Raw genomic sequence first — 72,089 nt, 5'->3', positions numbered from 1 at the left:
TTTGAGATTAGTACAAAGTGCTTTGAGTTATCACATCAGCCCAGTTTAATGGCTTCTAGAATGTAATCTAAATGTCATAAGCGTTTTATAGATAAACTCATTATTTTTCTCAAACAACAATTATAATAATTTAATTCAATAATATATTTTATCTTGAAAACATTTTATGAAGTTTTAGTAATTGATTCTTTCAAGATGAAAAGGCAAATAGTTACTACGACTGGAAAATTCCAACAGGACTCATCTGTGCCAGTTGTAGATGCTCTAACCTAGTGGCTATGGTTCACAGGTTGCTTATCAGGTTGCAGCATTGGGACATGATGGAAATGTTATAATATGGGCTCTTTTAAGTACCCAGTAAGTCACTGAAGGTGTGCTGCCAACAGGTGTGACTCTACTGCTCCTCTCTCACTTTGCTCCTGGCTCAAGATGAGATTGACAAATGCTCCCCTATCCTTCGGCTATGTCTCCCCAGCCAGAAGCTCAGGGCAAGGGCAACTCAGTACTGGACTTGAAGTTTTAGACACATGAGCCAGAATAAACCTTTTTTAATCTATCAGATCATGATTATTATTATCATCATTATCATAGGTATTTTGTCATAATAAAAAGCTGACTAACACTCTAGCTTACTGTATTGATTTGTTAGGAGAGCGTTCCACAGACTGCATGACATAAACAACTGAATTTCATGGTTTCACTCTTTCAGAAGCTAGAAATATGAGATCAGGTTGTCAACAGTCAAATGCACTGTCTGGGTGCTAGGAAGTATGTGTCCTAGTTTTCAACTCCAGATTTTGGTAGTTTGTAGCCTCATAGCAACAAAAATCCTAGGACCCTTGTATGGTTTTATAGCCACATTCCCCATGCCTCCATTTTAACATGATACTCTGTATATCAGTAATTCCAAATAGGGGGCATTCTAAGGTAGCAGAAGACAGCATGTCTTTGGGAGAAGACATAATTCAAACCATCCACTTTCCATTTAAAAAAAAATGTTTTAGGAGCAACTGAAATGTCATTTTTAAACTATGCACCACTGCTGTGAATACCTTTTCAGGTAATAAGTAAATTGCATGTCTAATATTTTCTGAGTAAAGGGTAATGATGTTGTCTAGGTTGATACGCTATGAAAATATATATTTTTGGGAGGCAGTGGCTTTAAAAGGCATTGAATTTTAGCATGCTTACAAACAACTGTTAGCTGCTGGAAGCTATTTCTATCTCCAGAGTTTATTGTATGCTCAAGCTTACCATGTTTTGAAGAAACTATTGTACATATTTGGAGAACACCTATTCTCTACTTAACTTTTTCCTCAATCATTTAAATAGTAACTTTTAATGGCATCTTTTTTCCACTTCAAAAGAGATGTAATTGGCCAAAGTGCAGTGTAAATTTTTGTTAGATGGTAACACTGAAAATATGAATGAAATAAATATGTTTGATAATATGAGGCTTTAATTGAAAGAGACTGTTTAATCTTCATATTAATGTTGCTGAGGGAACCAACAACTCTCATGTTTGTTTGTTAAACTCACTCAGAGACTTGGGTATTCAGTCAAATCATTTATTTATAGTTTTACAACAAATGTGGTTGATGTCTCTTTTGTGGCAGGCAGTCTTTGAAAATGCAGGAATACAGCAAATTGAGTCCCTGAGTCATACGGTTGACATTCTGGTGAGGAGCCTGAATCAATAAATGATTGAACACACAAGCAACCTTCAGAAATTGATATGTATTATGAAAAGTTTAAGAATAGTAGAAAAGTGTATAATTCAGTTAGAGATGAAGGATTTTGGAGACAACCTTTCCTCAAAAGGTCTGGTCAAGGTTTGGACAAATTTGTATGAAGAAAAAAAAATTAAAGCTGCTGTGCCCTTGAATCCATGTGTACCAGATAATATTACTCCCCTCATTTTTATTCCTTTAAAAGAGAGGATGGCTGTCATAGCAGTCTTCCTTTTCCACCCAACATGCATATTTATCTACACATAGAGATTCACACAAAGATTTTTTAAAAGTAGTGATCACTTTACTCTTACTTAGTTATACCACACGGATATCCTGAAAGCCCAAATATCTTTATCATGTGTGTTTATTGTTTATTGTATTGTTTATTAGAGAAATGGACAGAAATTGTTATCAACTCTGCTACTCATAACTGACAGTATAAAGCCAATTAAAAACTAGAAATAGATGAGGAAGATACTTGAAATTAGCTGTTTTTTGCTGGATGTGGTGGCACATGCCTTTAATCCCAGCACTCAGGAGGCATAGGCAGGTGAATTTCTGAGTTCGAGGCCAGCCTGGACTACAAAGTGAGTTCCAGGACAGTCAGGGCTATACAGAGAAACCCTGTCCAAAAAAAAAAAAAAAAAAAAAGAAAGAAAGAAAGAAAGAAAGAAAGAAAGAAAGAAAGAAAGAAAGAAAGAAAAGAAATTAGCTGTTTTTTTAATCAACTTTATGAAAATCATCCCTGGATCATGGCCTCAAGTTGCATAATGTTGTACATCTGAAAGGAGTTTCCAGATAATTTTGCCTATCAACACTTGGTTAAACAAATGACAGATACCAATGAAATAATTTGCACAAAGGCAGAGATTAATAACAGTAAATCCCACGAAGCAACACACTGTGCTCAAACTCTGCACCTTGTTGCTTTCTCTCCACTCCCAATAGAACATTGTGATCAGCCAAACATGATCTATGGGTTTCCTGGAGACTTGACTGACCTAATTTACTGTCAGGATTCCTAATTTCAAAACATGCACAGATGAAATGGCAAGGTGGCAATCAATGAACACCTCCAGAACACTATGGTCACAGTATCACCCCACTGGCAAAGACACAGCTTTCAACCCATGAGTACAGAATGTGAATATGTATAATGTCTTCTTGCATGTCTCTTAACCAAAACACTGGATGAAAATCTCTGGAGCATGTAATGAGTTTAATTCTAACTATAAAGAATGGTTCCCAGCTTGATTCTTAAGGTCAAAAGCCTTCTCCTTTGTTTTGTTTATAATCATAATTGTGATAAATCCTTCTTCAAAGTGAGCAATTCTTCCCGTGACTTCTGATGTGATATTTAACTAAAGCACAGTCACCACAGGTGACCCATCTCTCTTGGCACGAAAACCTTAGGATTGAACTCAGCCAAATTCTATAATCAAGAAGCAGGGAGCAATGGATGCTGATGCATGGGTAGTTTTCTCCTTTTTCTGCAGTCCAAAACTCAAGTGCAGGTAATGGTGCTTCACACTTTTATGGTGAGACTTCTCTCAAGTTTTCTAATCAACATAATCCTTCCTAGGCCTGGCCAAAGGCTAAAACCTTGCTACAGGTATGCCTCGCCCCAAAGGGTATATTTGTGTGGTTCTAAGTAATTCTAGATCTTGTCAAGATGACAATTCATGCTGTCCCACTGATTCACTCTGAACTTAAAAAAATAAATACTCAGCCTGTTCATATGATATCTGATTCAAACTCCCCAACAATTCTACAGAACGGTTGCTATTATCACTCTTGTTCCAAGTAAAAGAAACCTCGTACATGATTATTGTGAGAGAATACTCAACCAGTCTGACACCAAAGACTGTGACTAAGTCATCTCAGGCATATGGACTCAGAGCAATCAGAGGCCAGGGAGGTCCCAATCAGTATAGAGGCACAGACAATCTGGATATGCATCTGAAGCCAAGCTCATAAAGAGTGAGGAAGGAGACAGGCTATAGAAGCACAACAGTTAAACCATCCCAGGACAAGAATACCAGTACTGTCCTAAAATAGTACAACCAGAAGCAAATATGACTTCATATGAATTATTGCTTGGGCAACTTGAGAACAGTATACAGAACCCAAGCCAGTTTTCAAACAGGCCCAACTTCAGTAGAAAAGGATAAAAACTGAATAAGACAAGCTGAATCCAAGGGAAACTGCAGAAGACAAAATCTAATCTTGGAAAGAATAAGATTCTGGATCTGCCCTAAGAGTGCAAAATGCAGATGGTGTGAAGACCAAAGGAGCTGGACCTTAGCTTTGAGTTCCATATTCTTCCTCATGGGTACCAACATTTAGAGAGGCTTTAGCGTGTATGCCTGGCACCTACCTTTATGGTTAATAATGTAGGTTTGAGGAAGATTGTGTGGACTTAGTGGACCATCACTGATTCAGGTGCTATACCACCTTTAAGCAAGCACCACACTGTGGGTGGCTTACAAATAGCAATGTATAATATCTTGATTCTGGTGACCAGAAGTCTGAGCCTGAGGTGTTAGTTAGCAGGAATGGTTTCCTCTGAAGTCATGAAATTATTCATCAGACACATCTATCTGTCTTACCTGTGTTCTCCTATCATCTTAATATCTAGCTTTCTCCTCTTTTCCTTTTCATTTAAGAACATCAATTTTCTTGCATTGTAGCCTACCCTACAGATCTCTCTTTTCTCTAAATTTGATTACCTTCTACACTGCTCGGCATGGGATGGGACTTGGGCATATGACTTCTAGAAGTACAAATCAGCTCATGACAACACTGAATGCAAGTCTGCCATGAATGGAAGAGAGAGGGAGGGAGGGAGGGAGGGAGGGAGGGAGGGAGGGAGGGAGGGAGGGAGAGGGAGAGGGACAGGAAGGGACAGGGACAAGAGAAAAAGAGACTGCTTCCATTGTGATTTCACAAACTATAGAGATTCTGAAGTTCTGAAGTATATAAATATAACTATGTAAGTACTATAAAATATATAAATAGAATTAGACATGAAATAATCTCATTATGGTCAAAATTCCCTAGTTCAAAGTCATTCATATTCTAGCAGCTCCAGTCAATATAGTTTCCAGTATAATTTTAAATATTAGTTTTCATGACAGAAAATCACAAGTGTCTGAGATCACTCACCTTTAAATAAAACCTTTATAGGACTGTGTTGAAATGACCTTTACGGAATACTAGGTAAAAGTACTAGGTTCAGCAGGACATGCAAATTTTAGCAAACACAGAGTTTCATTGTTCTAATTCTAATGCCAGCATTCTTCCGTTCAGCAGGCAAAGACAGAGAATGAAAACCAAGGGCAACAGAAAGGATTGACCTGGAAATTTCCTCGTGTCAGTCATGTCTACGAGGTGAGGACAGGGCTTCTGGTAGGTAGGTATGGTGAATATTATCACTTTGAAGACTGCTTGATAAAATTTGACTCTAGAACAAGAGTGAAAGCTCAGTGGACAAGGTGCTTGTCATACGTGCACGAGGATGATTGTTTGGATATCCTCAGAACACGCAGATATGAAGCAGGTGTGACAGGTTCCTATAACCCCAGTGCAAAGGAAGAGGAGATCAGATTCCTCCAGCAACTGAGTACTGAGATCAGCTAAATCAGAAAGCTCTGGGTTCAAGGGAGAAGCCCTGCCTTGACATATTAGGTGAGTAACAATTTAAGAAGACATTCAGTGCCAACTTCTGGCCTTCATATGCATGTGTTCACATGCATCTCTACATTTATGCACACATCTTCACATGCATCGCAACATTTATGCACACATCCATTCACACCGTGCCCTCCCCCAAATAAATAGCAACACCAACCAAGCTTCGACGCTTTTCCCTTACAGAAGAAGTATTTATCTCCCATAAAAGATTTAAAAGGAAAGATTAAACCTCTAGTGTTTGGTCCAGGACATAAGGTAAATCCAAACAAGTTTTGAAAAATATTCTACATTTGGCTTTATCGATTCTCTATCTTAGAAGCATTCTCTGGAGCGTATGCTGAAACCCATGTGATCTCAACGGGAATCCAATCCATATGTCTCTGATTCATTCACACTTAGCTCATCAAAATATTGTTTTGCAAGAGCTATCTGAAGTCCAAGAAAGCTTTGAAAAGCTCTTTTTCTTAGAAACAAGGAAGTCGGGTTTTTGCCAAGTGTAAACAAACACATTCCCTTATTCCCTGTGCTTCTTTGAATTAGAAATGTAGAAGACAGAAGGCTACAGAGCTTTATAAACCTGTTCAAACAGAAACCCATTCTTTTTAGGCATGGCGCTAAAATACCTTCCTCTTTCTCTTTCTTATATTCAAAGTTAATTGCCTTTAAATATAAATTTTCCTAAAACTAGTCTGTTTAAATTATTAACAATTTTCATTTTTAATTTAATTTTAACTGAAAATTTTTTATCTAAATATTCTTAAAATGCTACTGAATGATAATATTGTGTTTAAGCATTTTCCTCCCATGTAGATACTCCCCTAAACCCTAAATCAGGTCTCCTCCCAAAACACATATATCAGATCTCCCAAAATTGTTCTGTTAAATGTGTTTAGCTTAGATAAAATAAAAACACATTAATATCAGAGTTAGTTGTACCAATCTAATCACCTATCACCTCCATTGTATGTGTGTGTATGTGTGTTTGTGTGTGTGTGTGTGTGTGTGAATGTGTGTGTGTGTGAGCTGTTCATATAGGTGTGTATATATGCCACGTGGCATATGTAGAGTCCGGGGCCAACTTCTGTGCAGTCAGCTCGTTCCTTTCACCTTTACATGGGATCCAGGCATCCCATTCACATTATCCAGTATGTCAGCAAGCTCTCTTCCCCAAGGAGTTGTCATGCTGATCATCACGTCGGTGTACTTGTAATAATCAGTCAAAGCATAGTAAAGTTCCCGTAAGTACAGATGGGAGAATCACTCTCATGAATGATGGGAAATTGGGACTTAGACTGAAGTAAAAGACAGACCTACCAGCCTACTGTAAGAATTTCTAACTGTGCACATGAGACTTGCTTCTACTTGGGAATCAGAAAGAGTCTTGAAGACTCACCAATAATAATTTCACAAGAGACTATCGTCTGTCTATCCTCTTGAATACTTATGACAAACCTAATAGTGATCCACCCGAAGGGGTTAGGACTCTACAAAGACTGGTCCAGAGGATGACAAATCAAACTGAGTGTGACCAAGAAGATGATTAACTCAGGACAGCCAAGGTTAATAGCACCTGGGATCAAGAGCTGACTCCAGTCCCGAAAGATAATCTAGAGTTAAAACTGGGAGTACAGGCCATGAGCAAGGGAAGGAGTCTCTGAGAAATTGGAAGGAGAAAAGGGGAGGGTGAAATGATGTATTACAAATTTGAAACATAAATATTTCTAAAAGAGAATAGCAAAGAGTATGGAATCTAATCTAACAGGATAGATGAAAGCAAGCAAGCACACAAGCCTTTATGACATGTGAAAAGATAGAAACTGAAGCTGAGTTAGAAAGATGACTGTTAGGACTTTAGCTATGAGCAGTTCAGGGTGGCAACAGAGTGTTATTTCCTTATATTCTGGAGGTCACTTGTCATGTGATCATGACAACATGGCTTGATTTTCAGGATTGTATTCCAGGTTGATTGTCTTCTTTCAGAAGCCTCCTAAGTAAGCTAAACAGCCCCTTTCTCCTAGTTTCAGCAGAGTCTCTTATACTATATAGAGCAAGAAGTTTGAGGAAGAGAGATGGGGTATCGCTCAATATATAGTCTATATCTCAAAGCAAAAGCCATCTATTTTTAAAAGATTCTAGATAGATGCTCTTCTGCCTTAAAATTGTACCCCCAAAAGGATAGCCACAAGTTCATAGCCAGCTTTGCTTACAATGTTTGTTCTGATTTATGCTAGGCTATAAAGTGCTATTCTGTCTTTTAAAAAATCAAAACAATGACATTATTTAAGCATACGAATGGAAAAATAATAGTAAAACTGAGCTTTCATGCTATTCATAAAAAATACAAATTTGACAACATTTTGTAAGTCCATTTTTATTACATACTAGGTTATCACCGATTGCCTGTTCCTATAAAGGCATATATCTGGAGAAAAGACTTCACATTGTGCATAGTGACAGGTTAAAAAAAAAAAAACTACATTAACCAAATGGAATAAGTATTTAACCTCCCTTGTCAATCTTTCTGAGTGAAAAAAATTCTTGAACAGTGACCCCCTCAAGTAAGCACAGTTCCACAAATGGGTTCAGGTCATACCCCATCATTCCAGCACAGCCAGGTAGCTATAAAAAGATGGATTTTCAAAGATCATAGAGGTTGTTTACCTTGTTCCAGCCTCCACTTGCCCCTTCTTTATCTATGCTGAGTCTGCTTCAGCATTCACACTAAAGCGATAGATAGATATGGATTGCCTTGCACTAGGTGCCCTAGTTTCAGAAAACCAAACTAAGAAAATATCCCCCCTGTGTTGACTGATAACCTTCTGTTTACTAACTTCTTCTGGTTCTGGGTCTGTATTCCTTTAGAACCAAAACTAGTCTCAAAGGAGAAACATTTCTAATACTTCTGTGTGGGTTTTCTCTTTAGTTAGTTTCACCTTTGCAGACATTTGCAGATTGCTGTAATTCTCTTCAGTCTGTCCCCTATCCCCACATTATAACTTTGTGTTTTCCCATCTCTTCTAACCTCTCATCTATCCACTCTTTTCTAGGGACACATGGCTTGTAAGCCCAGGAAACCTGCCCATGTTGTCATTGTACCCCTAAAGTCCATATAACTTCCAAAACATTCTCCCGAATTACAGATGACTCCATTCCAAGCCAGATCTCTCTTGAGCTCCTAATCTAAGCTTTTAATAAGAAAGTTTTAGAACTGATCTAATATTGTTACCTCCTTCCAGCCTAGCTAGGCTGTCCTCAGACCATCTGCCACTTAGGCAGAGCCACCTGCTGTGCTGCTTCTCAGCACTCTCCTTTGATATGCCACTACCTGCCTGAGGCCAAACCTGCCTGTTCTCTGAGGTTTTCCGGAGGAGTTAGCACCGAACTGTGATCTTCCCGAGTTCCCACTAAAAGGCTGATTTGTCTACTTCAAAGGAATTTTGCATGGCTGGGAATGGGCCTCCCCTCTTCTTTATAAAGCGTATTCCCCGATATTAAAGTTGAACCTTGATCAGACTTATTGTCTTGGTTCCATTCTTTCTCTCCTCCATCTAGTTCCCTCTCTTTCAGCCCGAGTCTGCAGCTTCAGCCATACCCTGTTACTTATGAGCCGCTGGACAGCCTGCAACAGTTTGGCGCCTGAACAGGGACCTGAAGAATGGCAGAAGGATGCTGAGAGAACGCTGTACGTGTGGAGCTCCACAGGAAAGCAAAGGGTCTTTCGTATTGGGCACCGGAGCAACAAACAGGTACACTTGCTAGCACTAGCTTAAAATTTCATTTTTTAAAGCTTTGCTGAGGGTTTGATAGGATACGAACTAAGCTTGAATCAGTGCTAACCCAACACTGGTTCTGCTTTGGTCAGCAGTGAATTAATCAGAGCTAGAAACTGGAATCAGGTGGTCGTCCCCAGCTTTCAAGAGCTGTCTTAGGTGAGAGGAAGTAGGGTTTGAAGTTATGAATCAGGCGGTTGTCCTCAGCTTCCAGGAGCTGCTTCAGGCAAGAGGAGTAAGGCTTAAAGGACAATTGGTAAGAACTTTTTTTAGATAGGATAGATTCTTGTTGCCCATGGTTCAAGGAAGAAGAAACACTAGATTACAGAACCTGGGAGAAAGTTGGTGAGGCCTTGAAAATCACTCAGGCAGATAATTTCACCTTAGGCCTCTGGGCGCTCATAAAAGATGCTATTGAAAAGGTGATCTCTCAGGGGTCAGACTGTACCCAGGCAGAGCTTGTAGAATCTCAAGAAGAGTGCCTATCAGAGAGGGCCTTCTAAGAAAAGGGTCCTCTTAACTCTAAATTTGATAAATGTGGAAACTCTGATGATGAACTAATTTTAAACAAAAGTCACTCAGATAGAGGAACTGCCAATTATTTTGATGAGAATTGGCCTTCTTGTGAGTCTCCCGCTCCACCTGTGGTCCTCACCTCGGAAGATGCTACTCATAGGGACACACAACTAAGCAAATTAGAGTTTGAAATTAGGCTTCAGAAGTTGACTAATGAACCTCGAGAGCTAAAAAGGATGTCAGAAGCAGGGAAGAGTAACTCTTCTGAAGTTCACCAGGTGCCGCTAGAAAGAGCTGTGAGTCAGGCTCGTGGGAGAAGACAGAATACGTCTGATATGCTAGCCTTTCCTGCGGTCGAGGTAATTGATCAGCAAGATACTAGAGTCAGACATTACCAGACTTTGGATTTCAAGTTGATAAAGGAGTTAAAAACAGCTGATGTGCAATATGGCCCTTCAGCCCCTTTCACTCAAGCATTACTGGATACAGTTGTGGAGTCACACTTAACCCCCCTAGATTGGAAAACTCTTTGTAAAACTATCCTGCCAAGAGGGGATTTTTTGCTTTGGGATTCTGAATGGCGAGACGCCCGTAAGAAAACTGCTGCTTTAAATGATCAGTTTGGTAATTTAAACTGGGATAGCAACATGCTTTTAGGAGAGGGTCCATATGAGGGACAGACAAATCAGATTGATTTTCCTGTTGCAGTGTACACGGCGGCTGCGCACCATGCTTGGAGACTGTTACCAGTTAGAGGAGATATTGGTGGGAGTTTAGCTAGCATTCAGCAGAATTCTGATGAACCTTATCAGAGCTTTGTGGATAGGCTGTTGATAGCAGCTAGTAGAATCCTTGGAAAATCTGACACGGGAAGTCCTTTCGTTATACAATTGGCTTATGAGAATGCTAACGCAATGTGTCGTGCTGCAATTCAACCGCACAAAGGACAGACAGATTTGGCAGGATATGTCCATCTTTGCACAGACATCGGGGCGTCTTGTGCAACTTTGGAGGGGACCCTTGTAGAAACAATGTTCTCATGGAAACGAGAGAATAATGCATGTTTTAAACGTGGAAGCTTAGATCATTTTAAAAGTAATTGTCCTAAGAACAAAAGTGCTGAGAATGGGCAAACAGGCTGTGCCCCAGAAATTTGTCCCCGGTGCAGAAAGGGCAACCACTGGGCTAGGGTATACAAATCCAAGCCAGGCATTCTGAGCCGCCCAATGCCAGGAAATGAGAAAAGGGGTCAGCCCCAGACCCCAACTTACTCGAAGAAAACAGCTTATGGGGCTATAAATCTGCTTCCCAGCCAAAAAGATCAGTTTTTAAGCTTGTCAAGTCAAACCCAGGAGGAGCAAGATTGGACCTCTGTTCCACCACCCACGAAGTATTAACCCCAGAAGTGGTAGTCCAAACTTTGCCTACCAGAGTCTTTAGACCTCTACCTATAGAAACTTGTGGATTTCTTTTAAGACAAAGCAGTTCTATTGTAAAAGGCCTGCAGATTTATCCAGGTGTTATAAATAATGATTATGAGGGAGAAATTAAAATCATAGGTGCTTCCCCTCATGGTGTTATAACTGTACCCGCTAATTAGAGAATTGCTCAACTTGTTTTAATCCCTTTACATCAGTCACCGTATAGATTCTTTAAAAGTGAGAGAGGACAAGGTAGCTTTGACTTCTCTGGTGTTAATTGGGTTCAATCTATTACTAGAGACCTAACCTTAAATTGACATTTGATGGAAAAAGCTTTGAAGGATGAATAGATACTAGAGCAGATGTAACAATTATAAGAGGGCAAGACTGGCCCTCAAACTGGCCTTTGACTGATACGCTAACTCACCTTCAAGGAATTGGGTATGCTAGTAACCCAAAACGTAGTTCCAAATTGCTAACCTAGAGAGATGGGGATGGAAAATCAGGAAAAATCCAGCCATATGTTATGTCAAATTTGCCTGTAACTCTATGGGGAAGAGATCTCTTGTCACAGATGGGTGTTATAATGTACAGTTCTAATGAGATGGTGACTAAGCAGACGTTCAGGTAGGGACCCTTGCCTGGTCATGGACTAAAAAAGAAGGGACAAGGAATTAAGACTTTTGAAGATCCTAAACCTCACTCTAACACAAGAAGTTTAGAGTATTTTCGGTAGTGGTCACTATCTTGCCTACATCCCACGCCAATAAAATCCAATGGCTTAATGATATTCCGGTGTGGGTAGATCAGTGGTCTTTATCTAAAGAAAAAATAGAAGCTGCTTCTTCGATAGTGCAAGAGCAGTTAGAAGCAGGACATTTAGTAGAATCTCAGTCTCCTTGGAATATACCAATTTTCATTATCAAGAAAAAATCTGGTAAATGGAGACTGTTACAAGATTTAAGAAAAGTAAATGAGACTATGGTACCTATGAGACCTTTACAATCTGGGCTTCCCTTCCCAGTAGCCATTCCTAAGAGATATTATAAAATTGTGATAGATCTGAAAGATTATTTCTTTACTATTCCTTTGCATCCAAAGAATTGTGAAAGATTTGCTTTTAGTGATCCTTCTATAAATTTTAAGGAACCTATGAAGAGATATCAATGGACAGTCCTCCCACAGGGCATGACTAATAGTCTTACCTTATGCCAGAGGTTTGTGGCACAGGTCATTCAGCCTGTTAGGCAACAATGGCCTATGATCTACATCATTCATTTCACAGATGATGTTTTGATGGCAGGAAAGGACACCCCAGGATTTACTTTTGTGTTGTAGAGATTTACAAAAGGCTTTAGCTGATAAAGGATTACAGATTGCTCCTGAAAAGATACAAAGTCAGGACCCTTATAATTACTTAGGTTTTAGACTTACTAATCAAAGTGTTTTTTCCCCAGAAGATAATTATTTGCAGGGACAACTTAAAGACTTTAAATGATTTTCAAAAATTGTTAGGTGATATTAATTGGCTTCACCCCTATTTAAAGCTTACTACAGGAGAGTTAAAACCTTTATTTGATATTCTTAAAGGGAGTTCTGATCCTACATCCCCTAGATCCCTAACCTCAGAAGGATTGCTGGCCTTGTAACTAGTGGAAAAAGCTATTCAAGAGCAATTTGTCACTTATATAGATTACTTCTTGTCCTTGCATCTGTTAATTTTTAATACGACTCATATGCCTACAGGATTGCTATGGCAAAAGTTTCCTCTAATGTGGGTATATTCGAGGATTTCTCCTAAACATAATATCTTGCCATATCATGAAGCAGTAGCCCAGATGATTATCACTGGAAGGAAGCAGGCACTAACTTATTTTGACAAAGAGCCAGATATTATTGTTCAGCCTTACAGCGTAAGTCAAGACACTTGGCTGAAACCACATAGTACAAATTGGTTGCTTGCACAAATAGGGTTTAGATATAGATAGCTACTACCCTCAAGATAGGTTGATAAATTTTTTAAATGTACATGAGGTGATATTTCCTAAAATGACTTCCTTACAGTCTTTATATAATGCTCTATTGATTTTTACTGACAGCTCCTCTAAAGGGCGAGATAGATATCTTATTAATAATCAACAAGTTATCATAGAGACTCCTGGCCTTTCAGCTCAGTTAGCTGAATTAACAACAGTACTGAAGGTCTTTCAGTCTGTGCATGAGGCTTTTAATATCTTTACTGACAGTTTATATGTTGTACAATCAGTACCCTTATTGAAGACCTGTGGTATGTTTAACTTTAATACGCTGTCAGGATCCTTGTTTTCAAAATTGCAAAACATCATTCTTGCCCGGAAAAATCTGTTTTATATTGGCCACATACAATCTCACTCTGGTCCTCCTAGACCTTTAGCTGAAGGCAATGATTACATTGACAGAGCTCTAACAGGAGAAGCCTTAATTTCAGATCCTGTTGCTTTGGCCAAAAGTTTCATCTCTCTAGCCATACCTTAAGGCTCTGACATAAGATCACTAAAGAACAAGCGAAAATGATTGTAAAACAATGTCCTAAATGTATTACATTATCTCCAGTGCCACATTTAGGAGTCACTCCTAAAGATCTTATGCCTAATCATATTTGGCAAATGGATGTAACTCATTATGCGGAATTTAGAAAATTAAAATATATACATGTTTGTATCGATACTTGTTCAAGATTTCTTTTTGCTTCTCTGCATACAGGAGAGGCTTCTAAAAATGTAATTGATCATTGCCTACAAGCCTTTAATGCCATGGGATTGCCTAAACTTATTAAGACAGATAACAGGCCATCCTATTCTAGTAAAAATTTTACTTCATTTTGTAAAGAATTTGGCATCAAACACAAACCTAGAATTCCTTATAACCCCAGGGGACAAGGAATAGTTGAATGTGCTCATCACACCTTAAAAAATTGGCTTTTTAAGACAAAACAGGGGCAGTTATATCCCCCAAAGTCACCAAAGGCACATCTTGCCTTTGCTTTATTTGTTCTAAATTTTTTACAAACTGATATTAAAGGTCAGTCTGCAGTGGATCACCACTGGCATCCAGTTACTTCTAGTCTTATGCCATGGTAAAGTAGAGGGACCCACTAACTAATGATTAGAAGGGTCCAGATCCGGTTCTAATCTGGGGAAGGGGTTCGGTCTGTGTTTTTTCACAAGAAGAAGATGAAGCACGATGGCTGTTGGAGAGATTAATTCGTCAACTAGACACAGATCTTGAATCTGTGTAATAGTAAGTATTACTCTGATGATGGCTAAAAATCCTCTTTAGCCAAAAAGTCAGTTGGGAGCACCGGCTCCACTTCCAGAGAAGCTGCGGTCAGTTGTCCTACAATTCTCAGAGCCAGCCAGCCAGCCCACTAGGAGGCTATGGAGACTGAGCTTGAGCCTTGCTAATTTGCAACTGAATAAAGTACCTAGATTTCCTCCAAAAGAAATTTTATACTGTTGCTTTTCACTGTCCCACCTTTGTTTCTCAAGCAGACCAGCAACATCCTTCCACCTGACTACAGCAGATGTAAAACCTTGCCTCCAACAAGGCAGGATGGCAGTTATTAATTTTTATCAAGAAGAATTCTAGTACATATTGTGGCTTTGGTCTGATTTGGGAATATGGTGTGCGATGAAGGCCTGACAGTCAATGACGGGCAGCCAGATCACAGAATCATACCAATCTAAGACAGGGGTACATGGCAGAAGACAGTGGTTATTGATAAAACACCACAGAGCCATGTTTGTGTAATTTATTACACATCTTGGCTACATATAACCTCCTATGACGGAATTAGATGGTTTGAGAAGATCTGAGATCCTAAGACAGACGGGGCCACCAGCCACCATAATTCCCAGGCAAGACTTTAAAGCATAAATAAATTTTATGCCTCAGTCCAGTTTTGTTTAGTATTATTTAAAGGGGGGAAATGTTACCTCCTTCCAGCCTAGCTAGGCTGTCCTCAAACCATCTGTCACTTAGGCAGAGCCACCTGCTGTGCTGCTTCTCAGCACTCTCCTTTGATGTGCCACTACCTGCCTGAGGCCAAACCTGCCTGAGGCCAGAACCAGTTCTCTGAGGTTTTCCAGAGTTAGCACCGAACTGTGATTTTTGAGAGTTCCCACTAAAAGACTGATCTGCTGTAGTCTCCCCTCCCCCAGCCTGAAACCTGCTTGCTCAGGGGTGGAGCTTCCTGCTCATTCGTTCTGCCACACCCACTGCTGGAACCTGCCGCTTTGCTGTTTGGAGCCACACACATGCTCACCTTTCTACTGGACCAGAGATTATTCGGTGGGAATTGGGTCCCCTCCCCCTTCCTTCATAACTAGTGTCGCAACAATAAAATTTGAGCTTTGATCAGAATGAATTTGTCATAGCTCCGTTTCTTCTTTCGCCCTGTCTAGATTCCTCTCTTACAGCTCGAGTAGCCATATCAGTCGAACCGTTCACGTGCGAGCTGCTGGTGGCCGCAACAATCTGCCTACTTCAAAGGAACTTTGCGTGGCTGAGAATGGGCCTCCCCTCTTCTTTATAAAGCGTATTCCCTGATATTAAAGTTGAACCTTGATCAGACTGATTGTCTTGGTTCTGTTCTTTCTCTTGTCCATCTAGTTCCCTTTCTTTCAGCCTGAGTCTGCCACTTTAGCCATACCCCATTCCTTGGGAGCCGCTGGACGGCCTGCAACATAATATATAATGACTTCTAAGAATCTTTGAAGTCTTCAAATCCTGTAACTCACACTCCCATTCGGTAATACCAGGGTAAGACTATGTGGTTATGATTAGGTGTTAGCTTATATTGATTCAGGAATACCTAAGGAATTAGATAGTGCTATTGCAGTGTATATCTGTGATGGACATTTACATGTGAATCAGTGGGTTGGGCAGGGAACACTCATCTTCAACTTGGGCAGGCATCAGGCAGGAAAGACAGGTAAAAATATCTCTTACCATGTCACCTGGCCTTGACACCGGATCTTTGAGGTCTTTAGCCTTTGGAATTTAGACTGTGAGAAAACTTGCCTGGATTCATCAGCCTTCAGTCTCAGGCTGAGCTGAATGTTAAACTTGGTGCAAGTTATAGATATCACTGGCATTTGAGGGTCTTTAGGTTGCAGGCAACTTGCTGTGTGAATTACCAGTCTTTATCTATGTGTACATGCATGCACATATATGTAAAATGTGCTGGCTAGGGTTTTTCACAATCTAGAGCAACATTTCTCATCATGTGGGTCACAAACATGGAAAAACACATTTCCTCAATCATCTTAGGAATCTGCAATCATAAATTGATTTTTGTTGCTATTTTTTAACTGTAATTTTGTTACTGAACAATGTCTTAGTTTCTAAACCCATTGGGAATATATGTTTTCTGAGGGTCATGACTGATAGGTTGAGAACCACTGATCTAGCGTCTTCTGAGAGGAGGGTACTTCAGTTGAGAGAATTTTTTTTTCCTCCCAAGACAGGGTTTCTCTGTGTAGCCCTGGCTGTCCTGGAACTCACTTTGTAGACCAGGATAGCCTGGAACTCAGAAATCCGCCTGTCTCTGCCTCCCAGGTGCTGGGATTAAAGGCGTGCGTCACCATGCCCAGCCGAGAACATGCTTTTATAACATCAAGTCAAGCCTGTAAGGCAGTTTTAAAATTAGTGTTTGATATGAGAGGGTCCAGGCTATTGAGGGTGGTATTACCTCTCTACTACTGGTAGTTCTGGGTGTTGCAAGAAAGCAGATTAAGCAAGCCATGGAGATCAAGCCAGTAAGTAAGCAGCACCCCTCCACAATCTCCTTATCAGCTCTTGACTCCAGGTTCCTGCTCTGTTGGAGTGTCTTCCCTGACTTCCCTCAGTGATAGCAGTGATCACCCTTTCTTCCCACAAGTGCTCTTGGCCAATGTGTTTCATCACATCAATAGAAATGCTAGGAATCTATACATCCTCTCTATATAAGAATATATATATATATATATATATGCATATTATATATTCCTATATATGTATATTTTATATATATGTGTGGGTACATGATTATATATATATATGTATATATGTAAATGTATTCATACATAGGCATATATGCACACACTCAAAATTGTTATGTTTCTGTGAAGGAAGAATTCTGATTAATGCATATCTTTTTGAGCCAACTTGTAAGGTTTCCTTTGAAATTTGTATTACTGTATAAGTTAACTTGCCATCTTGAGAGCACAAAGTTTAATTTGAAATTTCTTCTGCCACAACTTTATTGAACTCAGGCTAATTTATATGGTGGGGCCTTGGTTGTACCCTTGAATTACAGTATGACATGTCCTTCTAATTAATGTACTTTGGACAAGCTATGGTTGGGTCAAAATATTTTCATTTTCACTTTGTCAAACTAATCATATCTGGCTCTTTTAATTTTACAAAAATGTCAGATTAATGTTTTATGTAATATCATAAACAAAGCAGGGCTTTACTGGACTGGGAGGTTCCAGTAAATGTCATCTGTGAATGCTCACAAATAACTTAAAATTGGTGGTAATGCTTGTTTATTTCCTCTTTATCCTCAAGCTGAACTCCAAGAATATTTTCCACTCAGCACTTATAATATTCTAAATTTAAAAATAATTGTTCAGAAACTTTGTTTACTACAGATGGAATGACACTAGCAATATTTACAATCTCTTTTAAAACATACCCAGAATTTTCCCACTATTCCATACATAAATGTGTAGGTAGGTGTATGCATATATGTGTATGCATATCTATGTGAGCATATAATCACGTTACTAACTATTCCTAGGAGAACCATTGTTTTGTTGTGGGGATTTCTGATTAGAAAGTGTCATGTTTCTTGTTGCAATAACTACATTGTGATTTATTCCAAGGACTATTGGATCACACAGCAAAGGAATCTTAGGAGTCATTTAGTGTTTGCCTTACAGAATTTTCTTCTTTAAAATTTACAACTTATGATTAAGTACTCATATTAAGTACATTTTCTACTTTACAGTCAAGAGTCTTTTTTAGAAGAATTATTAAAATATATTGACAGTGACCTCAAAAGACTCATGACTGTTGCCAAAAGAAAGACTTGAGTAAAATTTGTTTTTATCCTAGTACATGGTAGTTGTGACCAACACTTGGGACAACTTAAGATTTGGATTATATATATATATAAAAATATCCACTCTCCTCTTTTTTTGGCCCTTTCTCCTGCTTTGGTTTTGCATCTTAATCCCCCCCCCCCCCCACATCTTCACAGGAAGTTAGCAAAACAATAGGGGAAGGGAATTAGCAAATAATACTGCAGATGCCGAAAAAGAAAACAGTTTTTGTTTGAGACAAGACACACACACACACAGACACACACACACACACACACACACACACACACACACACACACCTGTGGTGCTGACTACTTAGAAAGCTGTATAGGAGATCATTTAAGTCAAAAAGTTCAAGTCTGCCCTAGCAACATGAAGAGGAATATAGAAAAAAACAAAAAACAAAAACAAAAAAACAACACACCATTTGCTTAAAATAAACAGGGTGGGGGGGAGAGAGACAGAGAGAGAGAGACAGAGACAGACAGAGACAGACAGGGAGAGCAAGGAAATAGATCAAATGCAGTTGTATTTGGAAAGTCATGCAGTTATCACCACCTGATGGATTTAATGTAGAAAATGTTAGTGTGGGAGCATCCATCCAAATATAGAGCATAGATTTCTGTGCTGGGTCACTGGACAGTGGAGCATCTCCTTAAGCATCAGAAATAGAGACTATATACAGAGCAGGGTGAACTCAGCTCAGGACAAGAATAGAGTCAGAAGCCAAGAGGACTTTGCAGTTGGAAGGGCTGGAGCAGTACTCCATTGGCTTCATAGGTGTGAGAATAATCACCCATTATAAATGAGGTCAGATAAGACCAACAACGGAAAGTATAAGAAAAAAAGTGAAAGTGTTCAGATCAGAGCCATGTATAACTTAATGACAAAACAAAGGATATTGGGAGAAAACTGAAGAGTGGGCAAAAAGTAGATGGGAAAATAAGAAGGCAGGAACAGAAAGGTAAACTGTTCTTGAACATTGCTCATGCATGTGGGGAGGAGCAGCTGGTGTGTGTGTGTGTGTGTGTGTGTGTGTGTCCCCTTATGTGTTATAGTATTGTGCAGGGCATCTAGTTTATCTGAGAATGGAAATAAGTAACTTTGTTAGTTGTTATGTGGTGATATCAGTATCTATCTATATCTATATATAGTTTTGTATAGTTAGAGATGTCAATACAAGTTATGACCAGAGATCATTTATCATTCTAATTATCTCTTTCTCATTATCTCACAGGCTCTGAAACCCATTTGTTTAAGCTTTGTACAGGAAGTCTCTTTACTCTTCTTTCTATACATTTACTAAAGAGTTTTAGTAAAACAAATCATTTTTCCAGTCATATTTAAAACAGACACATGAATAGCTTTGTAATACAGACAGTGAAATGTACATATTTTATGAAGCGTTTAAATGTAAGAAGACAAGGATTCACATGTCCTTGATCACTGTCTTCAGGGAGCAGAGGCAGGGGATTGCAAATTGAAGGCTACCAAAGGCTGTGTATCAAGACCTAGTCTCAAGAAAACATAATAAAACATCAGAAAAAGGAATTTATGAGAATTCTTTTTAAAACCATGAAATAGGAAATAAAATTTTTATTGACATGCAGTCTCTATTGTCTCTTCTAAAACCAAATTTCATACATAATACATATGCCAAAATTATGAAGTAATACTTCTCATATTTAAAAAAAAAAGCAAGGAAAGGAAAGAAACTAGAGCTAGTGCGGTGGCTCAGTGCATAAAAGCACTTGGTACGCAAGTCCAGCATTCTGAATTTGGTCTCCAGAAGCCACAAAAGCCAGATGTGGTAGCTCACATCTATAATTTTGACATTCTTATGGCTAGAGAGGAGTTGGGGGGGTGGTTCCCAGAAGTTCTCAGGGTAGCTAGCCTGGACTAAACAGAGTAGCAGAAAGATGAAAATAGGAAGAGACTCTACCTCAGCAAGTTGGAAGATGAGAACTGACTCCTGGAAGTTGACATCTGACATCCATATACGTGGGAAGTGCATCGTATGCATGTCACGCCCAGACATACACATCACACACAACACTAAAGGTTTAAAAGGGGATCAGATACATCTTTCTTTCTTTTTATTGGATGTTATATTTATTTACATTTCAAATGTTATCCCCTTTCATGGTTTTCTGTCGAGAAGCCCCCATCCCCTCCGCCTCCCCCTGCTTCTATGAGGGTGATCCTCCACCCACCCACTCCTACCTCACTGCCCTGGCATTCCCCTATACTGGGGCATTGAGCCTTCACAGGACCAAGGGATTATCCTCCCACTGATGCTAGACAAGGCCATATGCAGCTGGAGTAATGGGTCCCTCCATGTTTCTTCTTTGGTTGGTGGTTTATTCCGTGGGAGCTCTGAGGGTATTGGTTGGTTCATATTGTTGTTCCTCCTATGGTGCTACAAGTTCCTTCAGCTCCTTCAGACCTTTCTCTAGCTCCTCCATTGGGGACCTTGTGCTCAGTCCAATTGTTGGCTGAGAGCATCCACCTCTATATTTGTTAGGCACTGGCTGAGCTTCTCAGGAGACAGCTATATCAGGTTCCTGACAGCAAGCACTTGTTGGCATCCACAATAGTGTTTGGGTTTTGTGACTGTATATGGGATGGATCTCCAGGTGGGGTAGTCTCTGGATAGTCTTTCCTTCAGTCTCTGCTCCACACTTTGTCCCCATATTTCCTTTAGACAGGAGCAATTCTGGGTTAAAAATTTGGAGATGAGTGGGTGGCCCGATTCCCAAAATGGGGTTCTTGCCTAACCTCTGGATATGGCCTCTACAGAGTCTCCCTCTCCTTTGTTGGGCATTTCAAGCTAATCTCATCCCTGTTTGGTCCTAGTAGCCTCTTGCTTTCCTGGCATCTGGGACTTGCTGGTGGCTACCTCCAGTTCCCCATCCCCCATTTTTACACACCTCTGTTCAAACTCCTGACACTCTGTGTATTATCCCATCTCCTCCCATACCTGATCCTGCCCCCTTTTTTCCCCATCCCCCTCCTCTCTTCCTCCCAAGTCCCTCCCACCCTCTATCTCCCATGAATATTTTCCTCCCTTCTAAGAAGGACTGAAACATCCACACTTTGGTCTTCCTTCTTTTTGAGGTTCACATAGCCTGTAAAGAAGGAAACTAGTTTCTTCTTCCAGATCCTGAGCACATACAGAGTACTTGCCTTGGGCTGAGGCGGGTGCTAGCTGCTTCACTGAACTGGCTCTGTGGTTTTGTTAAATGCTCCTGAAATCTGCTGTGAACTAAAAGATGTGTTGGGCTGCGTGTCTGCCTCACTGCTGGGGTCCGTGGGTCTGTGGTTTCTCTACTCGCCAGGCAGAAAGGAGATGGCTGAATCTGGGACAGGGTGGAATTCCGGGTTTGATTTTAAGTGAGTGCTGAGAATAAGGTGGATCAGGAAGAGAGAAGGGCTTCTCCTGGAGATATAGGTGTGGCTTTTGATGGCAAACATCCCTTCATCCCCTCTCTGCAGAGGTCCATGATAAAGGAACCATGATGGTGGATGTGAATGCATACACTTTACTCAGGGTGAACCAGGAATTAAATACCTTTTATAGGAAGGAATGGCCAGGAAGAGAAGCTCACTGGGCTAAACGCTCGGGGCCTATCTAGATACCTCATTAGTATGGAGAACTTGAGGTTTTTATGCTAAGTGACTGATTGTCAAGGTCCCCTCAGTTACATGTCATGTCATGGTTACGTGTCCCAGGGCACATAGAACTTGGAAGGGAACTCGTTCCGTGCCTGCCATTCTCAATTCTGAGATTCCCTGGGGTTTTGAACCAGTTCAGCCTTAACCAGTTCTTCTGTCTGGTGGCATGGTCCACTTGCCTCACAAGGATTCATATTTCTTAAGTACGTTCTTACATGATACTTGGTGGAAATGGCCATTAACATGGCATGAAAGTCTAAACTAGCTAGTAAGAAATCAAAAATCAGACTTACCATATAATTTAGTGAAATTTCCACTAAAAGTACATGGTTAAAATTTTAAGGGTCCCATTTAAGCATTTCCATTATTTATTCCCCAAGCAGTGCACAAAATGATTGTTAAATATGTCTCAGCGAAAGAGCTCAGCTCTAGCCGTAAGTGCTTGTGTATTATATTTGGACAAAAGATTATTCATTTCTAAAACAATATTTACCTTAAAGCAAAACAAAGCAAGCAAACACAAACTCATCTTGGCCAACATTCTTTACTGTAGTTACTTCAATTACCTGGGGGTGAGGGGCATGTGGTGGAGAACACTCCTGATATTTACAAGGTAGAAAGAGAATACCACGGGATAGAGAGGTGGCTCAGCAATTGAGATTATTTATTGCTATTCCGGGAGACCTGAGTTTGGCTCATCACCCACATCCAGTGATTCACCACCTCCTGTAATGTTAGCTTCTTCAAATTTCTGAAGGAACCTGAACACCTCTATATTACCTGATACAAACACATGTACACATAATTAAAAATAAAAGTAAACTTTTAAAATCAAAAGAATGTAGAATACTGAAATGCCTCATGCATATTAGCTACCACTGTCTCCCACGGTCTCCCATGTCTACATTGACTCACAAGGTATAAGTCACCTAAATATAATATTTGTTCATACCATAGCTGCTATCTGACTTGGGCTAATAGTGAGAAGTTTTTAAGTCAGGCGAGAAAACCCAGTAATCCAAACATTAAATAGATTAATTGATTTTCAAAGTTAAAGCAAAGAAAATATATACACGGAAGAGGAAGATTTCTGACTCATAGACTATTTGTTTCTTTGAAAATAATGGTACTTGAAATGAGAAGGGAAAGTTATAAAGAAAGAATGATAAGAGAGAAGAAAAAATATATAGAAGTTTTAGGGAAGAAAATACAGAGATTGGCGAACAGGAAAACAGTAGTTACATAGATCTCTATTGTTAAATCACCCAAACTACAGCATTTGTTATGGCTATCTGAGCAGAGTACTACAGGACTCAAATCTTATCTTTTTTTGTGTGTGAATGAATGTGAACTCAGTGTATGATTAAAGGTATAATGATAGATGGTGATGGGAAGAATGAATGTAAAGAGACTTCAGAGAAATGATAAAGCTGGTTTTTTTTGTATTGTTTTGATTTGTGTTTTATATTTTTATTAGATATTTTCCTCATTTACATTTCCAACGCTATCCCAAAAGTCCCCCATACCCTCCCCCCCCCACACCCCTACCCACCCACTCCCACTTTTTGGCCCTGGCATTCCCCTGTACTGGGGAATATAAAGTTTGCAAGTCCAATGGGCCTCTCTTTCCAGTGAAGGCCAATTAGGCCATCTTTTGATACATATGCAGCTAGAGTCAAGAGCTCAGGGGTACTGGTTAGTTCATAATGTTGTTCCACCTATAGGGTTCCAGATCTCTTTAGCTCCTTGGGTACTTTCTCTAGCTCCTCTATTGGGGGCCCTGTGATCCATCCAATAGCTGACTGTGATCATCCACTTCTGTGTTTGCTAGGCCCCGGCATAGTCTCACAAGAGAGAGCTATATCTGGGTCCTTTCAGCAAAATCTTGCTAGTGTGTGCAATGGTGTCAGCATTTGGAAGCTGATTATTGGATGGATCCCGGCATATGGCAGTCTCTAGATGGTCCATCCTTTTGTCACAGCTCCAAACTTTGTCTCTGTAACTCCTTCCATGGGTGTTTTGTTCCCAGTTCTAAGAAGGAGCAAAGTGTCCACACTTTGGTCTTCTTTCTTCTTGAGTTTCATGCGTTTAGCAAATTGTATCTTATATATTGGGTATCCTAAGTTTCTGGGTTCATATCCACTTATCAGTGAGTACATATTGTGAGAGTTCCTTTGTGATTGGGTTACCTCACTCAGGATGATGCCCTCCAGGTCCATCCATTTAGCTAGGAATTTCATAAATTCATTTTTTTAACAGCTGAGTAGTACTCCATTGTGTGAATGTACCACATTTTCTGTATCCATTCCTCTGTTGAGGGGCATCTGGGTTCTTTCCAGCTTCTGGCTATTATAAATAAGGCTGCTATGAACATAGTGGAGCATGTGTCCTTCTTACCGGTTGGGACATCTTCTGGATATATGCCCAGGAGAGGTATTGCAGGATCCTCCGGTAGTACTATGTCCAATTTTCTAAGGAACTGCCAGACTAATTTCCAGAGTGGTTGTACAATCTTGCAATCCCACCAACAACGGAGGAGTGTTCCTCTTTCTCCACATCCTCGCCAGCATCTGCTGTCACCTGAATTTTTGATCTTAGCCATTCTGACTGGTGTGAGGTGGAATCTCAGGGTTGTTTTGATTTGCATTTCCCTGATGATTAAGGATGTTGAACATTTTTTCAGGTGTTGTTTTGTTTTGTTTATGGGCTCCCAGACTCTGGCTTTGATTTGCAATTTGTTCTTGAGTAATCTTGGTGGATCCAGATTTTCTTGTTTTGATTTGTATATTTCTTTTTCTTTCTTTCTTTCTTTCTTTCTTTCTTTCTTTCTTTCTTTCTTTCTTTCTTTCTTTCTTTCTTTCTTTCTTTCTTTCTTTCTTCCTTCCTTCCTTCCTTCCTTCCTTCTTTCTTTCTTTCTTTCTTTCTTTCTTTCTTTCTCTCTTTCTTTTTTATTCATTGAAGCTTCTATACATGTGAATTGCTTGTCTATCCCCTCATTACTCTTAGTACAATCTCTCACGAACACCTCTTTCTCACAACATCATGCTATTTTTCTTCTTAATAATCCACTAAGTTCAATTCAATTAGTCTGATTGGGCATTTAAATTTACCTTCAAGTATTAGGGGTAGGATGTTAGAAGCTCCTCCTCTATTCATGCTGGAATTTTTAGCTGGCTTGACTTTGAACAGGAAACCATAGCAACCCTGAGTTCATATGTGTAACAAGCATGTCTTGTCCAAAGGTCAGCATTTCATAGCACTCCCCTCTATACTTTGGCTCTTACAGGATTTTTGCTTCTCTGCCATAATGTTCCCTGAGCCTTAGAATTCATGCCTGGTACTTTAAATAAGGTTAAAGTCAATGTCTAGGAAACTTATATACCTTAGTGGAGATGACTTTTTAATAAATATAGTAATTCATAAATTACAAATAGTTTTCTTGTTTCAACAATTACTTTGTTTTACATTGTCTTGTTTTGAATATGCACCTTTTGTGTTTTTAACAACCAGTGCCCAATTTTACGTAATAAAAATGACTTTTTGTGGTGAATGTTATTATCAGGCAGTAGGGTGCTTGCTTGTCATCAGAAACCTTGGGTTGAATCTCCAGTGCCACATAAATGTTTATGGCTGAAACAAGTCTGGAATTCCAGCACCTGGGATAAAGAGGCAGAGAGATCAGGAGTTCAGGGACAATGTTGCCTATATAGGAAATTCAAGGCCAGCTTGAAATCTGTCAGGCATTGTCTGAAAAATAAAGCAAATCATATAAAATTGACTTCATAATCTACAATTGTTATTTACATTAGAGATTATAAAATAAAAGACAGACATTGGTGTCATATGGTTCTCTTGTTTCTTAAAGCACAAAAGTCAATTACTTGTATTTATAAAAAATCTAATATTGTACTCCATTTCTTTTGGGGAGAGTGCAAAGAAGTAACTATAATAAGGCATTTTGATTTTTTTTATCATGAGACACAACAGAAATAGTAATGATGCGGTGTTATCAGGATACAATATATTTCAGATGGTAGTCTCTGAAAGAACACAGGGTACCAAATGAAACAAATATGGATAAGGGAGATAGTTCTAAATTGAGCATGAATATGAGTTCATTTTGTTTGTAGAAGAGCTCTACAGTTGATGGATGTAAAGACAAAGGTCAAAGACCAATAGGTATCAGTTATTAAAAAGCCTTATCTTGAGCAGCATAAAACAATAACAGCATGTTGTCATAGAAACGCCACCAGGAGAGTATGATGTGATAGCTGCCACAAAACTGTTGTTAGGTGGTGATTCCAGTGTTCAAAATTATTCAGATGTGTATATGAGTGTAAAAATTACTGGTGGCAGGAAGTCCCTAGCAGACAAAGGTCTACTCAAGTCACAACCTTATAGGTCATCTGTAGAAACATGTAACTTTGAATCTTTCTTCATGGTTTCTTTTAATTACAGGTAAATAAATGGTTCACTATTACTTACTGGTAGCACAGATAAGAGGAAAAATTTAGTAGATGGAAGAAACTCAAACTTTCAAACAGTGCTTGTATCTGGTATGCTGGGCTTGAAGTAAAGAGGGCTGTATTTATTTATTTGAAAGATCAGAGACCGGAGAGTTGGCTCAGTTGGCAAACTGCTTGCTTTCAGATCCACTCCATCCAAGTAAAATGCAATGGGTGGCAGTACACAGCTGCAAAATCAGCTCTGGAGAAGCAAAGACAGGCCCTGCCCTGGCGCTTGTTGGCTAGACAGCTGAGCTTAACAGACAAGTTCCAGTTCTTAGTGAGAGTTGCTGTCTGGAAAAGCAAAGTGGTTGGTACCTGGGGAATGACACCAGGGCTGACCTCTGGAATACACATCACACATAGACCTAAACACATCACACACATACACACACACACACACACACACACACACAGACACACACACACACACACAGAAAGAGAGAGAGAGAGAGAGAGAGAGAGAGAGAGAGAGAGAGAGATCGAGCAAGAGAGAGAAGCGGGGAGAGGGAGAGCAGGAAGGAGAGAAGAGAGAGGTAAATAAACAAATGGCCAGTGAGAACGAGGGAGAAAAATGAGAAAACAGGTAAAAGAAAGAAAAACTGGGAGAAAAATAGACTTATTTCCACAATATTTTTCCTATAGTCTCATCATTGCCTTTGTGAGGTGTGTGGCTGCTGCTGTAAATTTTGTCCCCAGGTCTGCAATGGAGCAGGTACCTACTATGCTGGGTTCTCCAAAAGAGTCTGTCATTAATCAGCCATGAATTCTGCCTGCTAGTTGGATCTTAGATAGAAACGTCATATTTCAAAAAGACCACAGCTGTTGAATATAACACCATGGATGAGCCTGTTCCTCTGACTAGAGCAACATCATTTCTGTGACTCCATCTCTTAATTCTGGAAGCATAAAATTCTTTGTTGATTTTTGTATGAAAGGGATGATCATAGGTCTCAGATGCCTTTTAAATATGAACAATGCTGTTTGTGTATCATCTATTCAATGGTGAACAAAACTATTCTTACAAACTTTATATATTATACACACATGTATCGAAATATACTGTGAAACATACGTAGTGATATATAGAAACTTATTGTGAACAATAATAGAGTAATATTATAGTGACTTGGAAAGTGTTGAATTGCACATATGAAGAGCTGTCATTTGCTATTGAAAAGGGGTAATGGGCAAGACTATATAGAAAAAGTTATAGTTAGCTATTGATCTGTCTTCAACCTAATAACATTGTGTGCTAGGAACAATCTTACCTCCTCAGTGCCTGGCTTCCTGAGACACCAGTACTTTCTTTTTTGGGCACTTCCGTCAACTGGGACTCCTGAGACACTGCCGTCACTCACAATATTTTATAAATGACAATGAAATCCCAGCTTAGAGTGTGCCTACATGAATATTGTCTGAAATGTATTTATGTATATGTGGTTATAATATATTCTCATATACATATATGTCTATGTAACATTTACATAGAACAAACTAGGTTTCCTTAAGTTGTCTTCTAACTTGTGTGCTTTCCCTATCTTCTTCCTTTCAAAGTAGGTTATGGAGATGGATTCACTCTCTGGTTTTAAAATTCTTTAGTGTGTTCAGTTTGTGCACACTCTTTTACTTACCTCTTCCACCCTGTTGAACCAACATTTGAACTGCTGTTAAAGGGAGACTGAGGATCAGGAATCCTGACAGGCGGGTGTGTGTGTGTGTGTGTGTGTGTGTGTGTGTGTGTGTGTGTAGGTAGGGAGGGAGTTAGTGCAAAAGAATCATAGTGTCCTTTAACAATGAACATAGAAAAGAAATCCAGGATAGAGGTGTGTTGTTGGCATATTCAAATGACAGGTTGTAACGGCCAAAGAAGTTTAGCTGAGAAAAACCTCACAGCAACCAATCAATCCATCCCTCTGCCTCTGGGCAGAACCACACCTCAGAAATTCCAGACAGATGAGATCCTCCACCCAACTGGATGGCTCCAGGAGAGAAGGCTTAGCATTCCCCAGCACTGGTGTTCCAAGGGACTCCCAAGCATCACTGTTAAGTGCTCATCATGTAGAGCTTAATTAGCGCCTTCCAAACCACAGCACATTTTACTGCATTTCTCACTGCTGTAGCCAGTGGGAAAATCTGACCCACAAATGATTTCATTATCTCACGCACTAAAAGGAGGAACCCAGGCACACTGTGCTGGCAGGAATTATAGAGGTAGAATGTTGTTGTTGTTGTTTTAAACTGAGATGGAGTATATAAAGCTGCTCAGGTCTAGAGCATAGTGTGCTAATCTGCACTGTTTAAAAATAAATGAGGAATGAATTGGTTTTGTTTGTAATAGCAAGTGTGATTGGAAGACACTGAAAAATGAATTTCAAGGAATATGGAAAACAGCATCATTTAAAGTTGGAGAGCTAAGATGTCTAGCATTACTTACAGGAAAAAAATGTCTTTAAAAGAAACAAGAAGTTAAATGTATCCATCATCTATCTGGTATCTATCTATCTATCTATCTATCTATCTATCTATCTACCATTTATCTACCAGCTTTCTAATCTATCATGTATCTATTCACCTATTATCTTTACATCTGGCATCTATCAATCTAGAATCTACCTATCTATCATCTATATCTATTTATCTATCTATCATCTATCAATCATCTATGTGTATATGTATGTATCTAACATCTATCTACCTAACATCTGTCTATCTACCTATTAGTCAATTTATCTACCACTGAGACTTTCTAGTATCTACCTAATAGATCATCTGTCTATGTGCCTGTGGGGTTTTCTTATTAGGCAGTTTCACCTTTTCTGTTTCCCTCTGCTCCAGCATTTGGTCTCATTCATTTATCACTCAAATATTCAGGCTTCATTTTTCATTAGTCCTTTTAGGTTTGTAGAGAAATTGAGCAGAAAACACAGACTGAAGATATTCTTCTTTTACCTAGTCTTACTTCCCCCATGAATACTGAAAATACACAGAATTAAAAAAATTTTAATAGGGGTGTAGTGGTATGTTACTTTTGTTCTGATTTGAAATTAATTTTCATTTGTTTTACTGATTTTAAATGAATGAAGCCAATTCATATTACAGTGCATTTTCTTATTGCTATATGGAACTTCTTTTTATGAAGTGTTGTTTGTTCAGAAATTTGCATCTATATTTTTAATTGGGTTGTTTTTGTCTTCTGGAGAGTCCTTTAGTGACAGGAACCATAAAGTCTCAGGTCAGGAAAGCTCTCTGAAGTCTAAGGTTAGATCCACTTCCAAAGGCCTAGGAACTAGGAACTCACAACCCTTAGGAGAGACAGGGTGGCTTCAGGGGCTGGAATTGTATGTATCCTTTTCTCACGCCAGGCAGGATTTAATAAAACCTGGTAGGATTATTTCTAGTGAAATACTTTCTCCTGAATGGGGAAGATAGCTCATTTGGTAAAGTGCTTGCTTGCAAACATGAGTATCTGTATTCAATGACCTGAACCCACATAAAAATGCCAGGTACAGTGATGTGTGTGTGTGTGTAATTCTAGTGCTGCGTGGTGGTGGTGGTGGGGTACACGAGAAGCTATAGTCAGCTATGGTCAGCTGCTCTAGCCTAATTGACTAGCTGTAAGCCAATAAAAGACCCTATCTCTGAGGAGGGGTATGATGGCATCTGTGGTTGTCTTCCTGCCTCCACATGCATTTATATCTACACATACACACACACACACACACACACACACACACACACACACACACACACACACATGCACAGGCACACACATGCACATGCACACCTTTTTTCTGAGGGTAGACCTTATTAGGAAAACTATAAGGTTTAGAGATATAGAGATAGTCACTGACTTAGGGTGTTGCTTGAACTCAATGTTGGAGTTAAAATGAGTATGCATTCAAGAGAAATGGTACTTCAAATTTTATTTTAGAGATGGAAAGAGAGCTCACTCAGTCAGAATGATGAACTGAGTTTCATCCACAGAAAACACACATGGTAGAAGGATAGAACTAACTTCCTCATGTCTTCTGACTTCCACACAGTGTCATGGCATGGACTCTCTCTCTCTCTCTCTCTCTCTCTCTCTCTCTCTCTCTCAAACACACACAGAAATGGATGCATGCATGTATATACACATACACACACTTTTAAAAAAAATATCTTGACTCTTCTCCCAGGTTGGTGGTGAATATGATACAGCATATCTCACAGAAAACTGTATAACTAGAGAACAGCCAAGATGCCATAGTGTGCCTTTTTCTCAATATCAATTTTGGAGTTTCAGGTGTTAAAAGCAAGCAACTGGGACTTAGAATAATTCCATCGTTTGATAGTTTCCTCATATGTAGCCCACCCTAAGTGACAGAGCATCTGGAGATACAGGGCTGGATTTCCCTCATCCTCTGCAGGGGTCATGAGTGGATTCTTGATAGCTCTTCCCTGTGGAGACCCAGTGAGTTCCTGGAGGTAAAGCAGACCAACATGGGGTCCCTGTGAGTAGAATTCTGGCCAGCTGTCTCATTCCAGGCATGTTCTTGCTCATCCTTGTCCACAGATAGCATTCTGTGGTTCATTAATTACTGGTTTGGTTGCTTCCTTTCTGCTGCCCTGACTCTCTAATTTCTGCTCAGTTAGGTTGGGATTCCATGCAATGGTCCTACCTTCTCTGCAAATCTCAGAGTAGTTGTTAGTACTGACCTCAGTTCCCTGGTTGATCTAAGGAGAAACTCAAGTTTTCACTGAGTTCAACCTATTTTCTTTTGGTGTAGATAAGCATGATGGTTTCCATGATCACAGCATAGCAGTCTGGAAACTGGAAGCTGAAATACACATTTTGAGTGTTCCCAATAACCAACCTACCTGCTTCCCAGTGGGCCGTGTTAATAGTCTCCCAGTCACACAATCTATTTCACTTCTCATACAAGGAATTCTAAAATGTGTTACTTTTTCTTGTCAGAAATCATCCTCAATTATTATAAAGTAAACATTTTCAGATTTAAATTTACTTTAAGTGATACATAACACATAAAAGTAAACCGTATCGTATTGACTCATGTTATATCTGTAGCTGCTTTTGTGATATTGAGAAATAAGCAGCACTTTATTTAATTCATGCAATTTGTGCATTTGTGCAAAATAAATTTGATGTTGAAAATTATTAATGGGGTACTATGTGCTATTTTGATACACACAAATTATATAGTATTTTAAATTAGGTTACATCTATATTTAACTCATTGAAACTTTTCATTTCTATATGGGAAAACATGCATAGTCTTCTAGTTTATTAAAATACATAATGTAATATTGTAATCTGTGGTTATAAAAAGACACTGTTTCTTCATTTCCATATATTTTAACAACTAATACTGCTTAATGTTTAATCAGATCAAATCCTCAGAGTACATCAATATAATATATATTTTCTGAGTGTAGTTATGTTCAGATTCTCATTAAATATGTCTGAGATACAAATCCATTCAGGGATATATATTCTCTCAAGCCAGACATAAAACCAATCTAAAACTAATAATGGGACTAAATGAGTGAATTTGTGAGTTTATTGAAAAATCATAACCATAATATGGTGGAAATACAAGTATAAGTATATTAATTTTTGTTCAGTTATCATTTCTATATTTCTACAGCTGATCACTTAGATTGTTGTGCTTGCTAGTTGAGTTGTATTTAAAAACATTTACACTTCATTTGGACCGATAGAAATGACTTGTGAACTATGTAGATGATGATATAATTATCTTCCTCATTTGTTGGTTGTAAATTATTCTAAAGCTCCAGCAATCATATTTTTGTCAACTCTAGTGTGTACATCAGCACTTTCTCTGCAAATGGCATGTTTTTCTCTGCTGGAATTTCACAGTTCTACACTCACTTGCCTCGTCAGTGAAGGAGGGAAATACATTATCAAGCTCCCATATGCTCCCTCCCCTGGTTTATATTTCCAGTGGTAAAAAATGAATAACCAGAGAGCTGAGGAAAAGCTTGTCTTGAAAGCATGAGGAACTGAGTTCAGTCCCCTGAGCCCTGTACAGCTGGGCACACTAGTATACTTAGATAGTCTGTGTGCACTTATAATGAGATAAGAGATAAACATAGGAAAATTCCCTAGACACATGGGCCAGCTAGCCTAGTGTACCCAGAAGAGAATAGTACTAAGACACCACCTCAAACAGTGTGGAAAAGGAGACTAGCACTGGAATTTGTCTTCTGACTTAGTGTACCCCACGTCTCATGAATGTGCATACACACACAAATCACAAATTTATTAATTAACTAAATCTGTTGTAAACATAATTCACTGGATGTAATTCTCATCTCAGAGGCTTATTGCTGAATAAGCTTACCTTTTCTAGTTCTCTGTAAACTCTGACTGACTGGTTCAACTCAGCTGTTTTGGCTCAAACAACTCTCCAAGCTGACTGATTCAAACTGACTTCTCTTGCCTTCTCAATGAATTGTTTTTCTTGGAAAAACTGCCTCTGAATTCCTAACTGAACTGCTCTGAACTGAGCTCAACTGCACTGCATCAAACTGATTCACTCTGCACTGCTCTTTCAAGTTGCCTCTCCTTCCTGTGCTGGTCTCCTGACAATTGGGCATATCCCACCTATGAGTCATTCTGTCAGATCTTTCTTTGATTTGTCCCTTTATCTGCCCCTCAATCAGACATTACTTTCAAACATGGCTGCTTCATTTTACAAACTAACTTTGCCTTCACTGTTAGGGATTAAAGGCATGTACTACAGGAATACAGAATACTATGTCTGTATTGTAATCCAGGGCATGACTGCATTCTAGCTGATCATATGTTTGGATGTGATCCCTTGCCAGAGCAGCCATGTTGCTGGATTAAAGTTCCTCTAAAGAACTTGGCAAAAACATATTCAGTAAAAAAGTAAAAAAAAAAAAAAAAAAAAAAAAAAAAAAAAAGGAAAGAAAAGAGAAAATAATAGAAATCCTTCATCTCTGCATTGCCCCACTTATGTTGCTAATAATTCACCTTAAAACATATAATGTGATACAATGCTTGTTATCACAATGCTTAACTTGATGTTTTTCAGAATTCTAGTAAATATACACATTTATGTTCATTGAAGCAAAGATTGCTGGTGTTTGAAAACTGACATATGTAAGGGTAGATGTGAAGACACTATAGGGATAATTCAAGTTGATTTCTGAGCTGGTTCAAATTATTTTAAAATTATATGTGAGAAGCTCATAACTCTCTTTTCAACATCAAATTTCCATTCATTGAAAGATGGAATAATTAGCCAAGGGTGAATTATGTGGAACAACTGAACTTGTCAAAATAAAAACATCTTCTGTCATGAATAAAATAGTACACCTTCCCATGGAGAACTCATTGGAAATCACACATTCTGGAGTTAGAAAGGAGGTATTGCCATTATCTCTGTCTCTATCTTTATTTCTCTCTATAGGTAATATAAATCTATCTACATCTCATCTATATATCTATACAGATAAATATCTATAATCTCATTGTTGACTTTTGTGATTGTAGAATAATAAATATTCTGCACGACTTAACATATTTCAATCTAAGTGCATTTTGTATATATACTCTAGATCATTAGCAGGGAGATCTCTGTATCTCTGTCTCTCTTCCCTCTTTCACTGTGTATGTATGTAGGTATGTATCTATGTAAGTAAAGATATAGATGCATACATACATAGATACATAGGTAGAGAGTGAGAAGAAATGAGAATTTTAGGAAAGAATAACAAATATCTATGGCTACATTATAGGTAAAAGTGAGGCTTTTAATGTGTGTGTGTGTGTGTGTGTGTGTGTGTGTGTTTATGTATGTATGCTCACACACATGTGCATATATAACATGAAGATATATGAGCCAGTTAACTGTTTTGAAACTGAGTACTTTAGCTTTGTATTGAAGTGGCATGCCAATCCTATTGATTGCTGAATAAAACTGTACTGCATAGATCACTTTGGTTTATGTTAGTTGAAAGGGTTCATTTTCAATGAAAACTTTCTTGTTATTCTGAACAAATGCATTTTTATATTAAGACACACTGGATCAAAGGTATTTGACACTGCTGACTTTTAGCCACCAGTTACTAAACTGCAAACCAGATCTCCCCAGGAGCTATGCTTTGGACTTTTAGGGGGAACAATGTTTTCTGTCTACCTTGCTGATGGCACTTTCTCTTGGCCACGTCCGCACACATGCCACACACTCAACCATCCATAAAGGTGAGTCAAAGTCTCCTGTGCTTCTCTGTACTATGTCCCTTGCTGAATCATACCCTTGCTGAATCATACCCTTGCCGTGTGTATATCTGAACGGCAGCAGTTACTCTCATTGTTGCTTCTTTAATGATTATAGAATAAGTGAATGCTATGCACTAATCCCCACATTCCATTCTCCTGTGTTTTGTATATTGACTTTAGGTCATTAGCAGGCACCCCTAAATACTATTACTGCTTCTCTTTTTAGACATGCAGCCTCCAGCCTCCATATCTAGATGCAGGCACTATCACTTTTCCTTTCTAAAACTGGACAGACTGTCTCATAGAAAAGCTAAGTAAGTTTCACATAGGGCACACAGGCTATGTGACAGAGATGATGAAACTCAGACATCATGTTTAATAATTCCCTGTCCTTAGTACTACACTGTGAAGCCATGATCTTGTGCAGTCCTTGCTATTACTGGTACACAGTCACCTAAGTCTTCAGATGTAACCTGTATAAAGGTTTTGATTTGACTCTTGGCATTCTTTTCCTATACAAATCTATTAAAGGAATATTCTCTTGAAAACTATTTATTTTCAGTGATATGGCAATTTGACTTTATGTCTATGAGTGTGTGTGTGTGTGTGTGTGTGTGTGTGTGTGTGTGTGTGTGTGCTGTGAAAGTGTTTTCCCTTGGTGTCTGAGTGTCTGTGATGATGATATTGGTGAGCACTAGGAAAACTGCCTTCTATGTACATAAAAAATTCTAATAAACAATGCAGCCAAAGTGCTAAAGGATGTCTACTCTTTTGTAGCCTGCACTCAGATGCAAGAACTTAAACATTATCTTAGGACATTAGCGCTTACAGCCAACTACGCTGCCAAGTTCAGCAAATACTTGCTCAAAATACCCAATATATTTGCCACAGAGGATTGCAGATATACGGAATTTGAAGCAATGTTTTGCCCAATGTGCTATGGTTGAAATATAGATGTCTCCTCCAAAAAGGTATGTTGAGAATTAATCAGTATTATAATGATATTATTAAAATAATTTTTAAAATCTGTTTTTCCTCCCCAGTCCTGCTCCCAGAATGATGACTCTGAGACTAATTAGTTATTATTTAATGCCTAGGACATAAGCTTTTTCTCATTCCCTGACTAGATCGTAGCTTATTTAACCCATTTAACTATTCTATGTCTGCCACTTCAGTCTACCTTTCTCCTCTTCTCTTCTCAATGTCTCTCTGAGTCCCTCTGCAGTTTATGTCTGTCTTCTATCTCGGCTCCCATCTCATTCCGTTCCCATCTCTCAGTCCTTAAGCTCTCTTTAAGCCTCTCTTTATCGCTTACTATTTCCCAGAATCCTCTCTTCCTGCCAGTATCCCACCTCCTATTTCCTGTCTTAGCTCATTGGCCATCAGCTTTCGTATTGACAGGTGATGTTTATAAGAGAGTCTCCTTATATGACATTAAGATCCACGGTAATTATCTTTTTTGTTTTGTTTTTGATTTTGTTTTTTTTGCAACTCATAAATCATCCCAAAATTTTCAAATTTAAACTAGGTAAAAAGTTTACCTAGATTTAAAAAAAATTAAAAAAAAAAACCTTAAAGTTTGTGTACCCATTAATTATAGCATACCATATCTATAAATTTTACTTTCTTCCTTATGCTCCAATGAAGGCAAAATGAAGGAGTCAAGATGGTGATATGTTAAATAATATGAAATAATGGAAATAAGATGGTTTTCCAACATTTATAAAATTTTTAAAGTGATTCAAGGTTGAAATCCACAGAGATTAAAGATTAGCACTGAATAAAATAGCCTAATACTTTATTAGGTCTGTAGAGCACCTGGTATCCGCGAGGTGATGTCATTTGTACTTCAAAACTATGAAGGCTTTGTAATCACCTATTGTAGTCTCCCCTCCCCCAGCCTGAAACTTGCTTGCTCAGGGGTGGAGCTTGCCGCTCAATTGTTGTGTCACGCCCACTGCTGGAGCCTGCCGCTTTCCTGTTCAGAGTTATCACGGGTTCACCTGCAACTTTACTCCTAGATTATTTGGCGGGAATCGGGCCCCTCCCCCTTCCTTCATAACGGAGTGTCAAAATAGTAAAATTGAACCTTGAGTAGAGCTGAAAGAGTAGTAAACTCAGTGCTTCAAGGTATGCTAATCATAAAACGGATAGTGACATTCCTCCACCCACCCACTTCCTGAGTTCAAGGAGTATTCATTCAAAGAAAGTCACCCTGACCCACCCTGACCATTGCTGGAACCCACTATGCAAAGGTGCTATTGCTAGGGGCTCTTAGATTGTTAGGGGCTCTTAGAAACTGTCTTGAGAGTTAACAATTACCAGGTATTCCTTGTGACACCTGTGACTTTGTACTTCCTTGTGACTCTTAACTGGTATTTTTGGTATTTTCCAACAACGCCCTTCCTACCTCCTTGAGTTGTGGTTTTTTCCTTTAAATACCCCCTTACTCAGCTACTCGGGGCGCCATGTTCCTCTACCCCTGCGTGGTGTATGACCGTGGCCCGAGAGCGCTCTTGAATAAAAATCCTCTTGCAATTTGCAGCAAGACCGTTTCTCGTTGGTGATTTTGGGGTGTCGCCTCTCCTGAGTCAGAACGTGGGGGAGTCCTCACGTTGTGGGTCTTTCAGAGCCTTGTCTTGGATCCGTCCTTATCTCGAGCAGCCTAGCCCCTCTTCTCTTCCAGGTTTCCAAAATGCCTTTCCAGGCTAGAACCCAGGCCTGTGATCTGCTGGCCGGACACAACAACCTATGAGCTATATTTGATTACCCCATGTTAAAGAAGGAATGATGTGTACTTAAAACAGTGCTGCCAGGGCCTAGGGAAGTCATCATTTGAATCCAAGCAGTGTGGCCCCCACGTCTTTGTTTTTAGGTACTTCTATTCTATTTTTCCTTTCAGAAAATTTCTGATATTAATGGCTGGAAGGAATGGGAGTGGTATTCATTTTTCATGATTTTATCATCATCACCGTCACCATCACCATCATCATTCCTATATAGTAGAGAGAATGTAAATGTTTAGGGTTACTGGGTCTGGCCTCTCTGTGGCTTCATCTTCATTTCCAATAAATGGAGTTGTGATGTTGTCCATTGATTAGTCTGTCAGGAAGATCTCATAACCTTGACTTTGATCTCATAACCCCACTCTACCAGGCACAGTCATGGTCATATCTGTTATATTCTGGGCCAGCTTCTCAGAAGACAGTTCTTCTGTCCTCTCTATGGCCAGGCAATGTTTCTCCTATGTAGGTGGCCTTAAAGTGCCCAATGCTGCTCCTGATATCATACTGATATCTTGGAGACAAGGAAAAAGGTGTGTCTCAAGCCATCTTTCTAAGCCATCTTGATTATTGACAATGCTATTTTCATCCTGATGAGTGTCCATCTTGATGTGTATAAAGCCAAATTAGACATCATAGGAAATAATAGTGGAGATTTCTTACCTTTACTGGGTAAGGAAACATGGCAGTTGTTTCCAAAGTAGTGACTCATTACCGAGCATGTACCCTGGGTTGAAGATAAACAGTTCCCTGTTCTTTCCTCTCAGCTGAGGGAAAATTGTCAACACACTCTTAGGCAGAGAAGTCAAAGGACCTAGAAGGCAATCTTATTGAAGAACTATACAGATTAACATAAGAATTCATTTCAGGGGCTGGAAACTCCTGAGTTTGCTCCACTGAGACCATAACCTTAGAAGGCAGAATGATAGTAAAGTTTAGGTCAAGTTCATGGCTCACATATTCTCAAAGGAAAAATGACAGAAAGGACACTTTAGTCCATGTTGTGTCATAAAGATGACACATAGAAATATGGTAGGGCATGCTAAATTTGCACAATAAAGATGGAAGACAGGAATACTTTGAGTCGTAAAGATCGTGGACAGAAGCTCCTTTCACATACTCAGCTTTCTACAATGTTTAAGCTAAAAAAGAGTTAGTGATAGATACTTCAACAATACAGTAATACAGAGGTATGCTGCTAAAGTTGTGTATCCCTTAGTATACTAGGAAGCATCCAAAGGAGTTCTAATCCTCAATGTGCTTTGTGTAACTTTCTTTTCCTTGGCCAGGCTCCTTCTTCCCCATCTGATTAGCCCAAGAACAATAAAATCAAATATGTATGTGGGGTTTTAGAAGAAGACCCATACATCTTCTCTTCTCTTCTCTTCTCTTCTCTTCTCTTCTCTTCTCTTCTCTTCTCTTCTCTTCTCTTCTCTTCTCTTCTCTTCTCTTCTCTTCTCTTCTCTTCTCTTCTCTCCTCTCCTCTCCTCTCCTCTCCTCTCCTCTCCTCTCCTCTCCTCTCCTCTCCTCTCCTCTCCTCTCCTCCCCTCCCCTCCCCTCCCCTCCCCGTCCCCTCCCCCTCCCCTCCCCTCTCCGTCCCCTCCCCCTCCCCTCCCCTCTCCTCTCCCCTCCCCTCCCCTCCCCATCTCCTCCCCTCTCCTCTCCTCTCCCTTTCCTCTTAAACTTTGTTGAAAGCTGAGTATACGAAAGGAGCTTCTGTCCATGATCTTTACCACTCGAAGTATTCCTGTCTTCTCTCCCTTCCTCTCTCCTCCCTTTCTCTTCCTGTCCCTTTCCTTCCCTTCCCTTCCTTCTCCTCCCCCTCCCCTCCCCTTCCTTCCTCTCCTCTCCCTTCCTCTTTTCCCTCCTTGTCTCTCATTTTATTTACATTTTACTTTGAAACATGGTGTGACACTGAGCCCAGACTGGCCTGGAACTCCCTATGTAGATCAGGTTGGCTTCAAACTCACAGCAAGCCTCTTGCCTGAGCATCTCAAACTCTGAGTTTATAGGCGTGAATCAGTCTTTGTACCTAGCTCATTCTTATGTAGGATTCCTGAGCAAGTCCATTCAGAACCTTGGAGGTCTTTATGGGTGGTTAGACTCCTACCTAACTAGTCAGATGATCAGTTTTCAGGTGAATTCTGGGCATGTGATCTGCTCTGAAAATTTACATGTAGGTCAGAACATGGAGGTTCCATTCATCTCTCTCCTCTCGAGGGAAGACCTTTGGGGACAAGGTCAAATGTTTCATCTTCAGCAAACACAAGCTTTATTGAAGACAGATTTTAGATTTGTGAGGTTCAATGCATTCAAGGTTCATATTTGTACAGTATAAAAAGTGATATGAACAAGAAAGATTCGAAATTGCTCTTTTATTTGTGGTAAAGGGTTTAATGGATAGCTATATTAACACGCCTCAGGGAGAAACTGGGCAATTACACAGCTTGTACCCTGGGTTGAAGACAAACAGTTCCCTGTTCTTTCCTCTCAGCTGAGGGAAAACTGTTTGTCAACACAGCCTTAGGCAGAGAAGTCAAAGGACCTAGAAAGGAAGAAGCAAGTGGTGAGGGCCAGATTCCTCAGTTGTTTGAGCAAAGAAGAACTAAAAGAAACAGTGACACAGCCTGTGACACAGCCTAGAAAATGAGAAGAGCTCACAGGAGGTGATTCCATGCGATTCTCACCTTCATCTTGCATCTTCCTCTACATCTTGTGGTAGGAAGTTCTCCCTCTGCCCTGTATGGAAGCTTATCCCAGTGTTTGCTTTTCCTGCTTCCTTTTATGAAGGTTCAGCGGTCCCTTTAATTAGTAAGAGCAATTTCAGCTTAGTTGTTACAATTGTTTTTATGACGTGTTACTTTTTATTCCAATATTTATTTAAGTGGATATTTTTATGTCCTCTAGCTCAGGTAGTTAGATGACAGCAAAATCCCTTTTAGTAAATTAAGTTATCTCCCTTTTTAACCCTCACCTCCACAACAGAACCCTAGCTACAGCTTTAGTAGATTCCAGTGTTAGCCCCAGAGAATGAATAAAAGGAGAGACAGTAGTCAGAAATGTTCTTACCGAAGCTAGCTATCTTCCTGAGCTGTGGCTCTGCAGACTTTTAAGTCCATACCTAGACCTGGGTGATTCCCCAGGATTTTTGAATCCTCCCTGAACTGCTCAGTGACCCTTGGCAGGTATGGCAGCAGTGTCTTTCTAAAAGCCCAGTCACCTGACTTCTCATCACTTCATGCCCACTGTCACTGTTGCTCTTAATAATTTTCAGGAAGACTTGGATAGCTCTCTTTTTTCTTTGTTGTGGTTTGAATATGAAATATCCAGCAATGCCTCAAAAGTTCGGGTCCCTGACCATTACCCAATGGCACTGTTTTGAGAGAGTGTGAAATCATTAGGAAGCTGAATTTGGTGGAAGAAATAGGGCACTTTGGATGGGCCTTTGAAGGTTGTACTCACACCTGGTTCTAGTTCTAGTCTCTCTCTCTCTCTCTCTCTCTCTCTCTCTCTCTCTCTCTCTCTCTCTCTCTCTCTCTCTCTCCCTCTTTCTCTCCCTTTCTTCTTCCCTTCTTCTTTGACTTCCCCTTTCTTTTCTATCCACCTAGAAACCAAGAACAGCCTCTACCACATGCTCCTGCCTCTACCATGATCTGCCCGAACACAGAGAGCTAAATAATTATAAGTAATCTGTAGAAACACTTATCTAAAAAATCTCCAGCCCATATTTAGTTAAATCTCTCACTGTTACTGTGAAATTCCCATAGAAAAAGCAATAAGGAAGGGTTTATGTTGGCTCTTGTTGTAAAGGTAAAATTCACAATGGCTTTTAGGAAAAGCAGCTTAAAAGTATCGGAGGAAGGAGTGTGAGGATGGCTGCTCAACTCTGGGAAGATCAGGAAGCAGAGAAAGGAATTCTGGTGGTGACTATTTCCTTTTTACTCAGTCTAGCATTCTAGAGCATGAGATAAAACTGCCCATATTCAAGAGCAATCTTTTCCCCCTCACTCTTGGTGGTCTTTCCTTTTTACTTTCATCTAAAAATTTCATTTTAACTGTGTACGTGGGGGGTAGGGCACACATGTGTGAGTTCAGGTGCCCTTAGAGGCCAGAAGAGGCCAGTAAGTTGTCCAATGTGGGTACTGGGGAGAGAACGCAGGTCCTTTATAACAGCGGCTAATAAGCTCTCTGAACCTCAGAGGGTTCTCTCCAGCCCTGTTCTAGGTGCTTCTCAGTCCATTTAAGTTGACAATTGGGATTAGCCATAATACCCCCTAAAATTGTATATGCAAGCAATTTTTTTGTCACAACAGTGCTAAATATAGCAGAGAAAATGGATATCAAGGAAACAAGCTTGAGGCTGAGACTAAATCCGACCATGTGTTTCTTTGGCATTTAGAGTTTTATTGTGGGAGGAATTCAGAAGAGACTTGGGATACAGTGTAAGAGGACCAGAGATGCTGTATGCAGAGCTTAATGAGTGATTCTGATATGGGCCAGTAGATGACAACTTCAAAAAGAATGTAGGCCTATAAACCTTCAGATGGAATGAAAACTCAATTTGTAATTGAACTATAAAACCATCTACTCTGTATTCTGAATGGGAATGAGTTTAAAAATAGTGTGTTAGTAAATGGGATGGAGCAATTTACAACACAGCATAGCATGTAGGGTATGATATCATGGGCTAATGCTGGCTGGTTTTAGCAAAGTTTACAATAAGCACTGGGAATAAGATGTGGAGTAGAATGATTTGAAAACCACACAATCTGACCCCTGAAGGTGTTGAAAGTAGTCAATAAAGAGGATGTGGTTGTTAAACAGACTAGCATCAGCAAACAGAAGCCAAACACTTTGTACCAAACCAGTTGCACAGACATTTTGAGGGCATCTTAGGAGTTTGCCAGAACCCATCTATTGTAGGCTTCCAGACGCAAACTGCAAACTCATTTGAAAGATTTGTTCTGGAAAATATGACAGCTGCTGAGGAACATGGTCATACAAGACTTCCCAGGGAATGGTTATCACAAGTTTACTTGTCCAAAGACTCCAATACTGCTGCAGACATGGCCATGTTGAAGACATTGTCTACATAGGAAGACTTTGGCACCAGCCCTGTCATTCTAGTTTTACAGCTAAGCAGGAAACAGGGGCTACAGATCCTGAACTATTCCCTTATGATTCTAAAGGAATCACAGGGAAGTGAGGCAATGTGCTTAAGGTGAGATTCTGTGCAAGGAATCCTTGAGAAGGCCAAGTATGAAGCAATCGGGGTGAGGCCCAAGACACAATGTTGGAGAAGCTTGGAATGTAGAATGTCTGCTGGGGAATCGGGGTGTGGTACAGGGAATCATATAAAAGAAAGGCCATATGAACCCAAACTGACCTGGTAGTAGGGGTGGAATGACCAGGATCTTTGGAGCTAACATCCCATGTATGCCAAACATCAATCTATAGGACTTAATGTTTACTCTGCTGACATTCAGTCTTGGCTTGAAAATGTACAAAGAAGTCACTAATCTTATGGTTTCCTACACAGCAGCTTTTTCTCTTCCATTTCTTGAGTTCTGATTTGAAATTGATTCTTATGGTGGCAGCAACAAGCCTAGTTGAGAGGGAAAAAAGAAACGGCAATACATACATTTCTTCAAATTATTTGCAAATAGAGATGATCAATGCAATCCAGTGGTGTTTGTTGACTGCAGCTTCTGAAGACCTTTCTTTAGATAAGACCAGAATCAGCCAGCAGTCTTTTATTCTCTTTTCCTTGGCTGAGAATATCAACTTGTTGCTAACCTTGGGACACCGAGTTACATTTGCAAATCAACAGAGTCAAGGATCGCTTATTGGATGGTCCTGATTGGCCAACACATGTTTCTGGTTGGTCAATACCAGGTTTGAGAATTGTTGTTCTATCAAAAATGTAAAACCCTCATTGAAGTAGTTTTAGATTTGTTATGGTCTAATTTTCTTAGTCTTAAGTTAGGGAGTAGATATGAGACATTGCTCGAGAAGAATCCATCATCAAGTCTCTTGGCTGCAGAAGCACAATCCTAGAAGTATTGCAAAACATAAAAGGCAACAAACATAAAGACTTCTTAATGTAATTTTGTGTGTCGTTGCCAACCATATTTATTTCATATAGTTCTGTATACCAAAAGTAGGTTATTTGACTGAAAGGGAGCATAAGACTTAAATTTTAAAAATGGTTAGTGGTTCTTTGAAATCATCTTGATTCACTTGTAGGTATATTCTTTTTATAATGGTATATGTGATATGCCAGGAATTTATATCTGAAATGTTTCGTCTCTCAGCCATAGTTTTCCAGTCAGTAACTGTCCTGACTGAACATGTGTCAGTCATCTTACCCACATTTATGTGGCTGTGAATTAGTAATTTGAAATGAAAGAACTTTCTATTGAAGTTTAACAAGATGTACTGTTTGTATTAATGCCTGCTAAAGTTCAGTCACTGTCTTGAGCATGCCCTCTGCTTTCTTTCCAGTTTGATAATTTAAAATTTTCCATGAATTTTTATCTGGTGTAATATTTCTCTAAAAGTTTCACCAAGGCAATGCCAGGTATAGAATATGTTTTCCTTCATCTTGTGGTTTTGCTTTCTAAGGTTTGATTCTCTAGCATCCCCTATTAATAAGTACATCGTTTGGGCCAAGCTGCTATCTCAAATAAAGTGAAGTATCTTACTGAGAATTGTGATAAGGGGAAATGTCAGGGATTATGGGCAAAAACACCTGAAAAGTCCTAAAGTCCCAGTGTGGCTTCCTTCTCATCCCTTGTCCTATGTGAGTCTTAATGCATCCTTCTGAAAAGATGAACACGTCTATTTGATATTTTATCCATGCTATTCTCTTGTAATGGAGTTTTAAATTTTCCATTGCCAGCCAATTCACCACTCAGGGAACTTTGACATCTGATTCTGGAGAGTACTAGCAAGGTTTCTAAAGCCCCCTGCAGGGGTTGTTTCATAGATCCCCAAGCTGTGAAGCTACACAGGGCCTCCCCAAGGTTTAGTTTAATGCTAATGTCAGTAACAGTTGAACAATGGGTTCTATATCTCCTGTCACACTTGGCCCTGAAAACTGTCTCCCTCCCGAGCTCAGTCCTGACTCCTCTTCAGTTGAAGCCCTAACCCCTTGTATGATAAGTGGAATTGTTGCCAACTTGTCTTCTTAAGGTACTTTCCCAAAGGATGTCATTATTTATTTCAGGATATTATATTAGCAAACAGGTCCCTGGAGTTTTAGATTTTTTATATTCCATTTTATTGACATTATCTTTTGCAATAAAAAAAAAATGAAGGTCATGCAGCTTCCTATTACTTAAAACTGCTTTCTAATTGGAAACAATCCTTTTATACTATAAACAGACTCTCTTATTTTATATAAACCATATTTATCTTCTTCCTCCTGTAGATCAGTCATAATTGACTGTAATTCTATGTAACATAAAGCAGTTTAATGACTGCATCAAAGAAGATAAAAATAATGAGAAAATTTGTGAAATTTGATTGAGCCCTTTTCCTTTTCAGGCTACATATTGAATAAACTGATATTGAATTTGGTCTTTAAGTGAGAAAGTCTGTAGAGGTAAAAATAGCTGAAATGCTAAAAAGAAATATTATGTTATCACAGACAGAAGGCTAACATATGATTGTTACATATTGAGATAAATTGCAAGGTTCTATTTTCTCTCAATTGATTCCTGAGTAAGATAAATTTGTTCTTTAGAAAACACACAGCATAAATCAATGGCCCTAATATTGTGCATGTCCACAGTGGCTTTGACAGACCGATATTCTAAAGGATTCAAGGGGTTGATACAGTTTAGCTCCCGTGGAAGACTTTTTTCCTTAATTGCTTCAGTGAATAGTGACTAATGGGGAGGTATGATGAATTTCTGTCAGCTTTTTAAGTAGCTACATATTTTCACAGGTCTCTTCTATCAAGACATATCCCATGCCAATATGTAAAAGAATTAAACTAACGCTTTGAAGTACATGCTTTAGATATATTTTGTGAAAGAATGTTTTTGTTAAATTCCAACAAAGCACTTTACTAGCTTTTTAAAATTATTATTATACTGTATAACTCTTTTCAGCCTCTACTTTTAAGTTCATTTTTGTTTTGTTTTGTTTTTTGAATCATTTTTCTCTGCTTCCTGTGAACGCCACCATTTTGGTAAGTTCTGAAAGCAGTGTAAGACTTAATGATTCCTGTCTCCCACAAGGGAGGCAAAGGGCAGATGTTTCCCATCCCAGAGACCACATCTCCCTTTGACTCCTACTTAGCAGCTTCATGTGTTTTCTTTTGTGTACAAAACACATTAAGTATTCCACAGGACATCTTTACAAAGCAAATGTTGTATTATTTTATTCTCTGTGAACTGTAATTGATTTCTTTGCCTTAGTACAAAAAAAGCATGTGTTAATCTTTCTAAGTCATGATTCCTTTTGAAAATCTGACTAGAACCATGCCTTCTTTCTCACTTACATACCCTGGTTACAATTTCAAGATGTCCATTGGTCACTGAGGATTCTACATGACCAAATATTACAAATACCTGCTAAAGTCTATCATTTTTCAGTTTTATGGATTTTATACATATTGTTCCCAGCATTGTTCTTTTAAAGAAACAAAAAAAACAAACACAAACAAAAAAGCCAACCTTTTAAGTCCATTCTGCCAATGCTTTAACCACACCTCTTTGTAAAAAGTATCATTTTGTGCCAGGTGTTGTTGTTGTAAGACACCCCCTCCCTTTCGGGGACCCCCACTCTAGTCTCGGGAGAGAGAGCACACCAAAAGAAACACGAGACTCCTTCTTTTTGCAAACACATGAGGTAGTTTAATGAAGGAGCTCTGGGTCAAAGTATCTCAGTCAGGAGGTAGTGGATTTGACCCCAAGGCTCGAAAGCTAGGGGTTTTTATGGGGTAAGGGCTTAGGGATGGGGAATTTAGCATAGCAACACACTATTGGCTTATTCAAACATCAGCAAAAGAATACGTGCAGGTCAGGGTGTCAGAGTTCTGTGAGTTGTTGACTCAGTTCAGATAGCCCTGTTATGTCTTCACATTCCTCTTTATCTTTATGGTCAAGCTGTTCCCAGGAATGTTTTAACTACGGGACATTCCCGGGTTTGTTCTTCTTTGTTCTCAGCCCCAGGCAGCCTCTAGGTTCACAAACAAACAGCAATTTCTGAGTACTTTATATGACTTACAGGTCTTGAAATTTCATCTTTCTTTTATTGTCATGTGCCTTTAATCCCAGCCCTCTGGAGGCAGCGGCTGTCAGATCTCTATAAGTTAAAGGCTAGTCTGGTCTATATAATAGGTGAATTCCAGGTCAGTCATGAGTGCAAAGAACCTCATGTTGTGTGTGTGTGTGTGTGTGTGTGTGTGTGTGTGTGTGTGTGTGTATAATTTTCATTTTTAACCTTTGCTTCTTTTATTCATATCCAGAAACTTGTTTATTGACTTATTATAAGAAACATGAAACAAGCATACATTCATGTAGCCAAAAAGGAATGAATGCTTCTCTTTTATGCATTGTAGAATGTTCAGAACCAAATCTGAAAAGAGTTTACCACTCATGATTTTATTAATATTAATTGCTGAGGTTAGACATATTTTATATTCTAAGAACTAAATTTTTATTATCTTTCATTGCATTTAAAACTTCATTATCTTCTTTTTCATATTTTTATCATTGCCTAATTTTTAGCTGATAAAACGATCTAAGTTGAAAAAGATTAAATAATTTACTGAAGATCATAAATAGCTAGAAAATTAACAGAGCTTGGCAACAAACCCAGGATTATCTGACTTTAGAGCAATCAGGCTAATCAACGAATGTCCTTGCACATCTTAGCGTCTTACCTTTCTTTCTTTCTTTCTTTCTTTCTTTCTTTCTTTCTTTCTTTCTTCTTTCTTTTTTTTTTAAGTTAATGGTCTTTTTATTGGGGGGGGGGGGAAGACTAGCATTTACAACTTGGAATGGACATAAATTATCATTTCCTGAAGAGCAATGTTGATGGTGTGCTCAAGTCCACAGACACAGCCTACTCTGCTGGCTCTCTTACCTTTCTTAATAGGAAAAAAAGAGATAAAGAAATAAAGAAAGGAAAATGAAACCTTTGCTGCATCCATTTACCAATTCAGTGATAATGGATCTTGTCAACTAATGCATGAAAGGAAGAACCCCCCCAAAACAAAACAAAACAAAACAAAACAAAAATAGTGACAACAAAAAGGTATCATACCTAAAAGCTACAATGATATGGGAGCCAGGAATTATTTGCCTTTTTCCTCATGGCATGGTTGGCATATGAAATTTCACATGAATTTTGTCTCAAGCAAAAAAAGGAAGAAGTATGCTGTGGTAAATCATATTTAGGGATTTCTACTCCACATTAGATCATTTAGTTCCCCAATAAAAGAACTAAAACCTTTGTATTTATGATACTTCCTAAAGCATTAGAGCTGGGCAGATATCAATCCTCTGTGCTACTTTGTCTACTCACCTGTCAATAACCCTGAGATATCACTTGCCGTGTTCCACCTCTGCTGCTCTTACTCCAACAGGACGACCTTCATGGCCACTTCTTCCTTCTTCCTCCTCTTCTTTTCTCCTCATGGTCCCTGACTCAGACCCCAAGCATGGTAACAGAAGCCCCACCTACCTCTTTTCTGCCCAGCTATAGGCTGTAGGTATCCTTACTAATCAATCATGGATAACTTGTAGGAGGGACGCAAGGTTCATATAACAAAAGCTGGTATATGTGAGGATTTGTTCATCTTGGAACAACCAGATATTGGAGTACAGAATTTAGCCTTTGAATAAAACGACATCAGACCAACCTACTATAGCAGTATAGCAAAAACGTTTAGGCTTCAGGGACTTACAGAAATATATCCATAGAGTATGACTGGCAGTCCAACACAGTATACAAAGTACAGAAATCAGAATTAGAGGGAAAATATGTCAGACAGAGTTGTAGTCCTCGTATCAGAGACCTCTGAACTGAAATGTTTGCAGACATTTTAGTAGCTGTTAGTGATGCGGGATTTGACACAGATTGGGGACAAAGTAAGAATGGTGAGTGGCCAGGACAGAAGAGATTTATTTGATTGAGACAAGTTTTTTTTTTTTTTTTTTGGTTTTTTTATTATTATTATCTTTACTACATTTTACATAATGAGACATCAATGCTTGCCTCTTCCTTTTGGGTGGGAGGCTCTGTTAGTTGGAGAAGCAATAAGAACCAAGACCTGAAATGCTCCAGAGGACCCTGGTTCCTCTTCGTTTTATTACAGTTCACATGTCCTCCTGGCTCAGGTGTCCTCTGGTTTGTCCTCACCCTTTCTGCTTAGCTTGCGTTTTTTATTCTCCTTCTCTTCTATTTGTTTTTACACTTACTTTTTATTCTTGGTTTTGTGCCTGTAGGTTTGATGTTTCTGATCTGTATCTCCCCTCTCTCAGTGACCTAACACTCACTCATTGTACCCCTGAGGTCACTGCAGAGATCAGTCCATCTTGTATCACGTGTTTCTATCACCATGTTTCATCTACCTGTGATGCAGACATCTTAAGGAATTACTAAATAGCCAAGGCTCTTGGTCCTTTCCTGAACTGTCATGAGTTAGAAGAACACCAGAGCCATCTATGCACAGAAAGGAATGTTTTTACCTATGAAAGACTGTGTTAGAATAAGACAAAACCTTTGTTATCCAAGAATGGAAACAGCTAACAAGTCCTACAACAACAGCATTGTGTCGGTAATCAGGAGGATCTTGAATGGAGTGAGAATAAATTCTGCAAGATGGAGTACTCAGGTATGTGGGTAATAGTAAGGAAGAAGTAAAGGAGTCAAGAGAATGACAGTATTATACACCATGATAGGTACAAATAGATGCTGCTCTTTTGTGACTGCTGTGATTTGTGCATGGCTTCTTGTTTGTAGATGGTTGCAACTGGCTTAAGGTTATGACTTCGTTCCTTTAGCTTCTATTGTCTCACCTTTCCCCTCTTGTTTTACAGTTGAACATGCTGTTCTATTTATGATTTGACTAGGACCCTAACCAATGCCTCATGCATACTTTTCTCAATGTTTTAAAAACAAAAATTGGTTAAATGAGTGTGTTTACAGTAGAAGTTAGATAAAATGTCCAGTAAATTGTTTTTAACCTTTTCTTCAATTTGGATACGCATGATGTAAGAGCAGTTAACTGGTTTCTGTTACTTTCAGTTATGTGATTATATGCAAGCTGAGGTTGGACATTTTCTCCTTTACTGAATCTGTCTGAAGAATTCTGCTGAGGGTAATTAAACGTGGTACTTCCTTAAGATGTTTGTTATTATTCAGTGTAATTCATCTCTGTAAAGTGCTAGAGTGAACCTCCTTTGAAGGACTCCTCTTTGCTGTCAAGGTGGAATTCCCAACATTGTTTCTTTGCCCCTGAGGTCATTCCCAACCCCCTTCCTTGAGCTGTGGGAAAGAAAGGTCAGAAGGCTGTGTGTCACTCATTTTAATGTATGCCAGCCCACCTAGAAGGTTGCAATATTTCCTCCGGGAAGTTTTCATTCACTTGACATCCTGAAGGGTTAAAAAAACAGAGCCATAGCATTATAGAGTTGTTGCTGATGTTGCCAAGGAAACCAGAGAAGGAATGTTGGAGTATCTTGTTTCTCCCTAAATCCACAGGGGTGTAGCTTGTTTGGGGGTTTGATGTCCTCTTGATTCTTGGTGTAGTTTCTCCATGGGAAGGTTTCCGGCTGGGCCAGGACGCCATGGAAGCCAACAGTGAGGATCACAGGCCCTTGAAGCTCTGGCAGAACTGACTTTGCACCTTCCTCCAAAAAACAGGCTAAGGGAAATTTGATTTTATTATAAAAATAAGAAAAACAGAGATGAGAGAAGAGGAAGAAACTAGAAGGGAGGGAAAGGGAAGAGAAGGAAAGGGAGGAGAATAGAAAATAATTTCTAAAGTTTCCTCCCTAAATATTGGCTATAAATTGTTTTTCTCCAGATATGAATAACAGCAGCCTCTCTTAGTATTTTTTCCAACAATAAATAAATGGTTTTGAGTAGCAACATCATGGGAAGATTGAATATACGAGGGAAGAGAAACAGTGATGGTCTTTAGAGGTGTTCTAAAGGCGCAGGATGTTGGGATATGATGGGATGGACTTACTCGATAGAGATTTCTACTGCTTTCCATGGGTTATAAACTGAGTGATATCATCTTCTTTAGAAGATATATATCCAAATAAAATAAATATAGGAAGAATTCTGAGCTGGTATCTCAAAGTACTCATTTGTTTACATTTGAATTAAGATATTTTGAGCAGTTGATACTATAAGATAATACTGATTCTTTTTTAAAAAATGTTTATCAAAAGGATGAGCAGGCAAAGGGCATAAGAATTTCTGTTAAGATTATTTAGAAAGGGAAAACATTCGCTCATGAATTCTGCTTTTCTGTCCTTATCACATGCATACACACACACACACACACACACACACACACACACACACACTCCCAGAGAGCTATTACATGCATTTAGCAGTTGTCTTCTGTGTCTCCTGAACACTTGAAATTACTTCATTATACACAGACAGGTAAATGCTCTACTTTTATTTAGAAATCATGACCAACCCAAAGATGCAACACATATCTAGTGCTATTAATTACTTGCAGGAATAAGGATACAATTACAATCTAGAGTTAAGATTGCTGTTTTCTGAGAAGAATGCTTATTTTTCTATAATTGTTTTTAATGCATTATTTTAGACTAACCTTACACCTCAGTTCCTCTTGGGAGAGAGAAGAAAGCAATCACAAGTGGGGGGGGGGGGGCTGGAAGAGAAAGTGGATGGGAGGGGGGAAGGGGAGTTGTGGGAGGAGGGGCATGTGATCTGGTATTGGGTGAGGGGAAAGGACTGAAGCCCTGAGGGCCAGCAGAAAGAATGAAAACAGTCAATTTATGGAGGTAGGAAGCTGGGAGGATCTTCCAGAATGCACCAGAGACCTGGGAGGTGAGAGACTTTCAGGACTCAAAGGGTGTCAGGACCTTAGATGCAATGCCTGACGTAGGGAGAGGGGAGAGGAAACTTATAGAGCCCACCTCCAGCAGGAAGACAGGACATCAAGTGAGGGTTGGGGTTGCCATACCACAGTCACAACTCTGACCCATAATTTTTCCTGTCTGTAAGAATTACAGGGATGGAAATGGAGAGGAGCCTGAGGAATCTAGCAACAGGCCCAAAGAGGGATCCAGCTCAAGGGGAGGTCAGAAGCCCTGACACTATCACTGAGGCTATGGAGTGCTCACAAAAAGGGACCTAGCCTGACTGTACTCCGGTAGACCCAACAAGCAGCTGAAAAGTCAGATGCAGATATTTACACCCAACCAATGGACAGAACCAGCTGTCCCCTGTTGTTGAATTAGGGAAAGATGAAAGAATCTGAGAAGAAGGGCAATCCTGTAGGAGGACCAGCAGTCTCAAATAATCTGGACCCCTGAGATCTCTCAAACACTGGACCATCAAACTGGCAGCATACACCAGCTGATATGAGACCCCCAATACACATACAGAAGAAGACTTCCGGGTCTGTGTTCATTCAGAGATGATGCACCTAACCCTTAAGAGACTGGAGGCCCCAGGGGACCAGCAGAAAGAATGAAAAGGTTTAGAGGTCAGGTGGAGTCAGGGATGGTGACACCCATGTGGAGACAGGGACTGGGGAGGAGGTATGGGATGTGGAACGGTCAAAGGATGGATGTGGGTGGGCAACAAAATATGGAGAGCAAAAAAAATTAATTAATTAAATAAATAAGCATTTAAACAAGAATTTCTTGGTATATATTGTAGCTCCTTAAAATAAATATACACATAAAGTATTGAATAAAAATTATAAAATAATAGTTTACATCCTATTATTTTTAAGTAGAAAAATAATAGATTGTTTCTAACCTGCCTTTATCCTCCAACAGGTGCCACTGAATGGTTGCAGCTCCAGTTAAGGGGTCTTTAAATCACCATTTCCTCTATAACTGAACATTTAATGAACTCAGTGCCTTTTTATGTGCATGGTGAGAATGAGCTACCCACACCCCAGATTGTGGTTGCTTCACTGTGTAGCATGGAAATAAGCATAAATCAAGATGCGAAACTGTGGAAAGAAAGCAATCAAATAGCTTTTGTAAAAGTTTCAAGTAGTGTTTTACTTTTTAAAGAAATGATGCAGTTAGAAAGGAAGGCAATTGATCACCAACCAGAGGCCAACTATTGCATCCCATCTCTTAACCTGACACTTTTATAAATTGCTGAGGTCTGACACAAGAGTAGGACTGTGTATTCTGATTTGGGTTTCTTTTAAGACAGTCTGGGACCAGACCTCGATGTGGGGAGTCCATTTGAGTCTCTGGAAGCAGAAACAGAATATCAGACAAAGCAAGAATAGGAAAGAACCAGTATTACAATGCTGGTGACAGCACTACTGGAGCATAAAATAACAACTTAATATCCAAAAGAAGCTTTGCAAAGATTGTCTGCCCCAAACAGGAAGCAAGGTAAGATCTGTCTGTCTCTTGGCCTGTCAGTCTTCCTTGGTTGAAGACAGATTGTTAACCTCGGGCAATCTTCTCTGCTCCTCAAATCTTTAGGATTGCAGTGAGCCAATGGGCTCCCACAGCTTTCAGGAGGTTCCCTAGAAGAAGAGACAGAAGATTCTGTGAGAATCTGTGAGCTCACGGGCAAGTCTGGGCTGCCAGCCACTGTGTGGTATCTCAGTGTTGTCTCAGGGTTAGGCAAGTAGGGACACCGTAACTTCAGTTGCAGTATTCCCCCAGGGTTTGGTGCCCAAGCTGTACTCTTCTGTGGAGTCATGATCCTTCTAATGGGAGCACCTGGTCTCAGGTGGTTGGTAAATAGAAAGCAGGGACATTCCCCACGATGCCAAGGGAACTCAAAGCTTTTCCAAGGCTATGGCTTTCGATCACAGGGGGGGTCAAGAGTTGCTCTCCTGTGAGTTAATGGCTGTGCTACATTTCTCTATTCCAAAATTCCCTAATATAGTTTCATCTCATCTCTCTTTGTTTTTGTAAAATGAAATAATCACTGAGTCATGAATGTAACTGTTGCCTTCTCTCTCTCCCTCCCTCTCTCCCTCCCTCCCTCTCTCTCTCCCTCCCTCTCTCTCTCTCCCTCCCTCCCTCCCTCTCTCCCTCCCTCCCTCCCTCTCTCCCTCCCTCCCTCCCTCTCTCTCTCCCTCCCTCCCTCTCTCTCTCTCCCTCTCTTTCTTTCTTTCTTTCTTTCTTTCTTTCTTTCTTTCTTTCTTTCTTTCTTTCTTTCTTTCTTTCTTTCTTTCTTTTAAATGTTTGATAAATTTGATTTTACTAAATCCACTTATTGAAGTTTTCATTTGTGTTCTACTGGCATGTTGCCAAATCTACCCAATCTTATAATATGAAGCTTCTCCCTCAACAAGGTTTACAGTTTTCCTGATTATCATCACTTTGCCGACTTGGCATAAATTTGACTAGTTAAGGATTAAGATGTTTCTAGATACTTTGCAGGTCTAAAACAATTCACAGAACCGTGTGTGTGTGTGTGTGTGTGTGTGTGTGTGAGAGAGAGAGAGAGAGAGAGAGAGAGAGAGAGAGAACTTTGAATATGTTTGAGGTTTAGACCCAAACCTTCTCTTGACTTTACATGTATTATTAGTATTCTCATTTTGATGATGGGTATATAGTACAGGACTCCACAGTTATACAAACTAAAAAAAAAGTTTTACTGTGTGTGTGTGTGTGTGTGTGTGTGTGTGTGTGTGTATAGAAGGGCTGCTCATATATACATGACTCATATGTAGATGTCAAAGAACATCTTTGTCCAGTGTTTTTTTGTTTTTATTGACCTCTGTTTACCAGGCTTCCATAGTAAGCTCTTTTAACCACTGAGCATCTTGCCAGCCCAAATTCCAACTTCTCAAGAATCACTAAAAATATAAGTTAGACTAAGTTATAATTTTATCTCTAAAGATAATGGAAAGCGTGTAAGGACCTACTGTTGGGACACAGCTTATAATTCAAGTGAGATCTTCCTAGGGCTCAATTTTGTCTTTAGATTAATGCTTATTATAGTTTAAGTGGCTTTCCTCCTTTGACATTTTGTTAACAATTAATTGCCAATGTAATAGAGGCCGTGGAGCCTTTGTAGACTAATAGGGTCATTATTGGGGAGTAATGCCTTTCTTGAGGAAGTAGGCTAACACTTAGAAAGGATTACTACAAAGTGAGTCTCCCAGTACTTTGTCTCTTTTACAGGCTACCCTGTTCCTTTGGTTCCTTTGTCTTTAGTATAATGTTGTATGAGAACCTCACCCAATCTGTGGCTAGCCTTGGATTCCCAGCTTCCAGAACTATAAGTTACATAAAACCCTTTATCTGGTAAGTTATCTAGTCTCAGGTATTCTGGCACATTAACAGAAAACAGTCTAAGATTTTCTTCACAACTGCATACTTATGTGATACTTTTAATGAAGACTATACATTCCTCCATGAAATCAAATATATCAAACCTAAGAGCAATCATTTTGTATTTAGTTACTTTATCAACGACAGTCGAGTAAAAGAGAAGTTTATATTCTTTAAGAGACAGTTAACAAATATTTCCATGATTTTGTGTTTCAAATTACCCTTGAAACTTAAGATAAAATTACCAAGTTTACAGCAAGTCTTTACATTTCTATTTCTTTATGCTCATTCCTGTGTGTGTGTGTGTGTGTGTGTGTGTGTGTGTGTGTGTGTATGTGTGTGTGTGTTTGTATGTGTGTGTAGATTGGTACAACGGGGGGGATTAAAACTGAATCATTACTAAGAATGATACTTTCCCTTTGAACCTGCCTATTGCTCTGTCTTTACAGTATAATTTCTTTGGTCAACAGTTTCTATCCATATCTTAGCAACAACTTCTTATGACCAGGAATTCAAGATCTCTTCCTGCAAATATATGTTATTCTTGGACATATACTTAGAGTGATTTTGACTGTCATACATTTCCATTTTATACAGATAGTCTTGATTGCTAAATGCCATTTTTACGTGTACCAAAGATCTCTGGGCACTCACTTTTATTCAGTAGACTTTAATGTGTAGATGACATTTCAAATGTATTAACTTAAAAAGAAAATATCCTGTATTTATGAAATAAAAATGACCTTACGATTGACAACATGGTTGCTAATAATTATTTACTTAGGTTTTTGCATCGACAGTTTGCTATTTCTGATGCAGCCTTTCTAATCCTTCTCTCCTATGCTGCCTTCATCCTGGGTCTAAATTTGAGGAGCCACACCATCATGTATGTTGGCCACAGTGTACAAAGTCAAATACTGAAGAGTGAAATGATCAAATTTCAAAGAACAGACATGACTATGAAGGAAATATTAATGTATTTGGTTTTCTTTTTCCTCCCAATTTCAGGTTACAGTGTATCACTGGAAAGTCAAGGTAGCAACAATTTGTGTCCATAGTCAAGAGCAGGAAGAAATGAATTCAGGCTTGCTGCTTGTTTGTCTTATTTATTTATTTCACTTCACTTATCTTGGATTATACTATCCATGATCCAATGCCTAGGCAATAGAAGGCATACACAATTTTTCTCTCCCTCCAGTGACTTAGGCCCTTTTCTCTTGGACCACCACCAAAAAGGTCCAGCTCCTCCAAATAGAGACATAGATGAGCAACCAAACCTTTTGCACATGTGACTTGGTGAGCCATTGAAGATCCAAAATTCATAATTTTGGATCTTATGAATTATGAATGTATCTAGTAGAATTATGAATGTATCTAGCAAATTATGAATGTATCTAGTTGGATACATGCCATTGTCTTGGGGACATCAAACCTCTATTTGTTCAGAATGGGACTTTTCATAGACAATTCATAGAAGATTCATTCTTCCAAAGGTTTTAATTGACATCATAGCACGAGCCTATACATCTGACAGAGGATGCTGGATGTAAGGGTTGAAGGAAAAATCATATCATAGATGAGAATACTCATATTGAAAATAAGTTAATAGTTAAATCCATGTAAAAAATTACTTGCTGATATAACATGGCCAGAAACTCCCTCTCTCATTTACCAGAGGGTAAATCTGCAGAGGTTTTATTGTGTACATCCAGCCTAGGTGAATCTCTATTTTAAGTTATATAATTATGTCCATTGCCTTGTGCATCATGCTACCATCATCTTTCTTCACTTATAAAACATCACACAACATCTTTTTTTTTCCTGCTGAAGGTCAGAATATTTTTTCTAAATCAATAGATTTAGATGAGATATTTGTAAGGTTATAATGTATGTATCCAATGACTTTTTACTTTTCAATGTCACATAAGAATGTTTCAGCCTTCTAGTATAGTTTGAGCTTCTAGTATCTAAAAGATGCATGCCCAGTTTTTGTGGACATAAATCCAGGATTATGATGAAGCCATAGGCTAGGGAGACTTAGTGATGGTACATCAGTGGCAATGTGCACATTCACTCAAAAAAGACTTCATCTCTGAAGCCATTGTCATATTGTAAACATAGAATTGTTTCTTAAAGTAATCATACTTCAGTAAGAGAGATTATAGTGCTGCCAGACAAGCACTTGTTGAGAATATCTTGAAAGAAACTCTGTCAGATATCCAAAGTATGTATCCTTTGAAATGTTCTGAAACAAGTTGGGGTCTTTCCACAGAAACAGACGCCACCATGTCTGTGTTCTATTTTCATGCCCCACTGCTTTCTCCTTAACAAGAAATGAAATCAAAGGAAAAATGATTTAATTGAACATTTAGTTTCCATCTGTTTTCCTGGGCATATCTCAAATATGCAGATGTTATTGACATGACAGGAACCCAGAGTCTTCATACCCACATAAAACTTTTACTGTCTCAAAACAGTACCTGATCTTCAAACTTGAAAACAATATGGTGGACAAACTGTAATACACAGGAAAACAAAATGAACTGTGCTTATAGCTCATGATCTTATCCAGTGAATAACCTTTAGAATCGGTGCAATTAGAGTTGTAATTAAAATGTTACCAAATGCATTATGTTTTACAGGTTGTACGAGACTAAGAAGTAAAAAATGATAGTTATGGAATTTACCTGGTACTTTCTATGTAAAGCTATATAAAATTCATATTTTATATAGGTAAAATACAGAGCATTAGCTTCTGTCTTTGTGTTTATTTATTCCTCCTTTCAAGTAATATCCACTGAATACATGGGTACCTGAGTTCTAGTTTACAAGAAGTATGATATTTGAAAAATTTAGACAGAAAATTTAAAGCTGGGCAATCATATATATATGGCTGTGGATAATGCTGTTGTAAAGTTCATGGTGGTGATATCTCATTAAAGACAAACAAAGATACAGAAAACCTCTACAAAATCACAACCATTGAAGTGGTATTTGAACATTAAGAAGCTAATCAGGCAAAACCCTAATCAAGAACTTTCCAGAAGTAAAGGCTCAGAGGTGAGGAACTGCTGACTACATTTCACAAGAAGGAATAAGGTCATAGTTGTTGGAGTAGAAGATGTGTTGGCTTAGGATAAATAATACTGGCTCTTACAGGGCATGGAAAGAGATCTGAATATCATTCTATGTACCCTGGACCACTGTTTATACTTTCATAGCTGGGGACAAAGAGGTACCATGACAAGATTGATTTTAAGTGTAATAAGGTTGGAAAGATGGTTCCATAGTTAAGTTGCTGCTTTTGCAGAGTACCTGGGTTCAGCACTTTGCACTAGAATGCCAGTGTACAATCATCTGTAACTCCAGTTTGAGGGAGTCCAACATGATTTTATAACTTCCGTGGATACCAGGTAAGTGTATGATACATGGGCGTACATGCAAGAAAGACACTCATACACATAAAATAAAAATAAATAGATCTTTAAAAGTATTGGTTCTAGCATATAAAGGGACTTACTAGGAGTGATAGCAGATTATAAAGCAATAAAGCAGAGGGCCTGGAGAATTCATGGTGATAAAGGAGAAAGTCCACCACACTGGAGAAGAATCTTAGTGGGGTGGCTGATAAGATAGGATGTCCTATGGCCTAGTGTCTTGTGTGTTTGTGGACTGTGACATAACATGGAGAAGGCGATTTTCCAATGGCCAGAAACATGTATAAAATCATGGAGTGCAATAAAAGCAAAGACCTAGAGAAGATATCTCATAACATATGTGGGGTGGTTAGAATATCCTTGGCCCAGAGAGTGACACTATTATGAGGTATTGCCTTGTTGGAGTAGGTGTGGCCTTGATGGAGGAAGTGTGTCACTCTTGGGGTGGGGTGGGGGTAGCCATTAGACCTTCCTCCTAACCACATGGGAGCCAATCTCCTCCTAGTAGCCTTCAGATGAAGATGTAGAGCTCTCAGCTCCTGCATCATGCCTGCATGGACACCACCATGCTTCTGCCTCGATGATAATGGACTTAATCTCTGAACCTGTAAGCCAGTCCCCCCAATTAAATGTTGTTTGTATAAGAGTTGTCCTGGTCATGGTGTCTGTTCATAGCAGTAAAACTGTAACTAAGATAATATTTCAAAAACTCTTACGTATGGGTATATTTTATTGTTTATGTGTCTAGTGTGAGATCACAGCCTGCCTATGTTGAGTTGAAGTTTGTGTTAGCAACCACATCAAACCGACTGAGCTGGATCACTCCGTAGGTAGAAAATAGTTTATTGTGGAAGAAACTGCCAGGTTGCCAAGAGAACTTGTCAGTTTTATTAAGGCAGGAAGCACAAGGAGGTAGTGTGTAGGCAAGAAAGACTGATAAAGGCTGTTTGGCTTAACTAGGAAGTAGATATCCTTATAAGAGTTGGCCTGGTCACCTCAGTTGACTGTTGTCACAGAGAAGGGAAGCAGTAGCTTTTGTGACAAATAGAAACCTTCCTTGTGAGATTTCCGAGGAATTCTGAGGTTAGGTTTCTATGTACTCTAGAAGAATCCTTCTACTTAGTAAGAACTGAGCCTTAGTTAGGACCCGCTGTCATCTTAGGACATTTTTAGCAGTGCTGCCAGGTTTGGAGCTCATTTTGTGCCATAACAATTTAGTTCTCTTTTTGCTGTTGACTTCAGGTCATGGGAGAGGAGTGAGTAGATCTGTCCTTCTGATGCTCAGTGCTGATTATTGATTTAGAAGTCTAGGTTACTCTAATTCACAGGTAGCTTAATCATTAAGGGTTTTGTGAGATGTGCATGATTGTTGGTTGACATGGGTCCCAGCTGGGAGTAGATGTGGAAAGATAGCCTGGGGTAATAGTTGTAGAAGAAGAGGTCATGATCTTGAAAGAGAGTGGACAAGGGGTGTTGGTTATTCGAAAAGGAAAGTAGAAATGATGAAAATTAAGTACTCATTATGAAATCCTCAAAACAAATTTAAGATTTTTAAAAAAAACTCTTGATGAATACTTATTTCATATCACTAGGTTTTGTACTTTCAGGGAAGAGGAACATCTTGAAACAAATTAACAGATATCTTGGGTTCATTTCATGGAATCTTGGTCTCCAGTGCTGTAATGATGTAGGTGGGAAGAGCTCTAAGGGGCGTGGTCTGGAGAGAGTAATTAAGACTGATACAAATTCCTGCTTGACTCTGGAACAGTAGCTCCTGGAATATTCTAGAGTTCAGATCATTCTCTGCTAAAGTAGACACAATGTAGTGTCTTCAATGGTCACACAAATGTTAGGTAGGAAAATAAAAGCACAGAGATCAAAAAGCATAGTTGAAACAAAATATTATAGTGTTTTAATATAAGCCACTAAGAAAGTCACCAATTAAGTCAAGGTTGGCAAATACTCAAGTCATGTAATGAATTAAAGACTTATTTGCAAGTTATTAAACAAAACAAACAAACAAAAAACTGGTATTAGTTTAGAATAAAAAGTACCATAGGGAAAGAAGAATGGGTGGGAGTTTTTAAGTTAGTATTTCTCATTAAGAGTTATACAAGTAGTAAACAGACAAATTTGTAATAAACAAGCAAATTATAAAGATACTCAGTTTTGTTGGTCAGTACAGACTAGAAATCAAACTCCAAATGAGTTTGCATTTTTTGCTGACAATGATGAGCACAATAAGACAATTGCAAATGTCTGTAAGGAATTGGAGCAATGAGGTCTTGCACATGCATTGTTAGTGAGAATGGAAAACACTATGACTACTTCAGAATAGAGCTTGTTTGTCCTTGAAAAGCCATGGGCTCGATAAGCAATAACAATTCCACATTTGGGTCTTATGAAAAATAAATAAGCATTTTCATTCACACAAACAGTTGTGTATGAATTTTCAGAGAAGCACTGGTTGTGCTGTTTCAAAGGGAAAAGAACTTGGCAGTTTATCAGCTGCTGAATGAAAATGTGGTACACCCTTACACTAGAAAACCATTTGCCAATGAAAAAGAGCAAAATGGGTATATCAGTGCTCAGATTAAAAAGGTCAAACACACACATTCACTCACGCATTATATGGTTCTATTTATTTGAAATAAAGACATAGTGTTTAGATTAGATCTGGATTAGTGTTTACTTTTGGCTTGGGGTAAGAAATATTATAATATTATAAACGATGAATAAACATCCCTATAATGGACAAAGAAAAACCTTGTTGGTGGTGTGGTTCTTAGTTGAGGAGGCAAGCAGACGATAGTCTTTTGTTCTAGCTTGGTGACCAAAGCTCTTTTAGCCTAGTACTCAAAGAAATCAAATCAAATCTAGACAGCACAGCAGACAGAATATAGATAGAGACCTGCAGACTGCCAAACCACCCATAGACCTGTCCTTTGGTGCATGGCACAGGCAGGACATAGGCACTTGCTTGCCAGCATTGCCACACAGAATAGATTAAAGATGTTACTCAGGGGCCCACCAGCCATGTGCCTAGCCTGCCACAAAAGCCACCACAATGCGTGGTGGTCAGATGGGAGAGAAAGAGAAGCAGACAACTTGCACATTAGGAAGAAAGACAGAACTGGAGAGGAAAAGCCATTTGTGTGTGGCCAGCCCTGCCACCTGGGACCACCAGGTGAAGTCTCAGCTCAAGATGACAATGAGGGCCATGTCTGAGTCTGTGGCAATGTCTGTGGTTCACATTATCACTAGAGAACATGGAGATGCTCCTAGTCTGGGAAGCCACTGGGGACCACCTGGATGTCCAGGAAAAACAGCTGAGCTGCCCCTGTCTCTCACCCTTGGCAGCACTTGCTGGAAAGCAGAACCTGTACTAGGCCCCGACAGCACAGTGGCATTGGCCCTGGAAGCAGGTCTTCAGAACATGAGTGTGGGAGAATGTGGGCTCTCACCCCTTCACCTCTGGCACTTGGGAAAGCTGCCTACAAGGTCATGATCTCCTCCGGAGAGCTAGCTGTACACCTCATCAGCTGCAGCATTCAGGAGAATGGACCCTGCACCTTGCTTGGGCAGCACATACCAGAGCTGGACCTGGTGGATGAGGTTCAAGTTAGTAGACACTAGGTCCAGAGAGTGAATGAGCTGGCCCTACCACTCCTCCGGTGTGAGGTGATGTGGGTTTGAGGGTTGTGCCCTCTCTTTTCCCTGTAGTCAGGAGAGATCCTCCTTATCCCACAGGCATGAGAGTGGGAGAGCTAATTCTGGGCCCTCATTGGCTATAGCTAGCTGATTCTGCTAGTGGGGACACCAAGTAAGCCAACCCCAAAGGCATGAGAGCAGGAAAGGTGACCTAGGTGGCCCAGCCAGAGCAGTGCTGGAGAGCGTGTCCTGATAGTGTGGATAAGGGAGAGAGAGCCCATCAGCTAACCAGCTCTGCTATCACCCAGGCCAAGAACCAAGGCTCAAACCACCTCAAAATCTGTATCATCTCTGAATGGTTGGGGTGTAGGACATGTGAAAGGGACAGTTCTGCTGTTCCAAAGCTGTAGGATCTCCATGACACGGGGCAACGACAGGAGAACTGGAAGGATTCCCAATGAGGATCCAATATTGATGATGTCACAGAAACGAGAGATCTTGAACCAGACCAGTGACTCACTGCAATGAACATTTGCAAGTGAGGCTGTGTGGACAGAGGGAGATACTATGGGGCACATTGTGACATACTACAGCTCCCTCAATGAGATGTTTTCTATGTTTTGATGTTGTTGTTGTTTGTGTTTGTGTGTGTTTTTTTTTTTAATTGGGGGGAAGTTTCAAGGGTGAGGGGTATCCACCCTTGAATGAGGGGATGGGGAGATGAGGAGGACTAGGGTACATAATGGAAAACTCACAAGGAATTAATAAAAAGTTTTAAAACATGATGAGTGTAATGCGTTTTAAATGAACATCGATATTACATCTCTGTAAATATCTTAGAATCACAGAATCGCACAAGTTGAATTTGGTGATGTATGAATCATATCTCAATGATTTTTAAATCTGTGTTGTGTGTAAGAGTAGGCAAGAACGTGCTATGATGACTAACTGCTCTTTTTTTTTTTTTTTTTTTTTTTTTTTTTTTTACTGAAGAGGCATTTTATTGTCCATGATGACTGTCTTACGACGGAAACACTTACAAGGAAAATCACACAAATCCACAGAGGGACAGACTCAGAGAGGCACAGGGACTAACTGCTCGTATATGGTTTTCCCAATCGCCTATTAGAAATCAGACTCAGTCTCATTCTTGTCAAACTAAATGTTGTTTGGAGTATAGACTTCTCAGATGTAAAAGTCTGTCATCATCTTGAATTTTCACATCCAAGAAAACTTAAATTTTGGAGACATTGGAATGAGGTAAGGTTTCCTATCTGTGTTCTATCGGTCATGAAAGTTTGATCACACAAATTCGATGTCATTTTAATTACAATTGAGTGGAAGCTACTTCTCACAAGTTGTCTTCAATATCAATTAGATTTATTTAATTCTGAGATTAGTATGAGCTTATCTGTAAAAGGCCATCATATGCATCCCTTTACAGACACAACAAAGCCTTTAAAGAAAAAAAAAAGTGGATTCTCATTACTTTGTTAGCATGTTGGTGCTCCGAGCAAATGAAAGTTCTCGGATGCAGAGCATCCCTGATGAAGAGCATCCTCTGCAGGCTTCCCCTGCCCCCCGGAACCCTTGACTTCCTGACAAACACTTTGCAGAGAAGGAAAAATACCAAGGCTTCTTCTTGGCTTTGATTTCTCTGCAGCAGGATGCCTTAGACGGAATGTGCTCTCCAAGTGTACAAGGAACTTTCACGGGGGTCGGGGGTGGGGCATCGCTGAGGACCTGCTTTCTGCTCTCCTCTCTTTGCATCTTAGGGATGCAATCTAAACTACCCTTGAAGGGATGGCAGTGACATCTCTCTGAAGTTCCCCTAAACAGGAATTCTGGGAAAGTCCTCTCAGGACCAACAAGAGTGTTCCTACAATGGGCATCCTCCAGATAACACTGGTTTCTCAGTATTGAGAACCCAAGGACCGGCTCTCTGAGTATGTGTTTGTTTCAGGAGCAAAGGCACCCCTACTCCCCACCCCCTACCCCCACCCCACTCCAGTTTTCTGCTGTCTGTCAGCTCTCTTAGCCTCTTCATTCCTCCCTTCTGTCTAGACCCAGGGGACCAGAAAGGAGACTGTGGCAGTCTCTAAGAATACAGTATAACAGGTAAAGCTATTTGTTTGGTTAATTTCTCTCAGTTCAGTTAGGTCGTTTGGTCATCATCATGGTACTCTTGTATTTTATAAAGAACTGCCAGCTCCCAACAACACTCTCTTTCTTCCCACTGGAAACAGAAATATGTCCTCTTCAGGAATTTTCCACTTAACAGCCCTGGCTTCCCCAGCTGTAGCCTCACACACCAACCTGCAATGCTGTATTTATTTCCACTGCAGTTTGTCGGTTTTCGTCTTTCTTTCTTTCTTTCTTTCTTTCTTTCTTTCTTTCTTTCTTTCTTTCTTTCTTTCTTTCTTTCTTTCTTTCTTTCTTTCTTTCTTATCCAGCACAATGAGTGGTATTCAGTCATTTTAAAGCCACTCAACCACCCCCTACATCTTAGCTCTTTTTAAAATAATGCATACTTTCGAACAATGTCAGGGAGAGCCAGAAGCTTTTAAGCGACATTACAGTTAATTAGTTATGTCGCCATCACAGAATCATCAGCATTCTGGTCGTCAACTCTCCCCTCTTCTTCCCTCCCCTCCCCATTCTACCCCATAATTTTCTCATCCCAGACCCCTTTCCTGTCCTGTAAATACATTAAAGACAAACCTCACGGTCCATATTCTTTTCTCCCAATTGTTTACTTTTGCAAATTATTTCACTTGAGCAATATTTACAAACTATACAACAGGCCTGACGCGATGATAAGAGAGGAGACAGATTGCTTATAATCTCCGCTATAAACCAGGAAGAGAGCTTGCAAATGTGTTCCCAGCCCTGCATCAGCAAAGGCTTGCAGCTGAGCCCGATCTCAGCGCCACTCCCCACCACTCAAACGCTGACTGCAAAATTGGGGGCCCCTAATGCCAGCCCAAGGAGTTCCTGGGAGGGAGGAGGCATCCCAAGTCTCTAGTCAATGCAGGGAAACGAGGGCATTTAGGGGAGATCAGTTGCTGGTTAAGTTACAGGGACATGATGCTAGCCTTCTCTGATGAAGATTGTAGGATCCGTGACCACAAAAGCCTGCAGTGCGGAGCTCTGCGGAGTCTGCGACTAGCAGAAGGAGGAGGAGCCAGGAGGAGCCTCCCCAGTCTGGCAGGGTGGTAGCTTCTCAGACAGTCTGGCCTAGGGGCGTCACAGGAGCACAGCTGAGTGTCTGTAGAAGGAACTAGAATTTCGAAGATATAGAGAGGGGGGAAGAAGAGAGGAGTTTGTTCAAGCTGGGAGGGCGGGCCCCAGGGGGCGTATGCAACAAAAGAAGAAATAGATTGCAGCCTTGCGGGACACCTAGGGTATTTCTTTCAGGGGGCATTACTTCCACTTTTAGGCAGGAACAAGAGCTGGGAGGCAAACAGCAGCACAAGCTGACAGCTCCAAGGTGATCAAAGGGGACAGAATGAATGTCTTGCTCTCAGAGCTATTTATTACAAAGAGAGGGGTGCTCCTGGCCACGCTGAAGGGGAGAGGGATTAAGATCAACTAGAAAGAGACCGGCCTGTGCCTGGCTCCTTTATGTAGGAGCGGAAAATGGGCATGTATATTTTAATATATGGATATTTAAGTGTAGTTGCATTTGAAGAATGGTATTCAGTACAGGTTTAGTCCTCTCCATGGACACCACACACACACACACACACACACACACACACACACACACACACACACACCAGCAGCAGCAGCAGCAGAAGCACCACCCCACCACCATCACCACCACCTCCACTACCACCTATATGATATCCTTATGACTATAGAGGAAAATTCTACCTCCCACTCCCAAATGTTACTGTACTTATTAAACCGTCTCAGCATCCTAAAATGAATGGCCCAGGACTGGGACATTTTTATCCAGACACACCCCCAAAGGGACACTAGCTAACTTTCTTGGGTGTAATTAACCTTAAGCATCAAGTACACACACACACACCACACACACACACACACACACACACACACACACACACACACACACACTTCCGTGATTTGGGGAGAATCTGTCTTTTTCTAAGGGCAACAGAGCAAGGTGTAAAAATACCCTTCTATATTTTAGACAAGAAATGCCTACCTATCCAGGAGGCCTGTATGTGGGTCCTCCTTAACATTTGGGCAGAGCTCTATATGCCTTGCAAACTTCAGCATGAGGCTTGGTCCCACAACAAAGGCATGGGAAGCAAAGAGACTTCCTGGGCATTAGGTGCAGTCTCCAGAAATACAACGTAGCTGTCTAAAAAGTCTTGCCTGATGTGGAACACACTTTTGTACACGATAATGTGGACCTATGTGTATGCCCACAGCTTTGTCTGCCTCTTTACACTAAAAGTTTACAAGGCAAAACAATTTAACAGCAACAAACAGACTAGCTTTTACCCAAATTCAATATAAAACAATGGCATCTTCCATGAGATCCCACTTGCTCCAAATTATTCCTTTCCCCAGAAGGAGTAAATTTTATGCTATGATCATATGCACCTTATTTTTGTGTACATATATGGAACCATATAACATTTAAACATCTTAATTCCAAATATATATAACTTGATTTTTGTGTATTTATGAGACAGATTTTAAACATCTAAATTCCATATATATATGACGATTTTATGTATTTATGAGACAGAAAGTTTTTATATCGGAAGCTATAAATATGTCTAATTCTTTACACAGCTACACTGTATTTTGTGATGTCTAGTTTTTATTAATATTATAAGTAATGCTGAAACTGATTCTTTAGAAATTTTTGAAATGCATATTGGAACTCTATGAAGGCCACATGCACTAGAATCATGTTAATTTTTAACTTAATAGATACCATCAAAACACTTCTCAGAAGGACCAAGACACAACTTGCATGTGCCTAGACTTTTTCATTTATGTGTTCTCAAATGATACCTCAGTTTAAAAAGCACTTCCAGGTCTGGAACGATGGTTCAGTGGGTAAGATGACAGTCCGGTTCTCCAGGTCAGGATGCAGGCTTAGTTCCTAGTACTCACCTGATGACTAACCAGTTTATAACTCCTGTTCCTGGGATCTGGCACTCTCTTCTGGCCTTTGCGGGCACTACATGCACATGGAACACAGACATAGATGCAGACAAAGCAGCCATGCACAGAAACAAAAATAAATCTCAAAATGATTAAAAATGCACTGTCAATTTTTAAGGAAAAAATTATCTCAGGTTTCTTCCAGATTTTTTTTTCTGATTACGATTGTGTTTAACAAAACTTACTTATTGACGTGTGTGTGTGTGTGTGTGTGTGTGTGTGTGTGAATTTTCTGTTCACACATTTGCCCATTACACTCAATATGTTGCATACTATATCTTCTAGCTGTGTTCCTCCTTCGACTGTGTGGGTACAGAGGGCTGCCTTCTCAGTTTAATGTTGCTTTGGCTATTTTCCTCATTTGATGAAAAGCTACTTACTCCAAAACATACTATGTCCTCCCAGTAGCTAGTGCCCAATGATTAATTGGGATGTGTATAAATAAATACCCAGATAGGGAGCATTATAACTATCCTATATTTTCCACAGACATTCCAAATTTTCCTTCCTCTACTGAGACAGATAAGCTACTACCATTAATAGCACACAACCTTTGATTTTCATATTGTACCAGAGTATTCTATTACGAGAGAATAGATTGAATCCAAGTAGAGATAAAAGATAAAATGTCTAATATTAATTGTGTAAAATAAGTTATAAATGGATGATTAAAAAAACACATACATTTTTAAATAAAATTTGCACTGCATGTATTCTTAGAAAATTATTTTAATTAATTTAAACAGGTACTTTTGCCATTTATTCTATACATTTAAATGGGTGAATAAATAAAGCACACATTTACTGTAAAGTGCATTATATGCACATTACACATGGATATGTGTGAGTATATACACATGTTATATATTTGATAGATCAAACTTTTCATACACAATTATACACATATTGTTTTAACCTGTTCTTAAACGAGGTATCTACAAAAAGCTGTTTACATTATTTTGTTATGGTAAATTTATGCAATATAAGCTTATTTAAATAAACCTGAATGCTTGTTTCTATCACTGTTTATAAAATCATTCACTATTCATGAATATCAAAAGGACAAGTGAGTGTTCTCTCAGTGTTTTTTTCCATAATGCAATGCCTTCTTTAATATACAACTTTGTTAAATGTCATTTTTAATGTATATATCCCGAGTTGTCAATATGGGTATAAGTAAGTTAGTTTAAACCTTTATTCCTGGAGCAAAAGTGCTCAGAGCATGAAGAGCTGTTGTTATCTACAAAATGACTTTCTGTTGTTGTTATTGTGGAACTGATAGATTTGGGGTTAAGTTTCTTTACCCACTGAAAAGGTATAATTTTCCTTTGGAAAATTTAATGAAATCTATTCATGTTACTTGGAGAACAGAAATCTATTCCAAGACATGGTATATTCTCTCTTTTTTTTCTTTCTTTTTTTCTTTTTCTTTTCTAGAAAACATGAAGGTAAAATCTCAACCATACTTTGTACAGAGGATGCTAATGGACTTTTGTTCCTATCCTATGCAACTTCAGGTCTCACTCAATAGAGTGTACCAGCCAAGGCCCATATGTGAGGGTATGTGGTGGAAGTAACGTGCATCAGAGAGGCACAATGAACTACTTATTCCACTTCTGCTTTAGAGCCCCTTAGGATGCTTCACGGTGGAGCTATGTTGGCAGACCTGCAATCTGTTCAGCACCTTTCTCAGAGACCATGCGTCCTGTTAAAGCTTAGAATGCACTCACTGTTCTCAAAAGACTGATATGGGTGGGTAGGGAAGTAGGAGGGAGGGTATGGGGCACTTTTGGGATAGCATTGGAAATGTAATTGAGGAAAATACGTAATAAAAATATTTTTAAAAAGACTGATAAGCAGAGCAGCGAAACAGACTGTGGAACATGGAGGAGTACTGTGGCAATGGGGGGAACATGCAAAGGAAGAGTACACAAGAGACAAATCTTAAAAGCCCAATCAGCACTGTCTATCACAGTGAAGACTGTAGAGCAGGTGTGCCTTCCATCCCAGATGCAGATGTTCACTGTGGTTGCTTGAATCTTCTAGTTTTATGCTGGTTTCCTTAATCTTGCTAAATTTTAATATAGTACATCCTATTATTTAACCCCTCAACTTACATGAGAGAAACTAGTTATACGGGTTCAAGTACCTGTCTACTGATGTAATTGCTTACAGACATCCTCATGTAGAGAATCCACCACAATTCTAAAGACAGCACACATTATCCAATGTACCATATAGCCATTATGACCCACAAAGAGGTAAGGTTTTTGATAGGGTCATTTGTAAGGGCTCCAGAGTTACAATATTGGGTTATTTTTTAATAAAGACAGTTTGAAAATGAGATTGAGAAATTAAACCCTACTCTGGTGATAACATAGAACATCACCAAAGGTTTGAAAGCAGAAGACCATCCTAGAAGAGGCAGAATTTCAGAAATATTCCTGGGATAAGTTGGGTACTTAGACTAGCTAAAATCCTCTTAGAGTGTTGACCACAAGAATAAACACCTAAGACACTTCAGGACCCGCAGAGGTTTTCTTTGCAGGTAAAACAGAAGGAAGGCTATGCACACGCTAGAGCATCATTTAAGGATGCAAAATAGTGCATAGAAACACAATAGATAATAACATACACATATGATTTGTTGATCACATATAAAATTCCAGGTACTAGGGCAAAAACATGGAAAACATTATTCATAATTCCCACAAACCCCAATCGTGATGGTTCATGTTGTCAGACTGGCAGTCTAGAATCACAGAAGAGACCACCCCAGGTGTAGTATGCCTATGAGTGATTGTATAGGCTAACTTAACCAAGGGCAGAAAGACTTCCCCCTTCACTGAGTGTAGTACTGTTCCATTGGTTAGGGTCCTGAACTGAAGAGAAAGGAGAAAGCAAGCTGAGCAAGAATATTTATCTTTCCCTCTTTCCTGACTACATAGCCTGCACCCAGCAACTCCCACTTGTGGCTTCCAGCCATGAGACAATTATCTCTTTAAACCATGAACAAAAGTAGACTTTTGTTTCCTTACTGTTGTTGTTGTTGTTTTTAATCACAGCAACATGAAAGTTGACAAATAAATGTACTCAATCATTGTTCTTATTATGATATGACTTATAGATGTGGTTATAGATTATAATATCACAGGAATAAGTCAACTAGCAGCTGGCCAACAAACAGAACAGCTAAGATGACTTTTGGATGGCTTGTTTCCAGACTTTACATTCTGGTGTCCATTACTCGAAATCAGTACCCCCTGGACCATCCTGGTCTTAGTGTTTGCTTGTAAATCCCTGTGTGGTTGACAACATTCTAACTTCTGTCAACTCTCCATTTCTCCACTGGGATCAGGGACTTTAGATGGTGTGCCTGTGTGAAAACATGTGTTGCTTTAGGATGGATGGGTCTACAGTTGTGTGGATGCAAGTGGGGGTGCCTCAGTAGAGGAAATACACAAGACAGTTTTTTTGTCCAGATTAACTTGACAATCAGAATTGTGTTAGACACTAGAAGATACCAACCTGAAAACCCGAAGAGCTTTCCAAGGTCATGGATGATTAGCTGTGCCAAAGTTCAAGTTCACACTACTGACCCATCAAACGTGCTTTCAAACCTTTTAGGTTCATATTTTCTGGTACAATGGCTGCTACTCATCTTGTAGGTGGTAATGCTAATTGAAACCACACCACAGGGCAGATCAAAATAAGCCAGCCAGGGTTTGCCACGGAAAAACGCACCCAGCAGGATGGCCTCTTTGTTCCTTTTAAATGAACTAGTTCAAAAAAAGGCATTGGCTGCAGATCATTATCCGTTAATGTATGCATCTCCCTTTTCCTCCTCACCCTCCACTCTGATATTCTTGTGGATAAATAAAAGAGCTGCAGTTCTCCTGTAAACTGCATAATTGGGCTTAATATGCAGACGTGACATTTCTGGGCATATACGTTTTCTACACTAATAAGATCTGTACTCGCAACGTTTGCAGATCACCTGTGGATAGTCTTGTTAATTAAACGAGTTAGAACCCTGTTTCGTTCCACTAAAACCAGAGTAATTGAAATCGAGGTAGTTACAACCACAGTAGCCAACCCTGTCACCCCTTTATTTTGGTAATTATGTTCCTGAATGAGCATGTTAGTAAACGCTATGGTTCCTTCCTTCACTTTTTCTTGATCTTATGTTCTGTGCTATGATGTTTCTTTCATTACCACATCCATTTGGTCTAAAAGGATAGAAATAGCCTGTGTCATTATTTCAGTCTGTGCCAAATCTCGCTAGCTGCTCAGGAAAAAGTCAAAAATTTAAGCTAAACCCAAATTTTCAACTGGATTCTATGATACCTCCCACTATCAAAATTTATATTGATAGGATCATTTACAGTCTATGAAGTGTGGTTAGTGATCATTTAGTTGTAATGCATAGAGGTCTTTCCTGTCCTTTGGTTAACTCACCTGTGACCGTAAGGACTCTGAATTCTATTAGACTGAAGGTCCTCAACTACAACTCATAGATAAAAGTAAACAAAGTAGAAAAGGAATGAAGAAAAGAAAGAGGAAAAAGAAATTATTTTTGGAAAGTTACATTTTTATCATCGCCTATATTTTTAACTACTGCTAGGGGTCTCCATGACTGCATTGCACAATTCCAGAATTGAGAATGAGAATGCAAAGCTGGTATACTGGAATTTACTTTGTACAACTGGTTGACACAATAACAAATACTTTCAATTATCTGTAGTGCCATTGGGTAATGGACCAATGATCCTTCTTCCACTTAAGCATGTTCCCAGGTTTTTCTGCATATGTGGTTAACATAACAAAAACACACCTTTGCAATAGAATCACAGTGT

Source organism: Mus musculus, chromosome 1 (assembly GCF_000001635.26).
Source record: "Mus musculus strain C57BL/6J chromosome 1, GRCm38.p6 C57BL/6J".
Taxonomy (NCBI): domain Eukaryota; kingdom Metazoa; phylum Chordata; class Mammalia; order Rodentia; family Muridae; genus Mus; species Mus musculus.
This window is presented reverse-complemented; position numbering follows the sequence as displayed.